The sequence below is a fragment of the Brassica napus genome, chromosome A5 (assembly GCF_020379485.1).
Source record: "Brassica napus cultivar Da-Ae chromosome A5, Da-Ae, whole genome shotgun sequence".
Classification (NCBI taxonomy): domain Eukaryota; kingdom Viridiplantae; phylum Streptophyta; class Magnoliopsida; order Brassicales; family Brassicaceae; genus Brassica; species Brassica napus.
Genome location: NC_063438.1, coordinates 14,412,064 through 14,483,878, shown reverse-complemented (window position 1 = coordinate 14,483,878; position 71,815 = coordinate 14,412,064). Strand labels below are relative to the sequence as shown.

The window sequence follows — 71,815 nt, the reverse complement described above, 5'->3', positions numbered from 1 at the left end:
ACTAAAAGTGATACTTTGAGAACATCATGTTTAAATTTTGAAGTTTCTTTACAGAATGGTACGCATTTAAACATAGTTCAAGAATCAATATTCATGGAAATTCAAAAGTTTACCGAGTGCTCGACCTTTTTTTTTTTAAATGAAATATTATTATCAAAACACAGGTTGATTATTTCAGTATCGGTCGCACAGCTGAAAGAAGTTTTTTTGAAATTGAAACTGGTAAAATTATTTTTCGTTCTACTATTTCACAAGAAATGTTAACTGGGTTGGCTACAGGAAAAAAATGTAAGAAAAATTATATTTCAACAGTAAATGATCTAAATATCCACTGTTTTTTATGTAGTGCTAATAGATTTGCCTTGTTCATAACCTTGAAAGGCTTGTTACTCAAAAGAAGATCAACTTTAATCACTAAGGGCCGATGACCCAAAAAAAAGTGATTAAGGGCAACATTATCGGTGGTTCCATTTTTTGGTCCTTAAAATATTTTTTTTTATGTTTTCTGGTTTTAAAAAAAAAAAAAAAATATATATAAACGTATAGCGGGCCGCCACGTGTTGTGGGGCCCGCAAACAGTGCTAAGGACTCAATGCAAAAGTTCCTTAAAATGGAACATTATGGCATGGTCATTGAGAAAAGGTGGTGGGGGCCACGCTTAAGGACTCTCCCACCACCACCGATAATGTTGGCCTAAAGCCCAGACGAATGCACGTGGCAAAGTAGTAGTTGGGGTCAAAAAAAATATAAACAGAGTGTTATTGGTAAGTGAATTCTCACGAATTTTGAAAAATTTCAGATTTCATTGTTATCAATACTATTAAAAGGGAAGGAGTCTAAAAAAATGTACCTATAAAAGTTGTTTAGACCCTTTCATTTAACTCATTATTTTTTGGTCTTACCTTAAATTTATACTAACAATATGTTACCATATATTTCTCTAACAATAATTTAGTCAATTCTTTTATTTACTTAAATCCCACTCCTAAATCCTAATCATTAATATTACTATATTTATTATTTTGATTTTTAATCGTAAAAGCATTGAAACTAATGTTTTATATTATCACTTTATCATATAATATATGATTTAAAGCAAGATAAATTACAAGACATATATGTGTATATTCTAACTTCCTCTTTCGTTTATAATAAAGTAATCATATCATATATAAACTTTTCCACTAAAATCTCATATCATATACTAAACTTTCAACCGTCTATAGTTTGATAATATTTTCATATTTAAAAATGATTTTTCTGAATTGTAATGTTACCTTCACAAAAATGAAGAAATTCATTGGTTCTATTAAAGCTAACCTGAGTTCACGATATCAGTATTGATTATTCAAGATTTTAAAAATTATTTATTTAGATATTATACTTTTATATACTTTTCAATTAAAACGAATCAATACTATTAAAAAAGAAAGAGTTTTAAAAAATCTAATATAAAAAAGTTGTTAGAGTTATGTATAACTATTTATTATTTTTCTGATAATACATTAATCATTCTAAACATACAATATTTTAAATATTTTGAACAGATCTTAATATTATTTCTTATGATACCTTTACTCAGAAAAATATTTCATCAACCATGTTTTTGTACAATAACGTTAAAAATCTATATCAAAAGGTTGTTGGACCTGATATGGACGTGATGGATCCACATCTGTTCGGATATTTAAGTTCCTAAAAGAATTTGAAATATATGAAAAATCTGAAAAATATCCGAAACACGAAAAGTATCTGAAACTCCAAAAAAATACCAAAAAAATTCAAATACCTAAAAATTTAAAATCTTATTCAAAATCTGACACGATGAACTGAAAAATACCCAAAATTTTATCCAAATACCCAATTTTTTTTTATTTGAAAAATTTACCTGAAATCAAAACTCTAATCGTAAACCAAAAACTTAAAAACAATATCCATAATACCAGAAACATATTCGGAATATCCAAATATACCTAATAAACACATATTTATGATCAGGTTTAGGGTAGGACCCGGACTCAAACAAAAACTTGCGGGTCAAAAAAAACCCAATAGGTTATCTTCTCTCGACCTGAACTAAACCTATAATTTTGGACCGGTTCGGTTTGTTTTTTTGATCCAGATATATTTCTCATGTCGAAAAGAAACTTACGTAAAAGTGTACATATAAAATCTCAAATAAACTAATTTGTAGATTATATAGTTGTTAAAAATTATGTTTTTTGATATAATAAAACTTTGTATTATAATATAATCCAACAACTCCGCGCTTTTCAAGCGCGGGTCAAAATCTAGTTGGTTATTGGATTTCAAAAATCTTAATAAGTTGATGTATATAAATTTTCACAATATACATAACTTTTAAAATTTATCAATTCTTAAAATTCACAAACTCTACACAAATTTATTTTCCAATTACTCCCAAAAAATTATTGATTTATTTTAAATATTTTGCATCTACATTAAATATTTAAGTTTTTAGCTTTATTTATAAAATCGTTTTGATGAATTGTAAAAATCACATCAACAAAAAATAAAATAAAATTGTGGATTTGCACTAAAATTATTGTGTAATTAAAAAAAAATAAACCAGTTTAGATCGGTTTATACTAATTTAAATTGATTTAGACCAATTGAAATTAATTTACAAAGCATTGTTTGCTTTATTATTTTTATTCTTTTACAATATACAATTTAGGGAGGCAAGCTTAACTTTGATAAATCATTACACTCCATTTAGCGAACGTCTTAAACATATTTTTATCTTAGAGAAATCTCTGCAACTTATATTTGACACTATGTTTCCATTGCATAATATTTCATACATCAATTATTTCCTATCTAATGTTGATTAATTTTCTTTTGTATTTCGGGGTTAAATTTTGGAGGAAACTCACTTTCAAATTTTCTTACATCATCATTTCCTATAAGAAAAATCTTAATTAGATATTTTAGATTAATTTATTTTAAATATGACTTATTACGTAGGGTTAGGACTAAAAATTAATGTCCACATTCTTATAAGTAGTTACACCTCTTAAATAGTCGAGACAACATTTCTATTGCCTCTTTATCTTATAAGACAATCTCTGAAGGACTTTGGTAAAAACTATTTTCTTTTTGAATTATTTTTAATTCGAAAATCTGGTTGATTACATTTTTGTCCCTGATTATTATATCTATGAATCAGTTTCTATTTACTAATTCTCCCATTTTTCTTTTTCTTTCTCTCTTCTTCTACGACGTCTTTTCTCTTCCTCTCTGCAACCTTTTTTTTGTTTCTTCTCCTTTCTTCTTCGATGTAAAATCCAATAGTGAAGATTTCTTCTTTCTTTCTTCGTTTTATATCTAAAACTACATAATCAAAGATGGCAGAGAAGCTACAACGGTTATAAAGTGCTTGTGGTTGAACCTGATATTAGATCTGAAAACCAGAAAAAGAAACAGATCAACGGTGGCTCAGCCTGATGTGGCGACGAAGAAGGTGACAAAAACAGAGAAAGAGATCGGATATTCTTAAAATCTACTTAGTTTTAGGGTTTTTATTGTTCTGGTGTTTTTCGATTTAGGGTTGTTAAATATATTTCTTGGTTTTTATGATTTAGGGTTCTTATTGTTCTTGTTCCTTCGTGTTTGTAATTGATTTTCATCTCTAGATCTGGATTCAGTATAACTTGGTATTACTCTCGGTACAACTAACTCAGTAGTATTTAGTAGAACTCAGTAGTACTTAGTATAACTCAGTAATACTTAGTAGAACACAGTATAACTAGTAGAACACAGTATAACTAACTCGAGTAGTAATCAGTTTTACACAGTATAACTCAGTAGAACTTGGTCTAACTGCACTTAGTAGTACCACTCAGTAGTACTTACTTAGTAATACTTAGTAATTAATACTCAATATAACTCAGTATAACATAGTATAACCAGTATAATTCAGTATAACTAAACATCAGTAATACCCAGTAGAACGTAGTATAACTCAGTAAAACTATACTGTATAATTTGAAATTTTGAAATTTTCAAAATTTAAAAATTTGAAATTTTTTATTAAAAAATAATTTCGAAAATGAAAAGGGCAAAACCGGATATTCATGTTTCATTAAAACAATGAGGGTATAGAAGATTTGATAGATCCATAGAAGATTATCTCTAGAGATAATGGGGGCATGGGAAAAGTTGGCTCTAAATAGTCACTTCATTTTTTTTTCTCATTTGTGTCCCTCTAAAAAAGTCATTTTTGTTAAAAAAATATATTATGATAAACCAAGCAATAATATTATTCTATGCAATTTCTATGTGTATTACCATTAGATTCTCTGCACCAGTCATATAATATTTAATCTTTAATCAATCTTTTATTTTTCGAAATCAGGGTGTATATTGTAATAAAAAACTTCACATCCAGAAATTGATATTTTTCAATAATGATATTTGCATGTTCTTCTTTTGAGTATTGTCAATATCTTATACACTAGTCTTGTAGTTACTTCATTATCATTAGAATTATTTTTGATTTATGAAATTTTTGATTGATGATAAGTATTTTAAAATAAATAAATTTTGTTGAATATGAGTATTTTGTAAATACAATTTATTAATATCAAATAACTAAAATTTCCACTAAAGAATTGAATTGCCCGCGCGAATCTGCGGGTTTGTTTCCAAGTGTATAGAAATTTAAACCAAAATTCAATAGATCGGTCAAAAATCAAATGTGCGTAATGTTTGTATCTGGTCAGAGACCGCGTGAGAGATGACACATCGGTTCAGCGTAGAAACATCAATTGAAATTCAAATCCATTTTCTTTTGCAAAAAAAATAATTCAAATCCATTTTACAAGATTTGTCATATAATATTTGGCGTCAAAGCTTCAGAGGTTACGTTTTATTCAAGTTTTATCCGTAACTAAACCTTGTAATGATTTTACAAAAAAACCTAAATCTTTGAATGTAAACATATAAATACTAAATGTCTAAGTCAATGCAACCTAAACACGTTATTTATTTACAGGAAAACATCAGAGACAAAAAAAAATATGAGTTATATATCATCAAGACTTAATATTTAACGTAGAGATTTCAATCATTACTCTCAACTCAAGCCTCAGCTTGTGTTGTGTAACATGCATTTCTCAACAATAATCTTCATAATCGTTATTGTTGTCGTTTTTGCTCTGGGGGTTCTTATAGCCATATCCAATGGATGTGCGACTGGTGTCGTTATAGGAGGAGGTGGCAGTGGGGGTACTGAAGGCGGAGGTGGTGTTGGTGGTGATGACGGTGACTGTGAAGGCGGAGGTTTTGGTGGAGGCGGTGACTGGGGAGGCGGAGGTGGTGGTGGAGGCGGTGGCTGTGGAGGTGGTGGTGGAGGCGGAGAATGATTAAGAAATGAATCGTAACCAGGTCTTATAGTTTGATTAGCTAGACTTCTTCTATAACGCGGTTTGATGTTTATTGTTTGCTTCTTACGGGTCATTTCTAAGTGTTATAGGACAATTTCTTTATTTTGTTAGAATTATACGGATCTTTAAGAAGAAGATTAGCACTCTGTGTATATAATTATGACTTCTTAAAACCGAAGGTAAGAAGTAGCGCAGACTGCTCCCATAAGTTGTAAAATTAATGTTTTGCATGTTTCACGTACAGTTGTTTGTTGTAAAATAAATGTTTTGTAGTTGTGATTTGTGAATATCCATCTAAATAATTAAAATTGCTATCAAAAGTTCAAAAACTACTTATTTTAATTTATTTATTTTATAAATATTTTACTTTATATGAACACGGAAAGTCACCAAGTACATATTTTAATCAAGCAGTCTATGGTTGGAAGAAATCTATAATGTGTGATGGTCATTGTTGTAAAGGCACAAAGAAGAAGAAGTTACATTATGAGTTTTTAAGAAAATTATATATTTAGGCAACAGACACGGACGAATCAATCAGCTAAGACTTGGCTTGACTGCACGCTTTTGTAAGGACATCTTTTTGCCACAATCATAAAGACGCACATATTGGCAGCGGTTAGACCAGCTAGCAACCAGTAACCAGTCCAACCCACTGCGGTTCAAGGTCTTACCGAACCAACGCTTGGTCGAGAAATCATCCGCTAGAGAATCAATGACTGTGATCACTAGATTGTTAAGGAAGCTTACCTGCGCCTAGCACGCTTAGGTAAAATGTTATACCTAAGCTTCTCATACAATATGGGACTTTGTCGTAGAAGTACTCTTGGAGTCCAACGAGTGAAACGCCTCCGCAATGCCAATGACAATGAACTGAGAAGCAAGATGAAAGATTATTCTCGATTCTACGAAATTTTTATGAAAACATTTATGAAAATCTTTGATTTGCTTCTCTTTGAAAAAAATTTATTTTAAAATGATAGATATTATTATAAAATTGATAAAATATGATATAATCTTATTCTTTTAGTAACATTTCATTACTAATTGCAAAATTAGTTGAAAATATTTATATTCAATTTATGACAATTAAGATCTTATTATAATCTTTTTCAAGAGATTTGTTAAATTTTTTTTTTTTTAAATTAAAATATATAAAAGATATCTTATATATTAAAATAGAAGTCATGACTTCTTTTTATGTGTGATATCTTATATAAGATTCATCGTCTCTCTCTTATACAGCAGCGATAATGATGAATTCCATGCCGACTGATCTCATCGTCGAGATATTCTCCAGATTGGCTGCAAAATCAGTAGCCGTATGTTGTTGTGTGTCGAAGCTATGGGCGTCAATACTGAACAGTCAAGATTTCAGAGAGTTGTTCCTGACTAGGTCCTCGTCTCGTCCACGTCTCTTATTCGCCATTCAAGGAACATATAATAACATTTGGAGATTCTTCTCGTCCCCTCAGCCTCATTATTCATCAGATAAGTCGTCTCACGAAGTTACAGCTGATTCTTATATGAAGTATTTGGAAGACATGCGACCGTACTTTTGCAGCTACGCCTCTGGTTTGATGTGTTTCCGTCAATCTAGGTGGATCCGCAAGGAAATGGAATTGTATATAGTGCATGTGATATGTAACCCTAGCACAGGACAATATGATTTATTACCTAAACTGATACTAAATTATTTTGGTGACTCGACAAGCTTTTTAGGGTTTGATCCCGTTGACAGGCAGTTCAAGGTAATGTTCACTGATTATAATGTTCAGAGAATTATAACGTTACGAAGTGGAGAACTGCGATGGAGAAATATCCAGTGCTCTTTACCCCACCAAGGTCCGAATGAAGGGATATGCATCAATGGGATTTTGTATTACTCGGGTTTTACAGGTGTTTCATGGCCGTATTCTCGAATACTAGTTTGTTTTGATGTTCGGTCTGAGGAATTCAACTTCATTGAAGAAGAAGAAGTAGTAGAATGCTTTAATGGGTTTTTGATAAACTATAAGGGTAAATTAGGTTCTGTTAAAACATATTATGATGGCTATACCCTTCAGTTACGTATGTGGGTTCTAGAAGATGTGGAGAAACAGAAACGGTTGGAATATGTCTACAATTTGCCGAAGAATAAATTCTTTGGAGGCACTGTTTCTGTTGTTGGAATGACCGCTAGAGGTGAGATTGTTTTGATATCGGACTATACGTATCTAGTGTTGTATTTTTACTACTTCAATCCCGAAAGTAACACTCTCCAAAGTCTTACAATCCAAGGTTTGTGTAACTTCAGAATCAGTGACGTTAAAGTCTTTGTAGACTATGTAGAGGATCTTAGGTTTGATGTTATGAAGACAAGCCTTCCAGAACAGAAGAGTACAACAACATCATCTACTAAAAAAAAAAAAAAAGAAAAACATCATCTAAAGACGATGATTCCGTTACATTGAGTCCCATAAATACCGACGTCTCATTTTGGAGGCCGATGCTTATGCATGTGGCAGTGTCTTCGAATGTGTGTTTTGAGAATCTTCCCAAAGCTTGGTGGTATGTGTCCCTACTCCCTCTACTAGTTTATTTATTGTCTATGTACTAGTTATATGAAACAAAATCATGATTTCTCTCTGTATCTGACATGGTGTCTGGTTTGGTTTAATGTAGGCTAATATGCATGTTAATTGGTGTGGGCGTGGGTCTGTTTTGTTCTCTCCTCCACATTGCAGTACAACCATAGAACGTTTTCGGCTCTGCTCAGCTCACAGATGGAGGAAGCTTCTCTGGTCCTGGTTTGAAATGTTTACTTGTTTCCAGGTTCTGTACTCACTTTCTTGTCAATCTCTTATGAAACTGTGCTTGTTGGATGCATGAGTAATAAAAAAAACAGTTATTCGATTTTTATTATTATTATTATTATTATTTTGAGGATTTAAACTTGGGAAACAGAGTACTTTTGTGTCGGAATCTTGAATGTAGATGTGTTAAATGACAACTCTTAAGGGAGACGTTGGCCTCGAATGCAAATTTACAGCAACGCCAATGTGCCCGAGATGTTGCAATCCAGTTAAAAACGGAACCAAAGACAAACTTCACTTTTGACAATCTGCACGTGTTTAATTCTTTTGGTCTAAAGACAAACCAAATACAGAGTTCCTTAAGAGTTCCACACGATCCAAGTTTCACTTTTCATTGTTTCCAACCAACACATCTTCAGAAACCTTGTTTTGTGTGTGTCCCTACTGGTGTTGTAGTATGCAGGTTCATCATTCACTTATTAGGTATCGGCATGTCTATGTTTTTTCCGCTCTTTTCATCATAAAAACGAGAAAAACGACGCCCTCAAGACTCGCACAACCATGTGAAGAAAAGGAGGACCGATGCACCAACGCCACTAATTTAAATTTCCTGTACATTTTGTTCGTGCGGAGCTATTACAAGAACTATTTTAGTTATCCATCTTCGATAGCTTACTCAGTTATTCATTTCTCTACCTGCTTTTACGGGCTAGTTTTCCGATTTTTCTGCATCTTCCAGAGTTGAAAAGGCTAACAACCATGGCAGGATATTAGAGATTACATGTTAGTGACAACTCTTTCTCAATATAAATTGTGTACCAAGTGCGGAATCTTTAATCAAAACTCCACCATTTGTTATACTTATTGATAATTTCTAAGCTAATAAATGAAAATAAAAAGGTACAACTGAGACAAGTGACAAAAGTTTGGTTAGGGGGTAGAGAGACAATCAAAACATACTTAGGCAGTAGAAACTGTGAATAGACGAAAGAACCCCATCCTAAAACCTTAAACACCAAGGAAGCATCATAGAAAAATGCTACTAACGGAGCTATCATCATGGACACGCCAAATGGTCTCACCCAGAAGATTAGCAACCGACAATATCGTTAGCTGCGGGAAGTAATTCTTCTCCGCTACTGGTAATGTATTCGTCACTATCACTTCTTGCAGCAAACCGCTCGATAGCCGCTCTATCGCAGGCGGACTGTAAGAAAAAAAAAAACTCTAATCACATACACAAGAAGAAGAAAAAAATGGTGAATTCGAGAGCTCACCTGAAAACCGCGTGCGTGCAGCAAGCGTAAACCTCACGAGCACCCTCCTCATGCAAAAGAGCTGCTCCTTTCACAATGGTTCCTGCAACAAAAACAAAGTGGTTCTTTAGTAATGTTGTTTCGGTCGGGGAACCATCCCTTGGTCACTAACCAGCGGTATCAATCATGTCATCCACCATTACTGCCACTTTGCCTTTAACATCACCTATTAGGTTCATGACCTGTGTGGAACAGAGAGTCACATGTGAAAAAACTTGCGTGGAGGAGGAACGAGTCATTTAGAAAATTTAGAAGTATGACCTCAGCAACATTGTGGCCGTGACGTCTTTTATCAACAATGGCAAGGGGAGCATCGGATAATTTCTTGGCAAAAGCACGTGCCCTAGCAACTCCACCAACATCAGGAGAAACCACTACCAAATCCTTTGATGAAATTGACTTGCTACCAAGATAATCTAGTATCACAGGCTGGAACGTAAAATCATAGAAAATTGACTAAAAAGGAGACGGCGGATATGCAAGGCAGGCCCTAAGATTTTGGAGGCCTATGGCTGTTTCTATGTAAAAAATTTTATTTTATAAATTTGGAGGCCTAAACTTTTTTTCCGGGGGCCTATTCGCATGTCCTGTTGCAATTCACTACGCATTCCCAAGGGCCGGCCCTGCGGATATGTCAAGAAGTTTGAAGGTACACACACACCCACCTGGCAATAGACATGATCCACAGGTATGTCAAAATAACCCATGGACTGTCCTGAATGAAGATCACACGCAAGAACCCGATCCGCACCTGCCTCCGTTATAAGGTTTGCAACCAGTTTGGCAGCAATGGATTCACGCCCTTGTGTCTAGAATATACAATAAGTTTTAAAATTTTGCTTGAAACTTTATTTGCAAAAAAAAAAAGGAGAGATTAATTGTTGGTACCTTTCTATCAGCTCTTGCGTATCCAAAGTAGGGAATCACAGCAGTAACTTTCTTAGCGGAAGCTCTACGGCAAGCATCGACCAAGATCAAAAGCTCCATGAGATTCTCATTAGTTGGAGTGCAAGTAGGCTGCACCAAGAAGACATCGCAGCCTCTAACACTCTCTTTGAGCTGAACGTAGACCTCCCCATCAGCAAACCTCTTGATGCTAATCTTGCCAAGCTCCAAGCCCATAGACCAAGCAATTTCCTTCACAAGAGAGAGAGAGAGAGAGTTAGCAAAAGTATAAGAAGAAAAAAAAAACATGATCAGAAGAAGAAGACTGAGGAGGAAAAAACAAACCTGAGAAAGGGCTGGATTTGCAGTACCAGAGAAGAGCTTGAGCTTTGTGTTGGCTCTACTAGTACTCACTGGTTTCTCCAACCGGGAAGAAGAATCAAAGTACTTTGGAAGTGTCGTCCCGTTGCCAAGATTCAGTGCTTTCGGCAAATTGCATTTCTGGCAAAAAAAAAACAAAAAAAAAATAATAATAAGTTAGAACATAAATGCATTACGCTCATCTCCACAGACCAAATCAGATATCAAACAGAAGATTTTTTGAATTCATTACTGTAGCAGCATCCAAAACAGTCTATAATACGTTTACGTACGTAAATGTGTATGATTGAATTCGAAGAAGATACAAGACAGCTCACCGCCGAATTGGAAATCGAGGAGCGGGAGAAGAGAGACGAAGACGAGGAGGCAAGGTACGACGGAACCTTAACGCCGGGAGGAGAAGTCAGAGCTAGCGACTCCATGCGTTATTATTATTATTATTATTATACGTCGGGGAAGGGAATCTACGCAGTATCAGATTCTCGCCGTAGAGACGAAAAACTGATTCGACGAAGAAGAACAAGGTGCTACTGGTCTCCGAGAATCAGACTTTTTTGTTTTTGTTTCTCTCAGGCGGTGCGGCGAAAGCTTTTTTCACTTTCTCGAGAGTGCAAAACGGAGATACTGTGTCGTTTTACTTGCCTGTTCTCAGCTTACGTGTCAAGTGGAGACTTCCCGTTAAAAGGCAGTCAAAAGATTTTTTCTTTTTGAAAATATTACACTATATGGCAGTTTTCCACTTTCTAATAACAATATAAGCTAGTTTATGTTCTTCACACACTTTCTTTTTTCCGATACACGTTTCACCTCTTCCAATTCATAAAACAATTGAAATCTAATTAAATCTTAACTAAATAAGAAAATAATATTTATTTTTAATCTTTTTAATTTGACAACTTATGTTTTTTTCTCTATTTATTTATCTTTTTCTTGTATCATCAGATTCAGATCTGTCCTCATGTCCTTGAATGATTATTTTTTTGTAAACTAAGCTACATTTGCGTAAATTTATTTTTTTTTGTTGTTGTTTATTTTATTTTATTTTACTCTCTAACATAATAGTTTGAAGTATTTGATCTGTAACTTAGTGCTTTTATTTTCATTTTTTTTGCTATTTTAGACTTTGGACAAGAATCATTTGCTGTTGACAAGATCTTGAAATATATTTCTTTCAGCTCTTTCAAAGAACCCATCTTCTTAAGGAATAAGCTTCATGACTCTTCAACTATTTCTTTGAAGGAGTTTCTAGCTACGTATAAGAAGCGGAGTTCATCAAGTTTTGTAGTTAGAGAAAAGTGGAAGCTACCAACTTAGGAAGATGAACTCAAATAAGCCTTAAGGGCTTGTTGATGTGTCTATCAGTATATCTGTAGAAAGACAATACTTTGGAGGTTTTACTAGTAATGTCTCTGAATTATGTTAATTTAGCATTTGTCTAGAATATGTGAGGTTTTACTGGTAGTGTCTTTGTACTATGTTTATTTAACTTGTGTAGATGGGATGAACGTGAAACCGACATAGATGAGTTCTCATCTTATGATGATATGCTTGCTGCACAAGATTTCACTCACGATACAAGTTAAGAAGGCCAGAGAATATGTATTTCCAAGCTCATCATTTTAGAAAACCTATTAGGTGTACAAGTGAACTAATGTACATAAAAGGTTTTGGAAATGTATGTACATGTGAACAGTGCTAATTATGTGTACATGTTTGATAATTGTGTGTACACGTTCGCAAGTTTTGTTTTTTTGTACACATATATGCCCACAATTTCTATTGTACACATGTACACTCACGGATGTGCACAATTTTGTTGTTGTCAACATATGAGATTATGATAGAGATACAAAAGTTTATCTATTTTTTTTTAGAAATCTTTTTATTATTGAAAGGTTGTGTAATCATTGGCCAATCAATTGTAAAGTGTACATTTTTACCATACCTACAAAAAGATTTCTATGTCATACATCCAAGTTTTTTTTTGTACACATGTACGCCATAATTTATATTGTACACATGTAGACTCACAGATATGCACAATTCTTTTGTTGTGGACATATGAAATTATGATAGCAAAGGGTAGTATTGTAATTTTATATATCTTCTTCTTTATCGACGCTTTCTTTCTACACAATTTGCAGCCATTTTTGTTTTCAGACATGAATCACTATTTTTTGGGATGATTTGCGTTGATTCAACCTTGTTTCTTTATTATTACCATTCAAATATGATATATCCTTGATATAACAACTGATTTTTTTTACTCAAATCACCATAACATAGATGTTTTTTAACTGACTTTGTGGCCGAGTATACTAAACTCGCGGTGGCGGCGAAGTCATGATGTTCCGGTCTTGGTGGTCAGAAATAGTTTAGGATCAAATGAAGGACGACAAAAATGCTAACCCAAGAAAAAATCCAGAAAAGCAAACCAAAAAAAGTTCAATGTTTTCTATGTTTTCTTGGGTCTCAACATTTTAAGAAATTTAAAACAAAAGCAAAAAAAAAAAAAAAATCTTGTTGTTACGCTTAGTTAGGGGCACATATAATGAAAAGCTAACTATATCTATAAGGGTGACACAAAAAGAGCTAATGGTTACACTTTTCCAAGGCCAACAATGTCTTTAACCACCAAAAACTACCATAGTAGCACAAACTGCTATTTTGTGTAATAAAAAGTCAAAAACTGACTCATAGTGTAAATCACTCTTTCTTTTTCAGGAATGTCGCTTTTCTGTATTACTTTTTTTTTGTATAATACGTGGAGATAAACAATATGAGTGATAATGCATATATATACATTGTCATTGGAAATGATTGGAATTTTTTAGAATTATATATTTGACTGTTGTGCATTCATTTGACACATTTTATACTATATATATAGTGAATGAGTGAATTTAATTAATATTATTAAGTTTAGATTAATTATTATTCTAAAATCTATGATTTATTTTATTCACTATTAATACAAACATAATAAAAACTGTTTTTACAATTGTTTCTATAGTATCATATGTATTTATATGTATCTCATCAATTTATATAATGTAATCTAGATATTTAATTATTTCTATAAACAAATTATGTTAATTCATCTATATTTAAGATATTTTGTATGTTTGGAAATATAGATTAGATTAGGTAATTCTATGAATTGTTTCCTTTTAAAAACTTTAATTAAATAAATAAAAAATAAAAAACCATCAACCAATCAAATTGTAACAATTAATCAGAGAGCTCATCTATGAGCGACACATAGCTTATATCACTAAATTGACTTCCCAATTAATATATAAAAGGATAGGTTTACATTGTGGTTAATTTGATTTTCATAATAGGTCACTTTATAAGTTTTAATAACACTCTAAGACACTTTCAGCTCCTTAGACACTTTCTTTTAACTTTATTTTCTTTACTAACTAAAACAGAACTAAATGGGTAACCAATAGGACCCACTAATTATGAATTAGGTGTCCACTTGACACGCTTCTGTCAAACATAAATGCACTTTTTTTTCTTCAAATTTTTGTTTCTCACTTCTTCATCCATAGAATCATCAAAAATAGAAACATGTTTAATCCTTGAATCTTCAGCCATGCTTAAACTTAATCTGCTACCGTGATAAGCCAAGAGCAACGTGACAGAGCAGTGAGGAGAGGTCTATCGGCGACCTCAAACTGCGGCTCCGCCCTGGTAGATCTCTACAGCAATCAGTGTCAAATTCAAGTCGTCTCCTCCTCCCCGTGGTTGCCATGGTTGAGAACAGAGTTGTGGCTGCCGAAATCATCGTCGTATTGGTCGCAAATGAAAGAGAAGCTTCACAGGAGCAACAATGGTGAATTGTTTTTATTTTCACAATTGGTTGTCCTTCAACTTTTGTTTATTTTTCAATTTGTCTCAAATTTGTTCACGAATTTTTCCTTAGACTTTTAATTGTGCAATCCAGACCCAAAAAATATTCTGATTTTACAACATTGGTCCCTGTCATTTTGTTTCTGCCACTGATGTTTCTGATTTTCAAATAAATCCATTTTATTTGGTCTCATATTTCCAAATATATATGTATATATATATATATATTTATATATTTATATATATATATATATATATATATGTGTGTATATATTTAAATGCATCTTAAAAATGATTAATATGAGCTAAATGAGATTATAAATATCTGTAAAATAATAACATATCAATGGTGTATAAATTATTTCTTGTGTATATTGTTTATAATGATATTTGTATGTAAGTCATATGTACATGATACTGTGTACACAAAATTTCTTTATCCATATGTACAATAATCACATGTACACTAGTTAATTAGGCAATGATTCACATGTACACATTGTAAAAAAAAACATCAAAACCATATATTGTATTAAAAATACAGTAAATATTTAGAAAATATAAATTTATTGAACAAAGAAAAAATATATTCAATAATAGACATGTTATCTTCATACCATTTGACATCATTCAACAGTAATATTTAAGTATGATCACATGTACAATGATTCTTGAATATCTATATGTACATGGAATGGTGCACACAAACATTTCGGTATCCACATGTACAACAATGAATATGTACACGGTTTTACGACAAATAATATGTACACAAGTTTTGTTGGTACATTCCGCAATTTTGAGTAACTTGTTTTAGTTCATTTAGATCTCGTTAGGTTTCATTACATATATGCATATATATTGAATTTGTTTGTACAATAATACATAGAGACCGGATAACATTTTAGTTACATATGCAAGAAATCACATACACCTGATAAATTTGTTAGAAAATTTTAAATTTGAAATATTTGAATGGTAAAAATTGTCATGGTATACACATATTTTTTTATTGTCCACATGTACAACGTTTCACCAAATGGAACACATGTACACCGAATTGGACATTGCAGAAATAATGACAATTTATGATTCAAATGATTTTGAGTATCTTATTTTAGTTAATTTAGATCATTTAAAATTTTATTTATGTGTATATATTACATGTAAATGGTTTTTACCATTTTAATTTAGTTTAATTTAGACACTATTTGTTTCATCTTAATATTTTATGATTTTAACTGTACTTACCATTTTAATTTAGTTAATTTAAGTCACTTTAGGTTCTATTTTGTAATATACATTGTCATTGTGTGTTCATATGTATATACCAAGGACAAAAGTGCATCTTTGTAAGTTTAGGATCAATTAAAGAGGACAAATTTGTATATTCAAGAGTTTGGAGTCAATTGACAATAAAGCTAAATATGAAGGGCTTAAAATGTAAATAAAAGAAGTTGTTTGGGTAACGTTCGCTCAATCCCAATCTCAGGCTCGAGTTTCAGTTCACAATGGGAGAAGTTCAATCAAAGCAAAGGATCATGGCGAGAGAAGGTCCTAGTAGGTAGCGGCGGCGATATGAAATCATTGAGAAGATTTGTAATCGTTGAGAACAAAAAGGGCTGCGGTGGATTAGAGCTTGTTGCGGCGGAGCTCGGATGGAGCCATGGATCTTTGTCTCTTTTTTTTTATCAAGGATATCTGTCTCTTTAAGCTTGTAACCATGAATCTCTGACTTTTCAAGCTTGGGATTCACAAAAATAGATGAGCTTGCCGTCGTCTTCTGTCGGAGTAAACCCGTCGTCATCTAAGGTCACGAGCTCTACCACACTGATGCTTCTTAGCTCGGCCACAAGAACGGCAACTGGAATTTTCTTTGCTACTGGTTCAAGCTTGCGGTGCTGGTCGTCGTGGAAGCCTATCTCATTAGCCTCCGTACCTTTTTCTCAATGTTTGTTAGGTAATTGAATATTCATCGGAGAAAGGAATTTTTGTTATTTGTTTTAGTGAAAATTAAAGAACGTCGTGGATGAACTAAAAATGTAGAATTTTAAACTTAAAAGAAAATTTCTTGAACATTTCAAAATTAAAAATATGTAAAAGACAAATCTTCTGACAAAAAAAGAAGAACTTGATTTGAGAAAGAAGAAGTTGATGAGAAAGGGAAGAAGTTGATGAGAAAGAGAAAAATGGGACCCATTAGTTAGCTTATTTAGTTGGTTTACAGATAGAAAGTAGATTGGTTTTTGTTCAAAAAAAAAAGTAGATTTGGTTAAAGAAAACTACCTTAATAGAAAGAAGTGTCTTATAGTGTAATATTAAACTAAAAAAGTGATAAATGTTTCTTAAATAAATGCCAAATAATATACGGATTGTTGGCCGAAAAGACTAAAAGTTGGTTAAATAAATTGCAGGATAAAGAAGAGGCGCCTAACTCTTGTAGCTCATACAGTCAGCGAAGGCACATTAATGTGAAACGCTTGACGAGTTCGAAGCTCGAGTAAGGCACTAAAGAGAGAGAGAGAGAGATAGAGAAGAAGAATCAAAATTGAAACCAAACATGACAAGAACATTAGAAACATATGAGGTATTCCAAAATATCTCCTTTTTATTTTTCCTAGTGTGTAATTGTGTAGTTGGCAGAGAACGACGAAGCTCCTCCACGGTGCAATCGCAGTGGTAATTCGTGATGAACGAACAAGTTCCCGTCACGGTGAAGAACATCTTCGTAACTAAGAACCGTTTTGTATAATTGAAGTGGTTCAAAATCTAATCAACCAAATGTTTACAGTTTTACAGGAGGATTATGTTTGATTGAAATGCACCAGTTTACAAGTTAAAAACATGAAATAGTTAGGTACGATTTGGAACAACGAATACATGGTCAGCTTTTTGTTTGTTTGTTAAGAATGTAAATATCATAAAAATGAAATGTTTAGGTGATACAAAGTGAATTAACAATTTGTTTTAACCTAAAAGATTGATCCTGTGACAAAAAAAAAAAAAAAACTTGAAAGAAAGTTGAATTGATATTTTGTCAAGACCTTTCTGCTTTATATATCAATACATGGTTGGATTGATAAAAAAAATGGAAAGGATACAGAGAATCAAAGATGACATTTCAACTTCTTAGAGCAGTCATAATGTACAACAACAATAAAACGAGATACAAGCCATTACAAAGATACAAAACTCTACAAACAAACAAACAAACGAACTGTACCATCATCATTTATCACTGGAGTTCAAGTAGAAGATAACTTTCATTCAATATCTTCAATCCAATCACCGTATATCAGACTGATTTTCCCCGGTCCTTTCCATTTCTGAAGAGTTCTGATCCCAGGCTTCTGCGTAACCGCACTAGAAGCTCGTTGCAATGCTACTCCACTGTGGTAACCAGCGTCTGAATGATGAGGAAGTCCTGGAGATAAAAGTGTAGTTGTTGTGTCTGAATGTCCTTTTGGGTTTGGTCCTGTTTGCTTTACGTCTGGATTAGGCGATATGCCGTCTTTGCCTTGTCCTTCTACAAGTCCTCCACCAAATCTATGCAACTCTGCCAATCATAAAGACTCAAAACTTTAAAGGTAGACGACTTTGGAACTCCTTAAAGGTCAGCAATTCTAAAACTTGGATAGACTTGGCAAATGATAGCACTCAGCTTAGAGCTTAAGGGTACAATGATCTTTTAATTACATTCTACGATAAAGCAAACAGAGATTCTAGAATGTTTTATACCTGCAGCTCCGTGAGCAAAATGACACTTAGCACCAAAGGGACAATAACCAGTAATCTCCCACTTATTGCAAATCCTTGTCTTCCAGTTTGAAGGCTTCACAATCTGAATTCCAATTCCACCAAGCACTAGGAGGTTGCTATTAGAACCACCAGGGCCTAAACTAATGGCAACGCTCTCTCTATTCCTGGAAGCCTCATCGTGCATAAAAGTACAGCTTTCTCCATAAGGACACCCTTCCTCAGTGTAAAACTTCTTGCAATGCCTTCCTTTAAACGACCTCCCACTCTCGTCCGCCGTCGACGGGATCTGAAACTCTTCCCTCTGCTCAACCGTAGTGGGCGTTCCCGCCACGATCTCCTGCCAGTTCGGCGGCGGACGACGAAGCTCCTCCACGGTGTGAGCGAAGTTGCAGTTCGTGACGTACGGACACGTCCCCGCGCGGAACTTGCAGCAGAGCTTCGTCTTGAAGAACATCTTCCCGATCGCTTTGGTACGGTTGCTCGCGGCGGAGGACGACGGAGACCCTCGACTTTTCTTGTTCGGAGGACCATTCTCGCCGTCCGGATTCACCGCCCAGACGCGATTGTAGTCGTCTTCCGTCGCCCAGACGGCGCTATCGCCGACATTCGGAAACCAATTCTCCGGCGGAGGGTTGTTTGTGGGTATCACGTGAACTACATCTCCGCCGGAATCACGCCGGTGGTGACTCATCGTTTGCCTCTAAACCCTAATTCTGTCCTTTCAATTTGCAGAGATAGATCAGATGGGTATCCTCGAAAAGCATCAAATGCATTGATCAACGACAAGTTTTTTGACACTCAAAGCGATAAAACTGGGAAAATGAATTTGGACAGATGATTGAATAAGAAGTCACTACAAAAAATCGATATTTGGAAACACCAATGATCGCCCCAGAAAATAATCAATATGAAAAAAAGGAATATTCCGAGCTTCAAAGTGAGAATATAATGGGGGAACTACCGTGTGGACAGCGGATAAGATATTTATTAGGACAATAATTTCAAACTGACTAGTAGTACTGTCTAGTGAAAATGAAATTAAATACAGGTTTGAGATTTGGAGTCAGAACACTGTATTAAAATTTGTAATGATTTATTGAGGTAGGCATGGATCAAATATCCAGATTTTTGTAGGTATATCTGATCCGTTTCATCTTAATAATCAACTAACCAATTCGATTTGATTCGATCCATAGCCATCCAGATATTTGGTGTTTTGGATATCCGGAAAATTTTGGGTTTTAAACTTAATATCCTATCTGATCCGTACAAACATAAAATTAAAAATTAAATAAAAATCCAAATCATATAAAATAATAATATTTTATTATAAAAAATTACTCAGTTTTAAAATTCTAGTAACTAATATAATAAATTTAATACATCAAAATATTTTAAACTTATATAAAATATAATATTTATATAAGTTATATATAATTTTTTAAAATATATGTATATATAAGTCTATAACAGATCGGATATCCAGTTCTAAAAATATTAGTATTTGTGATTTTCTTTGTTTTTTTATGGATATTGCATATTAGCAGTGTCGTCCCTACTAATTTGGTGGCTTAAAAGACATTAACATAGTGTGGCCTCATATTTTTTACTGTCAAGTAATTATATATTAGAATAATTTTTTTTTTGTAACTGAATAGTATTAGAGCTATATATTATAATAATATTTAAAATATGTTTTTCAATGATGAATCAATATTTAGCAAGATAATAATACATTTATTTTAATTTAGTAGAAAACTTATAATTATGACAGTTAAAGTTAGTAATATATAGCTTTAAAAATTTAAGCAGTAGTATAATAAAACAAGATTAAGAATTTAATTTAAAATAAATAAAATATATGAGAGTCGTATTGTTTTTTTTATTTGTCAACAAAAGAATCTTATTGCTAAGTAAGCAATATATTATATGAAAACTGACAGAAAAAATAGTGAAAGGATATGTATGTTTCTAAAGAAATGCATAATAGGAGTTGAACTTTCTTATATCACGAGTATTAGTAAACAATCTGAAACCACTACACTAAAGCATCCAAAGTGTGGCCTCTAAAACTATTTATTTGATTGTGGCCTAAAGCATATGCTTCATGAGCCTTATGCAGTGCCGTGCGAAGAGTTTTAGGGGTCTAAGGCAAGTTTTAAAAATAAATTTATTTACAACCGTAATAAAAATAATTTTCTAATATGATATATTATTTTCACCAAATACACAAGTCTAATATTGTAAAAGAATAAGTTTATAACGTAAATATGTTATATTATGTCATATAGAAAAAAATACATGAATTCAAAAAATGAATTAATTAATTTTCGTAGAAATGTTTTTTTTAAAATAAGTCTAAACCACTATACTAGAAACTATTTTAAATTTTGGGCCCTAAAAACAGTCATATTAATCGGAGGTCTGAGGCGAAAGCCTTTTTTAATACACTGTAGGCACGCCTCTGGCCTTATGCAAGGGTTCAAAAAATAATGTAATATTATATTTCTACAAGATCCCTTTCTTATTAAAGGAGGAACATTGATAAAAATAAACCTTGGCCTCATGTGTTTATTACATGAGTGTCATTTCCTAGGTGTCATCACCACATGCACTTTCACCAACTTTTTTAAAAACCCTTTCTCAACTAGAATAATTACAAACAAATGCCACTGGTCATTACATTATAGTATATGGTTTTCGGATTTCAAAAATAACTTTCGGATTATGTTTGTGGTAAGTCATTAATGCTTGATTAAATTCGGATTCCAAAAAAAAATGGAGATTTAACTAAGGCAGCATATTAACTCCTTCCTAAGAGAGACTTTATGGTATGTTCGAAAATTTGGAAGTGTTTCATTTAAATAAGGCAACAAAATACAGTTTGATTGTGAGGCGATGATCATGTGGTAAGTCATTTACGCTTGAGTACAATATTTGATTCTTTAAACGTGCTACAACTAAGTTCTTTACGGTTTGAATTGATTATTTTAACATGCACGAAAGTTCATATCATAACCTGTACGAATGTTCATATCTAATCTTGCAACAAATAAACCATGTTTATCATAATACTAATATCAAATTGTTTATCATAATGTTTATATCATAACCTGTACGAATGTTCATATCAAATCGTTTTATGATATTTTTGATTCAGTTCATCGAAAATAACCAATTATGATAAACACTTAATGCTTCAAAATGTTAAGGAAACACAATTGAATTGTTAATGTATTCAAGGAAACAAAATTCAAAGAATTGAAATACTTACCTTAAACGATCGGGAAATATTTCTGAAATATATTTTGCGTGACCAAGAGTGATTTTTCTTACCTATTTCACGTCCAGGCATCACGCAATTTATAAAACAGGCAAGTGGTATATACGGTATTAATTTCCCATCATTAATACCGGTTTCAGAAATAGACTTTGGCGTGGTGAGGAAATACATACATAGTATTATGTGTTTTATAGTGTTGGCAAATTAATTGGGGACAAGGTAATCTATTGTATTTATTGTATATACAATAGATTATGAAATGCTGATATTATATGTATATTTTGCTAATATTTTTCATATTTCATAATAAGGCCGACTTAAGAAGGTTACTAACATTGATGGGTTTTCCAAAATTGTCTTCGACCCCACTGGTGTTCTAGAAATTGATGTTTTACGATTGAGGTATATACATGCATTCACATATTTTTTAAATAATGTTTTTAATTTTTCAAGATGATCTCTTTGCTATTGCTCATAATAGGATTGCAAACGAAGATTTCTGAAGGCATTATTGACAACAGTTATTTTGTCTCTGTTTTTCATTTTTTTTTTTGTTTTTTATACATTGTTCCTTTTATATTTTATTAGACTATTGCTTATGTTTTATTTAATATTATATTTATAATTTACGCGCATGCAAACAAATATACAATTTAATTTCAAAGTCCATCGCATATAAATTTATATTGATATACTAAAATTCTTAGATATAATCCGTACTTTCTTACATATATTTTTCTTACTATGACTTTAACTTTTATTATGTCTACATATTAAAAGTTATAATACTTTAAAAAATTTCTCGCTCTGCGCAGAGCGCGGGTTATCACCTAGTTTTCATTATAATGTCTAATTTGGTGGTTTACAAATTACTAAATTAGCGAATGATTAAAAAATCACATATGAAAAAACATACAATCAGACTCATTGACTCAACATTCAAGACTTTTGACTTTTGTAAATGAACTTGCTTAGATTCTTCCGGATGACTTTACATGTAACTTCATTAACATGAGATTTTTATTCGTACATATTTCAGATCATTACCCAATACAAGCTTTTAACAACTAAATCCATTTCAAAAGCAGTCCGGATTTATTTCTAGTTTGACAGAACTGGTTTTGGATCTATATCTAAACGCTCAAATAAATTTATCTTCTTTTGAAGTTAATTAGAGTATAGATTTTAATTTAACCTACTAGATTTGGACACGCACAACCGTGTGGGTATTAATTTTCACGTTTATATATATTTTACATAATTAGAATATATTTTTAAAGTTACTTATATATTTAAATGTTTATATATAATTATTTTAAATATAACAATTTGATAGTTTTCATGCTGTAAGTTAATAGATTATTTCAAATCATCACATATGTTTGGTATTTTTATTATATATATTTTAAAATTGTTTTTTATTCAATTATTATGATATTGATCCGTAATTCAAAGCGCTAGATTTCTTTTATCAATATTTTTTTATGTTTATTCATTTAAGATAATAACTGTATATATATATATATAAATTTAAGATAAGTTAATTGTATACATGAATTATCTAATTTACTAATGCTAACCCGTTCTACCAACATATTATATTTCTAGCATAATTTTTTAATGTTTGTGAAAATAAAATATATTAATTTATCAGTTTAAAATAATTTTATCATATTTAGTTAAATACAATGTTTTATTTTAAAATGATATATATAACTGTAAAATAGTAAAATTTGATATAATTTTTTCGTTTTATAAAAGATAACTGAGTATATATATATTAATGTATAATAACATTAATTTCATTACTAATTATAAAATTAGTGAAAATATTTATATACAATTTTTGATAATTAAGATATTGTTATAATGTTTTTCAACACATTTGTCAAGAAAATTAAATATATATTTATATTTTAAATTAGAAGATATCAAATTATATTATGATTTAAGTAGTTAAAAGATTATATATTAGCATTAAGAAGATACATTTAATAAAAAATTTAAATGATGAGCCAAATAAAAATATCACACATAAATCAAGGTGAGTTTGTTAACCAATCCGGGTTTTTAGGAGTCAATGTTATATTAGAAATGATATATTATTAATCCATATTATTAATATTATTAATCCATATTATTAATAATAAATGAATGATAACTGATTTCTAGTGAGGATCCATTTTAAAAAAAAATCATACATGAATCAACGTTGTGACTTCTGTTTTAATATATAAGATATTAAAAAATAACTTAAACAGATATGCATATATCAATATGTCAATCTAAGGCAATTAAAAGTCTTTGTGAAATAGTACGGTAGTATCATAGTAACATAGCCGGAGTTTGTAGCCTAGCTAATTGATACGTATAAGAACATCCATCATGTAATATTTTGTGTTCAAATTTGGTAGTAGACTTTTTTTTTTTTTTTTTTTTTTTTTTTTTTTAAGATCCCTCAAAAAATACTTAACCAAAAACCAAGAGGAGTTATTGTTGTTGCTGAGTAAGGCGCTCTCATACTGCGAGACAAAGGGTCCAATCTGAGCTTAATGACTTGCTGGATTTCCTGAATAATAGCCTGCGGAGGTCTGCACAGACCTGTGTGCAATCTCGAGTTTCTCTCCTTCCAAACAATATAGATAACAGCTTGGAACAGCAGTCTTACGACGAGCAATAGATTTGTATTCGCTGTTGGGTCTTTCAGCCATCTCAAGCATTCTTCAAACACGGTAGGTGGCGAAAGATGAAGGCGTGAGCAAAAGAAAGACCAAACCTCAAAGCTGAACGCACAGTCAAAAAATAGATGTTGTCTTGACTCCTCAGAGCCTGCACACAAAAGACAGTCCGGAGGTACATTCATCCCCCATCTCCGCAATCTGTCTCTCGTTGATAATCTATTCCTGACGACAATCCAAGATATAAAAGCATGCTTAGGTATCCTACCCTTGAACCAGACCTGATCGTGCCAATAGACTGACGGGTTTGGTTGATGAAGCGTAAGCCATGTTTTGGCCGTTGAGAAGGAAGATGAAGAAGGAGCCTCACCCATCTTCCAGAGGTATTTGTCATCATCCATAGATTGAGTAATCGGCTGCGGCGGGGGTAGACACTGCTTCAGGAAGGAGATTAAAGCATTTCTACTTCTGGAGGTACTAAGCCACCAATCTCCATTTACCAGGGCCTCAGCAACCGTTGCCTCCTTTGCCAATCCCGTAACCAGAGGTCCTCTTTCACCAGTGAGATGAATAAGAGGGCCAAGATCTGTCCAATTATCAAACCAAAAGCTCGCTGTGATTCCAGAACCTACTTCGCAAACCACAAAGGGTCTCGCGACGCTCCTCAGTTCGCAAAGCCTCTTCCAAATCCAGCTATCTCCTCTACGAGGAGTGAGTTCCCAGAAATTCTCGGTTCCAATCCTATTGTGTTTAATCCACGATACCCAAAGAGAACCACCAGCTGCAAAGAGTAGCCAGATCAGTTTCAGAGCCAAAACCTGATTCCAATCTTCCAACCTTTTCAGCCCTAACCCTCCTTCGATCTTCGGAGTACAGACAGAGCTCCAACTTATTTTTGCTCCCTTAGCAGATTGCGGCGCTCTTCGCCAGAGAAATGCATTACACATTCTCTCTAGTAACAAAATACACTCGTTGGGAAGAATGAAAATGGAGCACCAGAATGAGATGGTAGAGTAAATCACAGCCTGAATCAATTGAAACCTTCCTGCAAAAGAAAGATGCTTGACTGTCCAGGAGTTAAACCGAGCTTCAACCTTATCCAGAAGAGGCTTGAAATCTGAGACTCTCATTTTCTTCGACGAAAGAGGCACTCCCAAATATCTGATCGGCAGTGCTCCCTCTTTGATTCCCAGCGCCTCCGCCATCTCATGGCACCGGGAATGGCTTCCACCATCTATCATGAGCTCTGTTTTTTCTCTGTTAAGACTGAGGCCTGATAACTGTTTGAATTCCTCAAGTATTTCTAAGATTCCTGCCAAAGACTCTTCAGAACCGTCAAAGAATACCAAAACATCATCCGCAAAACTCAGATGAGTAATAAGAGGATTTTCACAAGAAGGATGAGGTCTGAATCTGTTATTTCTAGCTCCATTATCCAACATTTTTGACAGAACGTCCATTGCCAAAACAAACAACAGAGATGAGATCGGATCACCTTGCCGAAGACCTTTCTTCCCTTTAAAGAAGCCGTGAAGTTCACCATTCACTGCCACACTGTAGGAAGTTGTAGTGATGCACTCTTTAATCCAGTCAATCAATTGCACTGGAAGATCAATAGCCTTTAGCAGATTAAGCACAAAATCCCAGGTAAGGTTATCATATGCCTTTGCTAGATCAATCTTCAAGCAGCCTCTAGATATGCGGCCCTCTACATGGAAATCAGTGACTAACTCCGAAGCCAGCAGAACATTTTCACAGAGTAATCTGGATTCCATAAAGCCCACTTGATTTCTCTAAATCACCTCATCAATAAAGAGCTTAATTTTTTTCTTTAGAATCCTCGCTATCACTTTGTAAATGGTAGAGCAAAGCGAGATGGGCCTGAATTGATTGAGCTTATCAGCTCCTACTACCTTCGGGATAAGAGTAATAGCAGTAGCATTAAATCTTTGCAGCATTCTTCCTCCAACAAAGAACTCCTTGACCGCTGCAAGAACATCACTACCCACAACTGACCAAGCATCCCAGAAGAACTCAGCCGGAAAACCGTCCGGTCCCGGAGCCTTGCTCTTAGGCATGGTCATCAGTGTTGATCTAATTTCATCCTCAGATGGTAGAGCACAAAGTTTATCATATAATGCGACTGGGCATCTGTAAATCATCACTGCCTGCAATTCGCTCACTGAGGGAGGAGAGACACCCAGTGAACTTGAACCGAGAAGGTGTTGGAAAAAAGATACCACCATGTCTTTAATCTGAGCCTTGTTTGTTACTTTGACACCATGCCCATCAATCAGGTATCTGATGGTGTTTCTAGCCTGATGAGCCAAAACCGCCTTGAAGAAAAACTTTGTATTAGCATCCCCATCCTTGAGCCATCTGATTCTCGACTTTGTTTTAAAGAAAATCTGCAAGGCAGAGTCCAGAAACTTCCACTTTTTCCTCGCTACAAATTTCCTTCTGAATAAAGCATCAGTTGGCGACACTAAAAGCTCGCTCTGAATTTTCTGTAGCTCCTCCATGGCCAGTTTAGTTTTTTGCTGAATATTACCAAAGCCAATTTTATTTAACCTTCTACAGACCTTCTTAACCGCTTTCAACCTCTGGCCCAAGGAAAACAATTCCGATCCCACAGCAATTTCCTCCTGCCACACTGCAGTAATTTCTTCCAAAAATTGTGGAAGACTAGAGAGGAAAGAGAAGTACTTGAAGCTGACCTTTCTAATCTCTGAAACCGTATGCAAATCAACAATGCAGGGGGCATGATCAGAGTCTCCAGGTGCTTCAAACTGAGCAACAATATCTGGAAAGGCTTCTCTCCAAGCTTCATTACCCAAAGCCCTATCCAATTTCCGAATGATAGGATCCTCCTCTCTAAGATTAGACCAAGTGAAGAAGATACCTCTAGTCTCCAGATCTTCTAGATCGCTTTGCCCCAAGCAGTTTCGAAATTCATCCATGCCCCTCACCGGTAAGTCGTATGGAAGAATAGAAAAATGCTCAGAAGCCGAGAGAATTTGATTGAAGTCGCCAAGGATCAAGAAAGGTTTATCCCTCACCAGATGATGATTTGAAACCTGTTGAATCTCATCCCATAAGCTCCTCCGTTGAACTTCAGTATTGTAGGCATAAACAAAACCCACTGTGAGCGCGGTCTGCGTCTCTGGCTCGAAGACACCACAAACAATCATCTGCTCTGATTTTTTGAAAACCACAACCGATAGTACAGGGTCCCATACAATCCAAATTCTTCCACCTGCTATCTCTGAGTAATTAGAGTCAAAACGCCATCCTTGTAAACACCCGGCAGAAACTTGAACTGAGTTCTCCTCTCTTACATGGGTTTCCAAAAAAGCTCCTACCGAAGAACTAAAGTTATTTAACCAACTCCGAATAGATCTCTGCCGATCATTGTTATTTAAACCTCTAACATTCCAAGAAAAAATCTTCATATGTACAAGTTTGAAGACCGACTTGCGGTTATAGAGGGGATCTCTTTCCCGAGGAGAAACCTCGAGTCCGAAAAGAGAAATCATTTTTTGGAGGCGTCTTAAGCAGAGAGGATTTCCAAAGCGCTTCCTGTCTCAAAGCTCTCCGAACAGCCTTAGGATGCTTAAACCACATTCTGTCGTCCTCTTCTGTATCAACTTCTGGGAATGAGATAAGATCCTCTTCCTGCACTTCTTGCACTTCGTCCTCCAAAATCAATTCAGAGTCAGCCGCTTCAGAACTTTCACAAGGGAACTTATCCTTCCCCACCACACCTCTGTCATCGACTACGGTCTCAGACGAGGGAGCAGGAATGACTACTGCCTCTGTTGTAACTGTTTCCAGAGTAGGAGCTTCTTCAGAAACCACCCCCACTAAGGAAGGAGCATGCATATTTGAGGCCAAGGCAGTATCAGGAGGAGACGGATTTCCCTTCTTCTTTGATTTCTTCTTCTTCTTTTTCGACTTCTTCTGATCTTCATAGGCAACTTCGCAAGCTTGCACTTGATCCTCTATCTCCACTATCTCCACCTTTTCAGGCGGTTGATCATCAAGTTGGCCTGAGATCAGATTTATTTTCGTTGAGGTAGAAACCATTCTGTCCTGCTTTGGAGTTTGCTGGACCTGTGGCTTCTTCCTTTTAACCAGAGGCTGGAGACAACGATTGATGAGATGTCCAAATTTCTCGCAGTTTAGACATTTAGGAGGGAGGCTAGGATACTCCACTCTGATTCGAACGGCATTTCCTTGTACATCCCTCACCTCCACCAACTTGGGAGGATCATTTTCCAAAGTAATTTCGATCTTTACCTTTGTATCACCGAAATGATACGGATCGAGCCTTGACTTCTCAGTGTGTAAGGGCTCTCCAATCGCACTAGCCACTACACTGATGCCATCAAGAGAATACAGCTAAGGAGGAATGCTTTTTAAAACAGCCCAGGTAGGGGCCGTTCTAAGATCTTGATCTTGGAAATTGTCTTCTATGGACCACTTGTAGACTGAGAAACCACAGTGATCCACTTGCCAGTATCCTACCTGTAAAACCCAGTCCCTAGTTTGTACCGAGGGAATGTAAATTAGACAGCTAGTACTTGAGAGGGTACGAACGGTGATGTTGCCATGCTTTCCCCACACCGGGTTCAAATCGGCAATGATTTTTGTCGGGTGAGGTCTACGGCCATGGAATTGAGCCACAAGATGATCTTTCCACATCTCCGACGCTTGGAGTAAGATGGCCGGAGGAGCTTGCACTACAGGAGTACCATCTTCGAGATAGGTCGGGTCTGATATCTTTCTGAGGTTTCTGAGAGACGCTTTGAACCGTTCGGCATACGTCGGAGCAGAGGGGGCTGGAATCGCTGCCGGAGTAGAGGGAATCTGGAGTTTGACTTCGATTTGATAATCAAGAACCTTGACTTCCTTGTCCGAAAGCTTAGTTGATTCCAACGGAGGACTCGGGATCAACGAATCTGACACTAAGGAAACCATTTTTTAGTAAGAAGGAAGGGGAAAGGAGATTCTCGTCCTCAGGCGAGAGGCCCGGTGACGGCTGCGACAAGGGGGACCTAATCGCACATTTTTCGCAGGAGAGAGAAAGTTAAACGTCGACCTGAAATTTTTTTAGTGAAAATTTTTCGCAGGAGAGTGATACTCACATGTTCGCAGAAAGTCAAACGTCGATTTGGTAGTCTAGACTTGAGATGTGTATTATTTATTAAACGATAACAACTAAATTATGATACTCACATGTTCTTTTACTTTTCCAGGGCAACGAAGCGTGTCAAACTTCTCCTCTGTTCTTAACAATCCTCCAAGAAACTTTGAATCTGACCGAGATTAGTAATAATCAGTCGTACTATATATAAACTCTTCTCTTCCCAATTCATTTGCCACATAACCAATCTGAAGAAGAGATATAAAAAACAAAGATATAAAACCCACTCTCAATCTATTAAAAGTTTCCATTATCATCCCAAAACTAATCGAAGTTACATCCAAACCCATCTGTTGGGTACTCATGTCTTCCAGGTCGATTTACCGTACTCTTCGACCGGTGCTATCATCTTCGGTACTATCATCCGGTTTAGGTACTGGACATGGAATAAATGGACATGTCATCAGCCACTTGCCCACTATTCGGTTTTTTAGCTCCGACACGCCATCTTCGACAACTGGGAATAGGCAGCCGGAAAATCCTGTCCGAACGGCCGACGGCAAAGTCATTTCCACTTATTGGGGTATACCTCCGACTAAGATTACTAAACCGGACGGTTCAGCTTGGAAGTGGAATTGTTTTCAACCATGGGATTCATACAAACCGGATGTGTCCATTGATGTAACCAAAACATCACAAACCGGCCAATTTCACTGACAAATTCGCATATTGGACCGTCCAATCTCTGAAGATACCGGTTCAATTATTTTTCCAGGTAATCTAGTAGAACTGTTCTATCGATTGCTTATTAATTAAAGAAACAAGAAAGAATTAATCGGTTAAAAACCTTGTTTTTTTCATAACCCGACTATATGAGTTAATTATGAGGGTTGTTTGAGAAACGTCTACATCTTGGTGGAGAAAGAAAAAAGTGAGTTGTGATTAGTTTTTGGGATGTTAGTATTTAAAAAAAAAAAAGATGATTAGTGAAAATTTTCAGTGATTTAAACTCTCAGCAATACTTAAAATATCCTTTTGTTAATCATCATCTTAGACTACCGACTTAGCTTGATAGCTAAACAAGCCTTTGATAAATACCCATACACGCATATTATATTGGACACTTATATTGCCTAATTTCAATGTATATATATTTTGAGTATAGAGGAAGCATATGTGCCATGCAATGTTGCTGGAGACCGTGGCGGCGGTGCCAGGAATGGTGGGAGGGATGCTTTTGCACTTGAAATCTCTACGGAGGTTCGAACATAGTGGCGGATGGATCAAAGCCTTGCTCGAAGAGGCTGAGAACGAGCGTATGCATCTCATGACCTTCATCGAGCTCTCACAACCCAAATGGTAAATTACCGATTTAAAATACAACGTATACAATTGAGACAGTGAAATCAAATATCGACTTTTCTACATTTTGGTTGAGTTCTTGAACCAACTGTGGTTTGACCTGGATCAGTTATCTAATTGACAAATATTTTCATAAATTTTTGAAAATGTATAACTGATTTATCCTTTTGAATTTGTTTTTTAAGGTATGAACGGGCGATTGTGTTTGCGGTCCAGGGTGTTTTCTTCAACGCATATTTCTTGTCTTATGTAGTTTCTCCCAAACTTGCTCATCGTATCACTGGATACTTAGAAGAAGAAGCTGTGAATTCTTATACGGAGTTTCTCATTGACATCGATGCCGGAAAGTTCGAAAACTCACCAGCTCCGGCCATCGCGATTGATTACTGGCGGTTGCCTAAAGATGCGACGCTGAGGGACGTGGTTTTTGTCATCCGAGCTGATGAAGCTCACCACCGAGATATTAACCATTATGCTTCGGTAAAGTTATATATTTATTTGTAAAATGATATACAATATTAGGTGTAAAAATGTGAATTTCGCTAAAATATGGGATTATTGTTGGCAGGACATACAATTTCAAGGACGCGAACTCAAGGAAGCACCAGCTCCGATTGGATATCACTAAAGATCATGCGACACGAATTTGAATTATAACGATTAATAAATATATTTTCGTTTGTTTATAAATTTAAAGTATTTTGTAATTTATATGTATAATAAAAAATATTATTTATCATTACTAGGGTCGGTCTGCGCTACGCACGGGATATGATTTACGTGCAATGTATATACCTATATTATTGTCTATTTTTATTGCGTAAATTTTATATTACGATTTGTTAGAGAAATATATTGAAAGGAAGTAGATTTGAAAATATCTCTCACAAACAAATTCACGCGGGATATTTGTTGTTGTGTGTGGTTTTGTTAAAGTGATGTTGTTTTGTGGTAATATTTTTAAATGAATATTGTTGGTGTTGTCAATGTAGTATATAAGAGTAGGTGAGTTTATATATTTTGTGAATCTTTTATCAATGTGTTGTTGCGTGTATTTAGTATTCGTTAGTGATGAAGCAGACCTTAACTGCAGTCACAATGTAAAATTGAATTCTGAGATCTTTGCATTTAATCAGTACTAACATTAGAAGTAACGATTTTGCTAATGCATTGATTGCCGGCTTTCGATTCGGTTCGAGATCTTTTCAGTTTTTTCACTCTAGAAATATATATCAAAATATTGTTTGTTTCTGTTAAATTTGTGTAAAAATATTAGAAACCAAATGATATCCGATAAAATTTTGGTTTTCAATTCAGTTCTGGTTCGTTCTGTTTTGGATAATTAGGAAAAATTGGATAAAATCAGTTTTTAGTTATCTAATCTATTAAAATAGAGTCCTATTTTTTATCTACCATTAGAAGTTGTCATTAACTTTTGGACTCTTACTAAAATATTACAATAATACACACACGCTACTTATATAAAATTCACCAAACTACTTAAATTAAGAGTTTGATTACATAATGGGCCACATTCTGTCTTTCTCTTGCACTAAGAGACACATTGCACATGTGAAGCACTTTCCTTTGGCCAAAGACAAAAAACAGACGAATATACCCTTATCGAAGACAGCTTGATTTTTTGATTCTCAAAGGGAAACCGGTTTGGCCTATGGAGCTCGGTTTATTTGTTTCATAGGAGGCATTTATTGGTTAGGCTTATTGAGTGAAGTACCTTAATCTTGACCGTCGGATTTGGATCTTGTGGTTTCAATCAAAGGCCAAAATTGAAACTTGAGAAGTAAGTCAGCTTTGATAAGGACGTGAATTTATTGTGTTGGATGTAGAGGAAGCGACGAGTACACTAAATTTTTGTCTTTATTGGAGCTGTTCTTGACAGAAATTGAAGGTTTCAGTTTGTTCTTGTTTTTGGTTTGACATTTATAGATCCAACTGCATTTCCTTGAGTTGTGGACGGGTGGGCTGTGTACGGAAGGATTTTGGGTGGTAGAAGCGTGGATGGGTGAAACGTTGATGGGGAATGAAGGTGTTTGGAGATTGTGGATTGGTGAGGTGTGGATGGGTGAAGCATGGACGGGTGAAGCATGGACGGAGGAAGAGTGGACGGGTGAAACATTTATGGGGATGAAGGTGTTTGGGGATTGTGGATGGGTGAGGCGTGGATGGGTGAAGCGTGGACGGGTTCACCAGTTGTTGACTTGCTGTGAGAAGTTGAGCCGTAAAGCTGTGCCACGTATTGGCTGACGAGTGGAGAGTGGATGTGATCTTCCTCCATAGGAGCTAGCGACTGTGACAAGTACAGGAAGCAGCGGATATTTAAGAACGGCGGAGTGGCGGAGAGTGTGTGAAGAACGCAAGGAGATGGAAGGAGAGACTGTAAAAAACTTAGATCTAGGGTTTTCAGAAATCGCCGCAAAAAGGAAGTGTTGGAGAGAGAGAGAGAGAATTGTAAAAGAGAGAGAGAGAAAAATGTGTCAATCTGAATTAAAGATAGGGTTGGTACAATTGGTAAACCAAAATATAGGATTTCAACCGGTTTGTTTTTTCTACTTTCTCTACCATAAGGGTATAGAAGACAATGACTAAGGAAGAAGTATATCACATGTGCAATGTGTCTTGGAGAGTAAATTCAAAGACATAAAGTGTCTTGGAGAGTAAAAAAATCTTAAATTAAACCAACATCGTTACATACAACTAAACCGACGTCGTATTAAACATACCTTCGGTTATATACTAATAGAAAAACAATACAAAATTAAATTATTCTTATAATAATCAAGACATGGCTCTGCTTATAGTCTACCTTCAAATAATAATGGACAAATAATAATATGTTTATTTGATGAGCCCAATCCATCAAATAGTAATGAAAGACATATGTTTTCAATTACATTTGACGTCATCTATCTGCCACTTATTATTCATAAATATATTTTGTATCTCTCTTATATCGTGTTTGATTAATGGGTCTAATCCATAAACGAAAATATTATTTACTGGCTAAAGTAATGTATTTTAAAAGACTATCAATTAATATTAGATGGACCAAATGTGTAATATTTTTCCACAAAAAATGTAACCTATATAAATCCCTAACAAATTGTGATATATTTAATAATATCAACATAACTTTTTTAAAAAAGTTATTAATCCTAATGTTAATATGAAATTTCTAAAGCAAAATTAAGCGTGTGTATTTTTCAATAATACATTTTGATAACTATAATGTTCAAGAAATGAAATGAAACTCGAAACTAATAATTAGATTAAACAAAATTATTTTGGTTAAAATTGTATTAGAAATTATGTTTAGTTGAGCTAAATTATTTTGTATAATCTAATTTAAAATAATATAAAGAGTTAACAAAATCACCTCCTTAATTAAAGAAAATATCACAATCAATCCCTAAATCAAACCACTAATTTACTACATATTAGAGCTGGGCGAAAACCCCAAATCCTAAGAACTGAACTGAATCCTAAGAACTGAATTTGAACAGAAATTAGTTAAATATTTGAATGGATTTAAAATTTTGGTATTAAGTGAACCAAAACTGACCCAAACCAAAGTATTTTGGATATTCGAATGTATCCAAATATATTTACATACTTAAATATATTAATTTGTAGGCTTAATATATAAAATATCTAAAATACTAGATATTTTGGAATTGTCCAAAATATTTAAAAATATATAAAAATAATAAAATTAAATGTCTAAAATAATCAAACAATACTCAAAACACTAAACATACTTAAAATATTTATTAATTTTCTATCCAAATATAAACGACAAACTAATTTATATGTTAAATTTAGGTATTCATCATACATTTTTCAAATTTATATGTAACATATTATTTTATTTTTAGATTTTTAAAAATTAAAGCATATATGATTTTTAAAAAATTTAAAATAATTTTAACGGGTTATTCAAACCCGAACCGAATCCACAAAGATCCAAACGAACTCTACCCAAAATTTATAAATACCCAAATGGAGCTAATCTTTTTTGTCACCAATAAAACTCAAATTTTAACTTCGAAAACTCTAAATTTAAGTATACCCGAACCAAACCCGAATGAGTATCTGAATGTCCATCCCTACTACATATGAAACATTATACATTACAAACTAGCATCAAGTACAACATATGTTATAATACAAATCAATTATATACTTATAAAGACAATATATAATTTAGATGTTAAAAATGTTTATTATATCCACCTATTATATAACATAAAAAACTGGCAAATTCGAAACCGTATAACATAATATGGATAATTTTAGTAAAATTATATAAAATAATATCCGCGCACAGCGCGGATTCGTATCTAGTTTGGGATTAAATAACAGGTAACTCAAGTAAATTTAATTATTTTGGATATAAATTATTTGGATAATTCAGAACTTTTGGGTAATTCAGATAATTTTATTAAAAGTTGGATAAAAAGTATTCAGTAATTTGTTTTCCAGGTAATTCAGTTTATAAGTAATGCTTTAAAAATTATTTGGTAGTTTTAAAATAATTATAATTAATAGTTTTAAGTATATAAACAATACTTTGAATATTTGGATACATTTTTGGTTTTCGGTTCAGTCTGTTTTTTTTTCATTTTTTTTTCTAGAGAGATATGAACAGTTTGGTTATTTTTAAAATATGTTTCTGTTTAATTCGGTTGGCGAAACAATTTCAGGATTGGACTAATGTCCACTAAAATATTAGTTCCAATTCGGTTCTGAGGTTTTGGATAATTTCAGATCTTTCAGATATTAAATCAGTTTTAGTTATTTTAAATTAAATATCGGGTAACTCGGGTAAATTAAATATTTTGGATTTAAATTATTTAGAAAATTTGGTTCTTTCGGGTAATTTTTAAACATTTTGGGAAAAAAATATTCTGGTAATTTGGTTTTTTAGGTAGTTCAGTTTATAAGTAGTGTTTTAAATATATTTGGTAATTCTAATACTAAAATTATTTGAGGATTTTATCTGTTTGATTCCAGTTTAGTTTGTTTTTTTTTTCTTGTTTTCAGAGATATATAGGCTGTCTGGTTATTTATGAACATCAACTCAGTTTTGACATAATTAAAATAAGCCATTAGTAAATAATGAGTAAAAATTCTATCGGATAAGTCGGAGTGTAATGTATATTTTTATCTAAACATACGAAATATCTTCATATGCCTCTGCCGTATAATTTACATTTTCAATAAATTAGATGTAGGTTCACTTTGACATAATTTAAATAAGCTAATACTATAATTATTTTTCTATTTATTTGTAGAATTTCATGTGCAAACATTTTACATTGTTTAACTTTGTATATTCTTTTCAAAAATATAATGATTTTTAATGAGATGTTTATAGTGTTGAGTCTTGCAACACACGTAATTATTTGCCTTTGCAGCTCTACCACCAATTCTTTGTATTCATCTACTATATTTTTCGAATTTTTCCAGAGCTTCAATCATAGTTTTTGAATTCTCAAATTTCTACTTAAGCAATGCCTCTGTCCATATCACTCATCCACAGATTTTGCTTATTCAATATCTATTACCTTGTTTGAATCTTCTGATTCTTAGAACATAGATTTTGATCGCCTGATTTGAACTCAAGTTAGGCTTTCTTTACCCGAGCTCAACAACTTTTTTTTCTTCATCATGATCTTTGTTCATTTGCCTCTGCTCCAAATATTTAATCTTAGATTTTGATTGTTCGAGTTGCAACCCAAGCTGTGATTTATGTTCCTACAACTCAGTCACATCTTTTGTTGATACACCTATTACATTATGCGTCTTCTCCTCAAGTTGTACGTCTTGTCTCTGCAGCTCAACCACCAGCTTCATATTTTTTCCAATTTCATATTTTACTTTGTGTCTTTTCTCTAAAACCTGAGTCTAGCATTTCTTTGTTTTAGTTGCGGCTCAAACTGTACTTTCTGCTTCTGGAACTCTGTTTCTGATTAACTTAAGAAAGAGAGTAAGAGAAGTATGTATAAACAATCTATAACTCAAGAGAACATCACGTAAAAGCTTCGATCTGGTGTCCTAAGAATTCGATTTGGTGTCCTAAAGACTGTTTTAATTATTGAGGGCTCATAAGACGACTGAAACAGGAAGTCTATGAGATTATGAGTCTGTGTGGCATTTTCAGATTTCGTAGTTTGGTGTAGTTTGGTCACACTACCCTGATGGAACTAGTTTTATATAAGGATTTTTAACGCAAAATCCCCCCAATTAAGTTTATTTCGGGTAAAAACCCCTGAATTAAAGATTTAACGGAAAACCCCCCAACCTAAATTATCTTAATGAAATCATACCCTCTGTTACTTGTCCGTTAAAGTTCGTGAAACAACATGATTTGTTACTAAAAACAACACAATGTTTAATTGGAATATCATGTAATTTACCATTATCACTTTTTAACTTTCGTCGTAAAAGTCTCATTACTGGGAGATAAGGGATGAAACCCTAATTTTCGAAAGAGAGAGATTTTGGGTATCGTTTATTTCTTGTGAGAAATCGAGAGAAGCTGTGTTCGTGAGTTTGAGATTGGTGAGAGAGTTGAAATCGAGAAGATGAATAGGTAAGTTTATATTTTATACCGAGTTTTTCTTTTCATAGGTTTGATCTTGTGTTTTAATCTGTGTGATATATTTCTTGTAAACAGAAGAGTTCCCATTCGTTTACACGTTGGGGGATACTAGGCAGCAGATGGAACATACATTAATGGTGGTGAAATAAGATTCTGTAGGATTGATTTTGAAGAACCAAGTCTTAGGATGCTTGAAAGTATGATTACCAGTGGTGGTTTTCCAGAGAACATGAATAGATTCTCTTATTTCAGAGTAGATCAGAGTAGGAAGGATGTATGTTCTGATACATGTATTGGTGTTTTGGTCTTTGAACCATGTTTTGGTGTTAGGATGTAGCTCAGGCTATGGTCATTATAACCATATTATTTACATAACTATGGGAATTTTCTTTTGTTGATCGCTGCGTCCAGCGTTAGCGACACAAAAAGTAGTCTATATTTGTTGCTTTAAACACAAGTTTCCTGAGTTTGCATGAAGCTGGTGTTAATAATGAAAGACGCAGTGGCAGTTTCTGGGCAGTTATTGATCGCTTAAAAATTCAGCGATAGGTGAGATTCAGTTCTGTGACTCTTTTGACTGTTACGGCACTCCTTTAAATGTTACTGCAACTCTTTTTACCCTCACCACCTCCATCCGCTTCTTCTTATTTGCTGTAGTTCAAAGTAGTCGCAGCGGTAATGCGTGGAACTGTTATTTGTTCCTTCCAAATAAGTACAAAAACAACACTTGAAACACAATCAAAATGTCATAAAAACAAGTTAAAAACAATACTTTCACCACAATGATAGTCCTGAAACAAGCTGCAACCACAATGATATTCCTTAAAACACAATGATATTCCTTAAAATACAATGATAGTCCTAAAACAAGCTGCAACCACAACTCTATCTTAACAACTTAACTTAGTTAGCTTTTATCCAAAATAACTTACGTTTATTCTTCTGTCTTCTTCCTTGACTTCTTCTTCTTCTTCCTTTCTTGCTCTTCACGCTTTTTCTTCTTCTTCCTCCGTTTCTTGCGCTCCAAGCTTCTTCTTCATTCTCTTCTAGTGGCAAGCTTCCTTGCTTCCACTTCTTCTTCTCATCCACTTGAATTTTATAATGTAGCTTTTTTTCTTGATGAACATTCTTCTCTTTTTGCTTACTATATACAGAACTTGAGCAAAAAAAAGAGAAAATACATTATTTTTAGATTTTACATTGATTTTTATCCGACTTAAATTTACATGAGATATAAGAGAACAGAAGGAAAAAAACAAACATAGAAGTAAACTGTAAAACCTATAAGAAGTCATTCACTACATCTCATACTTTTATCTACAAAGATAACAGAATCATTCCACACAACAGTGTTGAAAGCTAAACCTTGAAGTACTCTTGAACAGCTCTCCAACATACTCCCTCCGTTCCTAAAAAATGTATTTTCTAGAAAAAAATTTTGTTTTAAAAAGATACATTTTTTACTTTTTCAATGTATGATTTTATGAAAAATTGTAAGTTTCAAAAAAATTAATGGTGTTTATTGAATTTCTATTGGCTTAAAGTTGTGAAAAATTGTTATTCACAAAAAACAATGCATATTTAATGAGTTTTCTTAATATATGTGAAAAGTCTAGAATATGCATCTTTTAAAAATAGAGGGAGTAGCTTTTATAACATCCTGCAAACACAACATCAATAATATTACTCTGGTTAGTGTTTAGTACTTATTACCATCAAACTTAAATACTTTGCTTTCTTCAGTTTGTTTACCTTATTTACAGAATCTTGCATATATTTAACGATGTTTGAGACAATAACAATATAGCAAAGTCTCTGCTCTCCTAGCGTTAACATAGGCCTTGAACGTAACGTAACAATATGATTAGTACTCTCTCTCTCTCTCCATCTACATAAAGACTGAGACCTAAACCAAGATGCAGATTCACTTGTATAGAACAGTTGCAAGGAGACCTAAACTCCACAAGTTAATTTTAAGAGCGTTGAAGCTTATTATTAATAGCCCTGAGTATGGAAAGTTCAGCTTCTGGTTCTCCAGGCTTCTCCTGCTTCTCCTGAAAAGGGGAAAGAAGGAAATCAAGTCTAGGGATGATGGGAAGCAATGTCTGTCCAAGAAATTAAAAACAAAAGCAAGCATATGGGTTCACCTCAACATCATCCAAATCCATATAAACTTCTTTGTCTATGAACTCTTCGGGATAAACTCCAACTTTCTAGATTTGGTCTTTGAAGAAACGTATCTTTGGTGGCATCTCTCCATTTTCTCTGCATAAAAATGAAAAATCAGAGTTCAAAGTCAAACTTCAAACAGAAATAGATTACAATGGACAATCATATAACTGGTAGATAGATGATAAAAGAGCGAGGGAGAGCCTCCCAGAATCTGATGAGACACACTTCGACGGTGGAGACGCACTTCGACGATTGAGTCAAATCGATAGAGAAGAGTCGGACAGCGTTAAGTTCAGATTGCTCTGAGTCACATCAAAACCGCTTATGGAATAAATTGAACCTGTCTTGATAAGATGCTGGTACACAGTGGCTTGAATGAAGGTTGACTGCAATACATAAATGAAAGGAGTAAAAACCAAAAAATTGAACTCGAAAACATCTCCCATAAACGAAACAGATTATACATGTTTAATGCTGAGAGCAGGTCGCCGGTTAGAATTAATAGTGGCCTTCATAATGGTCCCTGAAACAGAGGTTGAAAGTTATAAGAAAGAAGAAATATAGAGAAGCTCGCCGGAATATCAACCTACATCTCCACCGTGAAATGACATTACTAGCCTCCGAGAAACGCAGTGAGACCTCAACAGTGGCGGAGCACCTGCCAGACTTCAAATAAGAGAAAAAAAAACTCTCTGAGAGAGCCATTTCAGGAAAATAAGTCTACTAAGAAAGATTGAGAATATGGATTTGAGAGGAGCAAGTCTACCTTTATATACTCGCAGATACACCGCTTTGCACAAAAGAAACTTGCATTAAAAGCTAGATCGTGGTTGATGGATTTCATAAGAAGCTTAATGGGATGAATCTGTAGTGGGAGCATTTAAGTTGAAGAAGACGAAGATCAAACGTCAAAATCGAACATCTCAATTTTCTTTTAACGGCGGAAAAGAAAGAAGGCGATAAACCCTAATTTACAAAAACGACACTGTTTAAGAGTATTAACAGACATGCTACGTATATTCACAACAATATAAAGCCCAAACCCACAAAGAAACCCACATCTTTCGTCGAAACTCATCACAATTTTTTCCCGATAACAATATAAAGCCCAAGACGAACTCTCTCTTTTTAATGAAATGACGGGAAGCAAAGGGTGGACACGTGGCGCAAGGTTATAAAATGAGTTTCTAGGCTGGATCCGACGTGGACATCCCAGGAGTGAACCAAACATCTTTTTATATATATAGATATTCTCATTTTAATTAGATATGTGATTTCACATGTAATTTTTTTATTAGTTTTTTTTTTTCAAACACAAAAATAACCTATGTTTTTTTTGAAACTTTATTTTTCCCTATTCACCTTAGAAGTTTGAGTTATTCACAAAAATGCCATTACATTTTTTTTGGAAAATGATTCTTTTATCTTGTCATCCTCATCTTCACAAAGTATTTACAATATTGTCATTGCCATCAATACACTAACAATCATGAACAATTAATTTGAAGCTCTTAATGCACTAAAGTTTTCATTTTTACACTTAATATTTCATTACTTATGCACACAAATCACATCTATTTGACTCTCTTTAAATTCATTAAAAAAAACCACGATTTTGATTTCAAGCTTTTAAGGTTCATAGAGACATTGAAGCTCATGATTCGTGGTCATTAACGACTTGGTAGCTTTTGTAGTGAAGTTCTGAGTGTTAGGAGAATCTAATCAAGTAATCTTACAGGCTCAAGGTATGAAATCATTTTTTTCTTAGATCTGTTTTGCGAAGACTTTAAGAAGACTTCGCTAGATGTGTTCTCCATCAAGAAGACTTCTAGGGAAGTCTTCTAACTTTCCTTTATTAAGAAAAAAAAAAACTGAAAATCCCAGAGAAGATTTCTCGAGAAGTCTTCTCGGATAAATATGTTAGTTTTGCAATTGACCAAAGTTTGTCAGAAATTTGACTTTTTTATAGAAGACTTCTCGGGAAAAACTTTTACACAAATCTTCTGAAAATTTTGCTGAAGTCTTCTCACTATTTGGTAAAATAGTTACTTTTGGAAGAATTCCGGGTTTTGGTCAAATCTTTAGTTACGAGAGAAGACTTCTAGAGAAGTATTTTCTGGAAAAATCAAATATAGTCAATTGCAAAAGTATCCCAAGTAGACTACTTGTGACATTGAGAATACTTTCAGAAGACTTTTGTATAAGTCTTTTCTGAGAAGACTTCCCGAGAAGTCTTCTATAAAAAAGTCAAGTTTCTGACAAACTTCGGTCAATTGCAAAACTAACCTGTTTATCCGAGAAGATTTCTCGAAAAGTCTTCTCTGACATTTTTGAGAATTTCTTAAATTCAAAATTAAGCCAATATTTATAATGGAAGACTTCTCAAGATGTCTTATGTAGAGTAGACTTCTTAAGAAGTCTTCCATCATAAATTTGCAATTGCAAAAATGACCTAAATAGAAAACTTAGAAGACCTCCGTATAATTCTTCTTTGAGAAGACTACTTAGGAAGTCTTCTACGTCAATGTTTAATATACTTTCATTTTCTCTACAGTTAAAATATTTTTTTAATATTTTCTTATTAATTCGTGTGTATTAGTCAATATTAGAGCTCGTGGATGAAATTCATAACTTATTTGGTGATAATTATGAGATTTCAAGTATTTATGTTTACTAATGTTTCTAGTTAATCCTAGAAGACTTCTCCAAAAGTCTTTTAGAGAAAAAGTCTTCTACGTTAGATTTTCAAAATTGTTAAGTAACTTTAAGGTATGTTTTTAATTTTCAAAAGTGTTAAGTAATTTCAAGAATATCAAGGTCATGTGGTTTTATGCATCTTTTTTTTATCACAAGGTATAATTTTTTTAACTTACATAATATTTAAAATTTCAACTTTCACTTAAAATTCAAGTTTGATCTTTTGTTAATTTGACTAAGTTTTCTTGTGAAGTCTTCTCTTTTAGTTTTGGTAAATTTGACTAAGTTTTTGAGTTGTTATGTTTTGTTATGAGTGAGTAGAATGGTTTAAAAACTTCTTTGTATGTTGTAGCAATAACTTCAATAATGTCAAGTACTTTTGGAAAACATCAATATATATACCAAATTCTTTTGATTAACATCTCTTCAGGTTTACAAAAAAAATCACAACTAAAATAGTACACATACAAATCATAAAACATACCATAAACAAAACTATTACACATGAAGGTAGATATCATTCCTCAACATAGATAAGTTTGGACTCCATTTGACATCATTCCTATTCCTTTGTACCACTTTGGGTAGAAGATTTCGGAAGACTTTCCGAAGAAGACTTTGTGAGAAGTCTTTTAGCATAAAATACATTAGAAGACTTGCTTAGAAGTCTTACGAGGAATCTTCCGAAAGTCTTCTGAGAAGTCTTCAAAAGTGTGTCTCAGATTTGAAAAACCTGCAAATTCAAATACATTCAAATGGCTTCAAAAGAGAAGAAAAAAACTCCAAAAATATAATTTTATGCTTAAATAATAATTTTAGGCTTCTTCAGATATGATTTCAGGTTTTTCGTTTTTGGGTTATCGGAGTTATTTGTTCGGGTTCGGTTAATAACATTTTGGGTTCGGATATATTTTGTATCACCCATCAAGATCCATTCAGATATTTTTTATATTTTGTACCGGATACATTGGTTTTTCGATTTGGGTTAGGTTTGAATTTTTGGTTACAGATATTCGTAATATACGCACTTTAATAAAAATTTCGGGGAAATTTTAGAAGTGGAACATTGAGAAACCTCCTATGCAAGATCTTTTTCTGTTGATTTGTTCTATTCTTTGTGGTAAAAAGCGACTTCGTGTTATTTTAAGACGAACTATGGATCGTTTAAACATAAATATCTTGTTGTTTCTGGTTTGAAAATTTACCAAAAACACAAAGTAAATTGCCCCCAAAATCACTCTATAGTGGCCCTTAGAACCGTCTCCTCTCTCTCCTTGAAGTCTTTGATCAAAGACACGAGGGTGGACATATTTAGACAACACATAATTGCTTTTTATGCTAAACTAGGTAGAGACCCGCGCCTTGCGCGGGACGAGATCATACGAAAAAAATGAAATTCAAAAGTCTAAACATATAATTCTGCTGTTTTTAGACCTAACTGTCTGAACTGGGGTACACAGCTCAAATTGTCATATGCTGAGTGGAATTGGCTGAGTTCTATGGATGTTAAAATGGGTTCATAGATATATGGTTAGGCTTGGCCCATGTTAAAATTTAAATCTATTAAGTGGAGGTATTCAATTCGGATATTGGTTTAATTTCGGTTCAATTTTTTCAGTTTTTGGTTTTTCGGTTTTTAAAAAATAGTTACCATATATTTACTTTGGTTTGGTTCGGTTTACATACTGTCAGTTTTTTACTTATTCAGTTTTATACCAAAAAAATCATAAATTTATCTATCTTTTAAAATATTTTATGGATTTTACTTTATATGATTAAATATCGGCTTTTATATAACATACATATATTTTGGTTTTTGAATCGCCTTATTTATTTTTATTTTACTATTTAAAATAATTAGTAAGCATATTAAGTTAATAATTGTAATATTTTATAGATTAAAAATAATAAAAATTAGTAATCCATAATATTATAAATAACTAAACATTAGTATACATATTTGTAAACAAAACTAAACATAACTTTCAACTTAAAATAAAATATTAAATTATTAAAATAAACATTTTAAATATGAAAATCATATCAATAAAATAAATTATGTATTTATTCCTAATTATCTTATATAATTTACATATAATTATACTATTATATTTGAATTGATCAGTTTATTCAGTTTGATCGGTTTATATACCAAACCATATCTATATATCACAGTTTCTTAAAAATGTCGTTCATTCGGTATATTCAGTATTACCAAATCCAAATAATTTTCTCTATTTTGGTTTTGTTCGATTTTAATTGGTTTGGTTTTACCGGCTTGAACACTCCTCCTATGAACCCTGGTATACTTCAAATTATTTTGATTTAGATATTTGTTAATTAAAAACTGTAATATATAGAAATAAAATGAAATTACTCAATTTTATGTAATTAATTATATAAAAACTTTCATTTAACATTCCTAGCTGGTTCCCAAGAGTTCATCACAGTAGTATTAGTATCTGAAGCAGGTGGCGGCCATTCCTCAAACGACCTCCGATGGTCCGACCATTTTTAAAACCACACGGCCTCTCAAAATCTCTAGAAGATTTGTTGCTTATCTCCCACGTATTGCACCTCCAGTCCACATATTAAAAGGAACTCTATCATCCCTGAAACTCCTTGTATATCACCAGTCTCCAAGTAATGCTGATGGTCTATAGTAGTCATTTTCAAACATCCAGGCACTGGACCGAGAAGATGTGTATTTATGACTACTTTCCTCCGCAAACGGATTACCTTCCGTCTTGCTTACCATGACCTTCAGAAAAATTGAAGACAAAGAGGAAGATTAGAAGCTCTGCAATCACTATATTGGCCTAAATATAAATATAACATCTGAAACTTAAAAAAGTATCTCATCTCAAACTCTCGACTTTTAGTGCTGAACAAAAACATCAGAACTATCATAGCACATCAAGTGATTTTCCTAGGAGACAAAACAAAATCCTTAAAGCCAGTAGTCCAAACAGGTATTTTAAATCAACCAGAAAAACAAAAGATGTGATGAACCCACAAAAAATAAGACTAATTGTCATCCAATAATAATAATTTGCATCATACATTTATCATCACATATAGCATAAGACGGTACGTCTGCAGATACGATCAGATTCGTCAATAGTTTCTTCACCGATGCGATTAGCTTTATGAGAGAGATGACTTACATATTCAAAGCACACCTAGTTATTTTGTGTAAGAGCATCTCCAATCCATTGCTATTTTCACCTCTATAATAGCATTTAGAGGTGAAATTGCTCCAACCACCTCTATTTCTTCCTCTATAATAGAGATCTCTATTTTTTCCTCTATTTATAGAGGAAGAAATAGCATTCCTCTATTTTTTACTCTATATTTTAGAGATTGCTATTTTAGGGGAATACATTTGAGCATATCTCACATCTATTATAGAGTTCCCCTATTTTAGAGGTGAAAATAGCAAAATACATTGGAAATGGTCTAAGTAATGGACATCACTGGTTAATCTGAGGACATAGTTAGTTACCTCTTCAAAAATAGCTTAGAGACTGAATGGTTCATTTTCCAAAAGCAATAGATCCAAAACATGGCTGATGAGTGTAGCCACAAGACAAAGATACACCTCCAGGAGTTACTGCTGCTTCTAAGTCCGGAGATAGAATTACTTTTCAAAGTTTATAGTTACTGCTGCTACCAAGTCCTTTTTTTTATAAAGAAGGTGACTCTTTTACCTACAAACACAAACAAATACATAACTCTGTCTAATGGATTCAAAGGATATATTTTTGACAAAACACATACCAACGTTCATACACATACATGAGGACAGTTCAGCACAATCTCATCTTTCTTACACAAATATGGTGCTTTCTACAGACAATCAAAATAGAGATAAGTATTCATAAGCACATTAATACTTTTCCAAATCGTTTCAACAGCTTCAACATATATTGAAAAGCATGAAAGATCTTGATTTTAGATCGAATGAAAAAGACTTACCAAGTGATTAGCAATCCCACAAACAAAGATCAACCTTGCAACGTCGAGCATCAATATAAACGCTCCTTCCCTCTCCCCAAATACTTCTCCAAACATCTCTCCCACTCCTCGCACCTCCATTAGACCCACAGGCCACAACATGTCAAAGCCCTCGAACCTCTCAACACTCCTACCGTAAAAACCCCTGCGACCACCGTCCCTCCTCCAAACCCCCACCACCGCCATAACCTGCGACGCCGGCTCCCAGTTCCGCCTCGTCACCTCCATCTCCTTCACAAATTGCTCCTCCGTTCTCTCCATCTCCTCCACAACATTCAGAGCTCTCTCCACATCTCTCGTCTCCCTCTCTTTCTTCAACTGTCCTTCTCTCTGCGCACCACATCGCGTCCCTGATTCACACCACTCCTTCTCCGCGGCCGCAACGGCCTCTCAGAAACGTAATGCATTTCTTTGTTACTATATTTTTTAGACTTCGTGTATAAGTTGTTGATCATATAACAAAGTTTAGGTTTAATATATTCTTCCTAGCAAATTGACATTGGACTAACTAATTTTCCAATTGATTCTCTTTTTTTTTTTTTTTTGGCTCAACAACAACTTTATATTAATCCAATTCAATTTCTTACAAATGGCTTATCAGCCTCAAAACATGAATTCAACCACATAGACACCATAGAATATAGCTTAGGGACAAAGGACGTAAACGTTGAAATCTCCTTCGCTATTCTATCTGCTGACTTATTACCACTCCGGGGATAGTACACCACTTTATACGCTGCATTGACTGCCAAAGATGAGGTTATCCCTTGCAAGATGGGTTCCAACACTCGCCAGATCTCTTCCTCTCCATTGAGCATTCTTGCCAACACAAGAGAGTCAGTTTCGATTATCACCTTTTTGTACCCAAAGCCCACCAGAGTTTGAACTGCCCAGCTTATTGCTTCTGCTTCTGTTTCTATCACCGACTTCATCATTGGCAGTTTCCTTGCTCCCGCCCACAGTAGAAGGCCCTGATGATCACGCAAAATCCAGCCCACCCCTCCTATCATTGTCTCTTTGGACCATGAGGCATCAGTGTTACATTGGCAGTTTCCAATTGATTCTAATCATGCCATATAAGCGAAATTATGTTCTAATCAAGCGCCACCTCAGCGTACTTTGTAAATATTACAAAATATAAGGTTACTATTTATTAAATGATTTTCAATTAATATATAGGGGATGTGGAACAAACATAATGGCTTTTTAATCTTTTGATAATCTCATTTTCCCACTTTATTGCTTTATTTCTTATTCAAATTTAATTTTGTTTTTGAGGTTTGAATATATCCGATTGTAGTACCCATTACAAGGTGTCCGACAAACTATTAATATGGATATAAGGACTACTGATTTAGCCGAAAAAACCACCAGATAAGCTAACGAAAGACGGTCTCTTGATTAAAAGTAGGCCTAAGCATATTTATTTGGAACCAGAGAACCAAACCGAACCAAAAACAAAATTTAGTTTGGGTTTGGATTTTATTAATTACCCTAGCGGATTCTATATTTTAAAATTGAACCAGAACCGAACCGAGAACTAAATAGGTACCCAAATTTCTATAGTATAGTTTATTTTGAGGATATGGGTGGTCGTGGAAGTGGTTGGGAGAGTGTATTACGGCTATGTTTAGTATGTGTTTTTACGGGGGTTTTCTTGATTTTAGTTTTGGTTTTATCTTGATTGTTTTGGTTGTTCACTTTTCTTTTTTAAAGTAATGCAATTCTCATAGTTAAAAAAATATATTTATTTTTGAAGTAATTAAATAATATAAATATAAACCAAAATACCATAAAAACTGAAATACCATAATTTTTTATCAGAAATATTTAAAATTATCTGAATTATCTAAATTTTATCCAAAAACCCAAAAATTGATATTAAATCCGAAAACCTCAATTTTTTTTACTTTTAACTAAACTGGAACTGAATGGAATCTGAAATTACTTCAGATATTAATCGATTCCTAATTTTTTAATCTGAACAAACCGAAAGCCAAAATAACAGAATTAAATTTTCTAAATAACCGAATGGATTCTGAACTTCTAAAATCGAAAAACTAAAGAAACGAAAGAACCAACCGAGAACTGAATAACCATGACTATTCAAAACTGCGTTCAACATTTTGGACTATAATTAAGGCCCAATTTAAAATTGTTGGGCTATTTTGACCCGATTCTGTGTCGGAATTCAGACCAATCTCTCTATAATAAATACGGTTTTTTCTTCCCTGTCGGGGAACTAAAGCTGTCTCTGGACCCCACCCCCACGTCTCTACCTCCACCGCCATGAGTCGAAGGAATCACGACCGCCGCTACATTCGCCGTGACGGCGTAACTGCTCCGGTCGTGAATCCAGTCAACGATCATCCCCAATCGGAGCATCAGCAAGAAGACACGACCTCCACGGATCGGTTCTCTGCTGCTTCTCCCTCTACTTCTACTTCTCAGCCATCGCAAAACCTCGATCACCCCACAAAACCTCGCCGTATTCGGCGCCGCCGTGGTGGATCAAAGTCCGCACCTCCCTCCGTGGAGAAATCAGAGGTGAATTCAACTGAACCCGATGCTACTGATTGCTTGGCCGATGAGTTAAGCACCTTAGACCTGAAACATAATTCAAATCCGGTTAATAATGATAATTCAAGTGTATACTCGGAGGATAAGCAGAGCCCTGAGATTGAAAGGAAGGAAGATATCATGTTGACTATTCTGAATGATTTGCGATCTAACGTCACTGAGCCGGAGCTAACCGATGAGCAGCTAAGGTTGAATGATCAGTTACAAGAAGATGAGGTAAAGTTTTAAGACTTTGAATTATGCTAACCTCCAAAATGCTATTGTTGTGTGTTCAGTTTCTCTGTTCATGTAGACTTTACTTATTCTATGCAGCTTCTGGCACTAGGGTATATCTATGGAGGTAACATGTTCATCCTTGAACGGCATAAAGATATGCGATACTTTCAGGTCAATATATAATAATCTTTCATACTTATATGTGACATAAACAAGTGTTCTAGGAGTCTTATTTATTTATTTATTTATTTTGTAGATTCATGTAAAACGTTGAGGCAACTAGTGAACATACTATCTCTGCAAAGCTCTACTTACAAGCTGATTCAAGCAAAGAGTCAGATGATTTCTTATACTCGTTCCAAGCCCAGCACCTTCCTCCGATTGTGTTGACTTGTTTGTTACCAAATGCTTATCCTAGCCACTTGCCGCCTTACTACTTGATAAGCGTTCAGTGGATGAACCCCTGATAAGATCTCGAGCCTCTGCTCCATGCTGGATTCGATATGGACTGAACAGCCAGGGCAAGAAGTCTTGTACCAGTGGACAGATTGGTTACAGAACTCGTCTGTTTCTCATCTCGGCTTTGATAATGAGATTGTTCTTGGTCCTTATGGCGTTACATCTTCTAGAGATAAACGTGCTGTCTCTGGAAGTCGTTCACCTGATGTAGATATCCCCTATATTAGGAGTTATGACGACGAGAAACGCCGTGAGAGCTTCCTTGAGAGCTTACACGAGTGCTGTATATGTTTCTCTGAATCTGCAGGTAAATTTAAAACTTGTTTCTTCTTTCAGTACTCTATGGGTTTAGGGTTGGTTCACCACTTTTGTTTTTTTCTCCCTCTCAACAGGTTTTGACTTTGTTAAGTTACCATGTGAGCATTTCTTTTGTGTAAAATGTATGAAGACGTATACAGACATACATGTCTCTGAAGGCACAGTCAACAAGCTTCAGTGTCCAGACTCGAAATGTGGAGAGATTGTACCTCCAGGTGTATTGAAGAGATTGTTGGGAGATGAAGCGTATCAACGTTGGGAAACTCTAATGTTACAGAAAACACTGGAATCCATGACTGACGTTGCTTACTGTCCTAGATGTGAAACCCCCTGCATAGAAGACGAGGACCAGTTTGCTTTATGTTTCAAGTGCTACTACAGTTTCTGTACTCTCTGTAACGAAAAGCGACACGTGGGAGGTACCTGTATGAGCCCGGAGCTCAGGCTTCAAATCTTGGAGGTATCACATTTGATCAATCCTTGGCATTTAAACTGGAAGCCTCTTTATTACATGTAACATTATTTTGTAGGAACGTCAAAGTTCTTCATGTCTGGGAGAGGAACAAAGGCGAAAAGAAAGGGAAATGATCAATGAGATTATCAGTGTGAGTGTGATAAAGCAAAGCGCAAAGCAATGCCCGTCTTGCAAAATGGCCATCTCAAGAACCGGAGGCTGTAATAAAATGGTTTGTAATAACTGTGGCCAATTCTTTTGCTACCGTTGCAACAAAGCTATCACTGGTTATGAACATTTCAGGTTTGTGGATTCCTACATATATATGCATAAGTAGATAGCAGATCATGGAACTAAAGTAATAACCCTTTTTTTTACTTGGGGGGGGGGAAAGAGAGGGAACATGTGAGCTATTCCCACAGGACGCTATCCAAGAATGGAATGAAATGAATGAACGACAAGTTTTTCAGATTCAAGCTCAGTTGTTTGCACCGCACGGTCAGTTTCCTCAGCGCGGTCAGATATGTCCTAATTGCCGCCAGTTCAACCTAAAGGTAAAAAAATGAAAGGTCAATAACAATGTGGAAACATACAACTTCTTGGAGATGATTCTTGAGTTGGTAATTATTGTGTAGGCGGGAAACAACAATCACTTGTTTTGCTGGGCGTGTCAAGCACATTTCTGTTACCTTTGCAAAAAAGTGGTGAAGCGATGTGCTCAGCATTATGGACCAAAGGGTTGCAAGCAGCACACTGATGGGTAAAGGCGTGTTTCAGAAGATGTAGCACCCTTTTCGAACACACCAATCTTGATTTAAAACACTTCTTAGATTGCAAGGGATGAAATCATATATAAAAAGTAAACTTTTATCTATTATTATTTATTTGTGTTCATTTAGGTACTATATATATATAATTAAATTAGAATAAGCACGCAAATCAAAATAACACTGCTTGTTTATTTACGATATTTTTTTGATAAATAAATTAATACAATTATTTTATTTATTTAATATAGTATATAACTAAGTTTCAATGATATGGACGATAGATAAGTAGTATATTTTAATATAAATATTATTGAGAATTTATACTTATATGGTAAACACAAAAATGTGCAATTTTTTTAATGAAAACTTCAAAATTAGAATACTAAAGTTTTAATATTTTTTCAATACAAATTTAGAAATTAATATATTTATGTATTTCATATGTTATATAGTTTAATTTATATGAATTAAATTAATATATATATGAATTTCTATTACTTGCGATTTCATATTCATATGATTTATGATTATTTGTATCTTGTTATTACAAAAAAAAACTAAATCATTGATCACAAAATTTTAGTATGAAATATTTAACGTTTTTAGTAATTTATAGTCATTTTAAAATTTAAAATATAACATATAAAAAAAAATTTTTTTTATTATATGGTTAATGTTATTATTTAATATATTTTAATAATATAAAATTAAACAAAAAAACTAAGATACAAAAATTGTTATCAAATATTTATTATTCTAATCATTAGTGTTATATATACGTTATTCATATTAGGTAATTTTGTAGCGCTTACTTAAGGAAAGTGCGAGAATATTCTTTTGTATACTGTTTAATGATTGATAGTTAGTTTAGTAAAAAGTATAATATAAGCTTATATTGACCAACCTATTTTTCTAATAATTATGGAATAGATGATAATCCGCGCATGCGCAGAGTGAGTTCTTATAAAAAATATTTGTTTATGAAATGATTTTTTTGCAACACTACAATCATTATCGATTATAAAATGATAAATACAAATGTTGGTCTCTTAAATATATCATCGTTGTTGAAAGTTAACATATTACATCTCATATTAATTATTTTTAAGACTCTATATGCACAAAAGAAAATTAAGGTTTGCGGCTAACACAAATCACCAAAACTAAATAGGCAACATCGATTGTACAATGACAAAAGGATATTAGGTTTTCTGCCCTCGATTTGTTTACTATTGACTTTCCATAAGTGATTTCGATTTCTATCTCTATAGAATTGTGCTTTTGTTCTCGTCTTTGTTTCATTGATATGAGTTAAGTTTCCCTTTTAAATGTTTTTTATGAATTTAGTGAATTACATAAGCGTCAATTAAAAAAGTTGGACACATGTAAAAATTAGTTTCACTCCATATTCATATCTAAGAATCAAAATTTTGAAATAAAAATCACCGGCAAACTATATTAACAGGTTAATGTTCAAATTTAATATATCAAGCTGTTATAGAATGCAAGTGCAGACTCGAAATATAAATGTTTGTCTAGTATATATTTACCAGCTCGGTCTAAAAATCATCTAATTAGAACAACCAAACAAATTACTTATTTCACCGGTTCGGGTAATATCTGAATCCGTACGGCTAATATCCAAAACCGAATGGATATCCGAAGATCACCAAACATAAGTATACTTAACTTTATATTTCTTGTTTATTTATCTCTTTTTATTTAAAATATTTATATTAATGATTCTTATTGCTCACAATTAGATAATATACATATAATTATGGACAAAATCATTTGCTACTCACTTAAAATTCATATCAAGTTCTTGTTTCTTGCATTAACAAAAGTTGCATCAAAAATTTCAAAACAACAACTAAATTAGTGTCTTTCTATTTTTAAAGTTTTATCTCCAAAGCCTTTGACGCCTTTGAAACCAATCGAACAAGTCCTTTCCATGGAATATGTTACCAAATTGTTTAACAAATGATAAATGTATATACCATGTATACTACCTGTTGGATACATGTTCTCAAGCGTCTTAGCGATGGCCCCATGTTTGTCTGAAATAAAAGCCAAATGATGATCATCATCAATGACAACCTTTAGTTGTCTCATAAGCCATTTCAAAGAATGCTCATTCTCTGAGTCGACTACCCCGAATGCAATAAGATGCAAATTATAATTTCCATCTACAGCAGTTGCAACCAATTCTTCAAAAAGTCCCGTCAACCACAATAACCCACCCGCCTCATGACTATGTTAAATCCTCATATTGATTTCCCAAATGCAATAATCATGTACCGAAATCTCCCATTGCTGTCGATCTCATACGATGAATGTGTATCCGGATTAGCCTCTCTCAACTTGTGCAAGTATTTCGGCATTTTCCCATAACTTGTCTCTAGAATACCTCTAACTGCATTGACCACATATTCACGTGCATCCCTTGCTAAAGAATATGTGATCTCACATCTGTAATCCATATGCATAATCTGTATGATATCATTAGATTTTGGCCCTTCCTTGACGCTTTCATACTTATGCATAATCATACTGTCTATAGTTTTGGCCGAAGCAGTCTTACCCCTTTTGGTTTTGCTTGAAAGTGCGCATGTATGTGCACCAACATACTTTTTGAAAATGAAATATGTAGATTCATTCAAACACTTTGCTCAATACTCCAATTGCATGCATTATCCGCGCATCTAATATACCAAACTTCTTTCTCTGATTTGATAACTTGGTAATTGAAGTTATGCTTCATTGCACAAATCTCGAAACTCATTTTCAGCAAAGTTTTGTTCTCATAAAAGTTGTCCCTTCTTAACAACTTTGAGCAAAGAAATCTTGGACATATTGTTTCTCTTATATTTTTTAGAGATCATGGTATCAGCATCATAGGCCTCCTCCCCATCAAATTTGACACGTTTCATCTTTTATTTCTTCTTCTCGCTATGCATCTCTGATTCGTCCCTTCTGTAAAACGAGTTTCCCTCATTTTCATCAGTACTTGAATCTGTTGGCAACTTTGTTAAGATCAAATTCTGCTTCATTCCGATTCTCAGCCTTGGCTCTATATGTTACACACAATCGAGTCTAGACATTCTTTTTAACAAAAACAACAAAATTCTTAAGCTGTCGGTCGTTGCTCACAGGTGGATATGTTGATGAATTGATCAACTCAGTAAGGATATAACTCAACTCCAAATCGGCTAAGCTATCTTCTTCAATACCAAAATCTTCCAAAAACATTCTCTTTAAATCCTCTAAGGTAAAACTCGATTCCAATAACAGTAACCTACCCCTTTTGTCATCAGCTGAAAAAATCTATCCCGTTGTTGCACCTAATTTTCATACACCACATGTCGTATAGATATGCATCATAGAACAAAAGTGTGTGAAAATCAAAAGAAAAACTCTAGAGAAATCATAGTTTGAAGAAGAAGAAAAGGTTAAATCAATTTTTTTTTGACAAAGAAATCGGCCTGGCCTCTACACGTTTTAGGATAGTTAGAAGACTAAAAATATTTTCTTGGAATATTTACATAACTGAACTTCCAAAATTTTCGGAAATCAGGTTTTCTTATTCGTAGAATGTACCTTCTACACTGCGTAGAAACCATAAAACAATTTCATAAGCAGATTCTACTATATGTAGTCTTTTGAATTGTGTGTAGATTTCGTATTCCTAGAATTTTAGAATTGCTTATTAAAGTAGAATCTGCATTCAAAGAAAATATAGTCACCTTTACAATGCGTAGACTTCACATTCTTTATATTTAGAATTTTATTTAAAAGTAGAATATTGGTTCTAGAGAAAGTAGATCAAGTTGTTTAACCTGGAATTCAATTTCTACCAAACCATCTTTTGTAGAATATGAAATCTACTTTCCGTAAAACAAAATTTAAAATTTTAATTTAACAAGTTTTTCAACCCAAAAAATACAAGTTTGTGTATATGGGTATTTCATCTAATTTTTCTATTTTTTTTAATAATTTGTTTTGATTCAGAAAACCATTTTTTATCCTAAAGGGTAAAACTATTTCATAGGTTTTGAAAATGTAAAGAGTAAAAAGGAGAAAAGGACAAAAAGTGTTTTATATTAAAGGGACAAAGAGGCTGATTTTTTGTTCTATTTTTGCAAATTTTCCAATGAAGAAATCACATATTCCACATAAACTAGCGGTGGCCTTCGGGTTTTCGAGTTCTCAGGTACAACACTAATTCCATCCGGATTTTATATATGTTTAGATCGGGTTCAGTTAATAGCAATTGGGCCTCAAATGTATTTATAATTCTCTCTCTAAGATCTATTTAAGATCTTTACCACATAAGCCGAGTCTATATGCATAAGATACAAGAAAAAACTTCATATTTTTCATCTAGTACAAGGAATCAAAGAATTTATTTCCAAACATGAAGACCAGGAAAAATTCATTTGAAAAGTTTATGCGAGAAATAACAAACTTTATGGAACAATCTTCCGTAAAACGGCTTTCAGAAAGTTTATGGGGAAAAATTACATAAAATAAATTTTACGAACCAATCTTCCGCAAAACAACGTTTGGAAGATTTTAACGGAAAACTTTCATAAAACCAGTTATACGAAACAATTTTCTGTAAAACGAAATTCAGAAAGTTTCCGTCGAAAAACTCTCGTAAAAAATATGCAAGATAATCTTCCACACAAAAAAAAGTTCAAGAAATATACGAAGCGATCAACAGAGAAAAAAAAGGAACTATAGAAAGGAATCAACACTCATGGGACCGACCTCCTTTCTCTTCCTTGTTCAGCATTGCACACCAAACACCATGTCCTTGCTCAGAATCACCCATGAAGCCTCCTCATGGCCCGTGGGGTCCACTTCTCTTATCCTCTCTACTTTGTATCGCCCATCAAGCAAGACATCTTGCTTTGAATCGCCCATCAAGAAATACATCTTGTTTTGCATCGCCCGTAAAGCTTAGCATCACGATTTGCATTGCCCATCACACATGACATCATAATTTTCATATCCCATCAAGCATGGCCCCTCGTTTTGCATCACCCGTCTAGATTCATCTCGTTTTACATCGCCCGTAAAGATCCTCCTTAGTCCATATCACCCTTCAAGCGGCCTCATGCCTTCATCTCCCAACAACATTCCCATGGTACCTTCTCCTTGAGTCGTCATTGTCCGAACATCTTCTTCTCGAGTCTTCATCGCCCATGTACTCTCTCTTCCCCATCAATGTCTATTCACACTGCCTATGAAGCCTCATCATTTCGATATCCACTGTTCATCATGTTCTCGATTGAATCTCGCTCGAAATGTCCTTTATAGTCGTAATCAGAATTTTCGGTGAGATTTTACAGAGAAAACAAGTAAGATGTTTTTTTCTCATAAAATTTTAAGTCAAATGTCAAGTCGAGAATGGTTAACTTAACACCATCATGATTGAGACAAAATGAATTGATTTTCTTCATTTCAGAAGACCAACGACATAAAACCCGTCTGAAACGCATAAATCATATAACAGTCTGAAACAACCTAAACACGATGAAAGCCCCCTCATGACTTGAAACGTAAACCATCCCGGATTGCAATGTCGGTTTACTTGACTTTGATGAAGAAAAATGGAAAAAGGCGGATCAATTTAAAGTTTCTAAGATAAACATGAATTTCACGAAAATAAGGAAGAATCTCCGCAAAAGGATAAAACCAAATCAAGACATAAAAAGAAAGACAAACAACAATAGAGGCATATATAAAGGGATCCTAGGCAGAGGGGAAGGGACACATAATAATTCACAGAGAAACTCGACACTTAAAGAATTTTAGGCTTATTTTCGTTTAAGTTATCGAGCTGCTACTCAACTAGGTTTAAGGTTTAGGTGGTTAGAACTAGAGAGCTCGCTCACAGGTCTTGCTGCCACGACTTTTACAATCTGTTGTAACATCGCAAACGCTCTTACGATGTATTCGAAGAGACCCGGATCCTCAAAGAAGACCCGAATCTTAAGCATATTAATCTCTTGCTCTCAATTTCGTTACGATTTACCTTCTCTTTTTTTGAATATTGCTTGATCACTTGTCGTTGTATTCAAAGAGACCCGGATCCTCAAAGAAGGCGTAAAAGCTACGCTTTCTCCCCATACAAATTCGATAGTGCGAATTTTGGTTCCCACACATATTTTCCCGTCAAACTGGTAAAATCACATTTCCTGCTAAAAAAGAAATAAATAACTTTCCTGTCAAAACCGCAAATTATATTTTCCCACCACCCCTCCCTCCAAACTGCAAAATTACATTTTTTCTGGCAAAACTACAAAATATCATTTCCGTGAAAACCTAAAAATCACATTTTCCCAAGACACCGCCAAAAGAAATAATGATTTACCATGAAAACCATAAAATTTGACTTTTTTTTTCAAAATTGAAAAATCAAGTTCTAAATATATTTAGATCAAAGTATGAGGATTCTAGTTAATTTTCTAATTGAAACTTTTATATATTGAGATGGAAATTAACAACAAATAAGGAAGCAAACCATTTCTTTTTAGATGCTCTATCCAACTGAAAATTTGAATATAAACAAACAACATTAAGATGAATCATTTGACTGAAATAACTGAATAAACTATATAGATGGTATTGATAGATGAGCAAAGAAACATGCCCAATGTCATTTAGTGATACTTGGGAACTATGCTTTCATAGAGGTCATTTCAAATCTAAACATCTCAAAAGATTTATGTATTTTGTTACTTAATCCTCAAGGAAACATAGTATATATTCATATACTGACTATGAAACAAAATATAAATTTATTAGTATGTGACAGGCGGAAAAACTTATATATATAGAATCTTATATAACTAAAGAGCTTTGTAGATCTAAAGTGTATGATATAATACACTTAAATTCATAATTTAAAGGGCATAAATTTTTTTTTTAAGAAGTCGTTGCATTACTGTAAATATTTAAAGGATCTAGAAATAATATAAAATAATTTTTTATGAAATATGTTGTTCTTCGTGATGAAATTTTTTATTTTACGCGCTTAAAATTTTATTGAACTTCCAGTAATATCTACAGGAAGGAGAATATAATACAATATGCATAAGAGTTTCAAAGATAAAGATCAAAACCAAAAGTCTAAGTTAGAGAAATGTGATATAAAGACATAGAATACATTGACTTAGAAGAATGTGTTTCTCCATGTTCTTACATCAGAAATCATTCTAAACATATTCATTAAACATGTTAAGGTGTGGGAGGATCCAGGGATCCTAACGATCCCAGCGAGGCCGGCTATCCCTGTTACACCAGTTATGCATCCCAATATGAGAATCATTGATCTCATTAATCAGACAGCGAAGGATTGGGATGTTGGACTATTGGAGAACTATGTCAATTTTGATGACATACCGCTCATAAGAAGTTTGGCCATAAACTCATCTCATCGTCGTGATATTTTTTGCTGGAGCTACACAAGAAATGGCCAATACACGGTTAAATCTGGATATTGGGTGGCCCAAAATTTATTAAACACGTGGGAAGAGCATGAAATCTTGGAGCCGAGTATCACCAAGCTTCAAGCCTTTGCTTGGAAGCTGAAGGCACCTACAAAGATATGTCATCTTATATGGCAGTTGTAACTGGGCATGTGGCAGTAACAAGGTATTTAGCAAAAGACGCAATATGAGATGTGATAACTATTGCCCAAGATGTGGAGAATTAGAAGAATCTGTAACACATGCCATCTTTGAATGCCCGCCAGCGCTACAGGCTTGGACCTTATCAGCAACTCCAACAAGCCCAGAGTTATTTCCAGTATCAAGTGTCTACACAAATATGGACTACCTATTATGGAGGAAAAACTCTATTATCGAGTCGAAACAAGACAGGTACCCTTTTCCCTGGATAATTTGGTATATCCGGATGGCTAGGAATGATAAACTGTTTAGGGGGATAGATAGAGATCCTTTGGAGTTGGTTCGATATGCAGAGAGTGAATGTCAGGCCTGGTTTGATGCGAACGAAGTGGTACAACCAGGGGTACAAGAGAACAATGTGGTCAGCCCCCAAGTCATAAGCTTGGGTAATATATGCTTGTTAGATGGATCTTGGACTTCATCTGCCAATTTTAGTGGATGTGGATGGGTTTGGATGGACAGTAGGGGGATTTACTCAGCTCATGGGGATAAGAAATCTTACTAGACGTGAAATCAGCCTTGCATTCGGAAGTAGAAGCACTGCGGTGGGCAATGGAGAATATGCTCCAACACTCAACATGCCAGAGCTTCGTGACGGACTGTAAGGAGCTGATTGCAATGTTAGAGGAACCTCATCCTTGGCCAAGCTTTGCGATAGAATTGGAGAAGATAGAGACGCTACAGATATGCTTCCCGGATTTCTGCATCACTCATGTTCCATGAGCGCGTAATCAAATTTCAGATTTTTTAGCTAAGACTGCTAGATCCTTCCATCGGGAGTTACTTTTCATTGGTTGTTCTATTCCGGTCTTGTTACCCAGACCACCTCAAGTTTGTGTAATAGAATGGCCGTTTGACGTAAAAAAAAGCATGTTCAATAAAAATATTTGATATACAAGAGAATAAAAATGTCATTGAATTCATTAATGATTAGATAAAATCATATGAGAATATATATGTAGTAGATAAGAAAGATATAAATATAAACAAAAGAGAAAAGTAATAGATACTGAAGAGAACAATTATCTTATTTTTGAGAGAGAATGGGGATTGTTGAGAAGAAATGACCATGGATTTTCCAAGAGAAAAAGAATAATGTGTACATTTATTGAATAAGTTCACAACCAGTAATGAGTAAATTGAACTAAATATTTGAAAATGAAAAGTACTACATAATTTAGAAATACGATAAAACACCATAAATCTAGAAAACACTTAACATATAGCTTCAATAGCGAGCCTTCTAGCAGCACCACTGCAATCTGGTACTCCAAACTTTTCTGCAGTGACATCAATGGAACACTTCTCTTTTCCGACACATTCTTTTGTTAGAATATCAACAGCGTTCTTACTTCCTTCGCAGGTTCCCTTTACGAAAGATCCACAATTTCCATCTGGGTTACCAAAAGAGGCAAATTTGATGGCAGAAATAGTTTTCCTATCGCATGAAAGCTCAATAACATTTTTCTCATAGACGTTGGCACATACACTTCCCACTATAGTAGTTTGAAAATTGACAAGCGATGGGTTTCCTCCCATCTCCTCAAACAAAACTAGTGTGTTATCTCCTTCTGTGATCAAGAAAGAACGAGGAACATTGTACCTGTTCATGAAAGGAATCAAAAAAAAAATTCAATAAATGTTCCTCAGTTTTATATTTAAAAGATTTGAATTTGTAACCTAATAATTTGTAGAAAATGTACCATCTTTGTGTAGGTTCTCCACAATTGGTCTGACACTTTTCCGCATAATAAGCCCCTCTATAGTTACATTTCGCAGAACAACCATCAGAGCTTGAAATGAATGCCGGCCAATAGCGTCCAATGTTGTTTCCATTGACCCAAGCTGTACCTTTTCCAAGTCCCAAAAGATCGACAACAACTGGATCATTTCCCAATGGAGCCTTGAACGTAGTCTGAAAGACAAAATGATATGATATTATTTGATACTAAATCAACAAGTGTTTGGTTAGTAATCTTATGAATAATAATATCTAATTACCTTATACCAAGTCATGGTTCGGTTCAATGGTACACTTTGGAATGACCATTTAGACGGTGATTCCGTTTTAAAGAGTTTGTTCTCAAACCCATTTAAACCGGTTTTATAGCTCCATTTATGAGAAGACAAGTCCTTAACTATGGTTTCATCACCATTTCTTCCAATAATTGAAATCGGTCCAGTGATTCCAACTGGAACACTTTCGAAGAAAGCACCATAGTTCTATAAAGAAATTTGACAAAATTTTATTTTTTGTTAGAATAGAACTTAAAAATGCAACATAATATAATATTTTATAAGTTACCTGAAGTCCCACAGTTATGATAAGGAGAGAAATGACATTACGGCCGGACTTAAACTTTGCATCTTTCTCAAAAATATAGTGAAATTTTCCATTTTCAGCGTGTTGACTACCTAAAACATAAATCAAAGATTTTTTTTATTGTAAGCTAGTATTGTAGAGATTTTAAAAACATATACATGAGATTACTTACCAATATGTTTTCCATTGACAAAAACACGAAGGACATGAGCAGTACTATTGACGCGGAGAGACATGTTTTTACCCAAAAATGGATCTCGTTTTCTAAACTTAACGGTAGTCATATACCATAGATAATCACTTTGGTCATTGCTTACTACTTTCTGATCAAAGAGTTGTGTGTTTGTAGATTCTCCTTTTCCTCTCAAAAGGAAATTGTCCATGTTCTCTGGTCTCCATGACCATTTTAGAGTTGAAGGGTCCTCTTCAGCTTCATTTGGTTTCTTAACCATCATTGAAGTCTGAGTGGTAATCTAAAATTTAAAACCAACAAAACAATGAATTTTTGTTACATCTTTGAATGAACAATGGTTGTTAGCATGAAATTTTAAAATCCACAAAAGAAAAATCTAAAAGAAATAACCTTGGCGGTGTTATAAGCCTCTGTTTTGCAATCCGGTAAAATGGTAACAGACCAAGCTGGGACAACATAAGATTCTCCTCTGAAACTAATTGCTGCATCTGAATTTTCATTTCCGTTTCCAAAAAGCAGCTAGATCCTTCTTGGGTTGTATAAATTGTTGCCTATAAAACATTTTTGTGATAAGTAACTAATTCAAGAATAACATGTACAATACTGATAAAAAATTACAAGAATATTACCGATGCGGAGTTTCCAAAGTCAATGGTGGAGATGTTTCCGTATGTGAGAGTTTTCTCCATAGAATGAAGAACATCATGAAGTTGTTTCAAATGACCGTATTTTGGTTGGTTCAAATTACCTAGTAGAATCCCATGTTAAAAAAATAGAAACTGCAAAAATAGATTAAAATATGACTATAATTTAAATTTACCATATTCGTCTAGGGGAGCATCATAATCATATGAAGTTGTGATGTATGGACCACCTGCGGTTCTATCAAAGTTGGTGCCTCCATGGTACTATAAAAGTAAAAGTATTTCAATTTATTATTCTAATTAATGACTATTTTGTGTGCTTACGTAATTAAATAAATTATTTTTTAATTATTATATTTTACCATGTAATAATTATTAAAAGTTCCTCCTCTTTGGAAGAATCTTGCAACAGAAAATGCAACATCTTCAGTTGTTCTATGAGGATTTTTACCACCCCATTGCTTAAACCTAAACAAATATAAGACACACAATATTTATATATGATAAAATATTTTAAAAGCAAGAAAAATATTTAATCATACTGAAAATAAAACTAACCATCCGGTCCAATTCTCAGTCCACATCTTTGGAGTGTTGGGATTGTTTGGTGTAAAATTGTCACAATAAAAGCCATTACATGTGTTCAACTATAAAAGAAAACGATTTAAAATGGTTAACCTTTGAATATCTTAAAATAAATATTCATTATAACTAGGCTGATCTTGTTACCATAGGCTGAGGGGCATCATTTTGTTGACACATTATCCATGGAACACCAACATCGAGAGCCTGAGCCATGTTTGCACACCACTTAATGTATGATTTACCCGCTTCTCCATAGGGTCCCATTATATTTCCGTACTCATTTTCAATCTGTATGATTAATAAAAATAATTAAAACAATTATGTTAAGAACTTTATATAACATTACCAGACGGGATAATGTATTTCGGACATAGATCGATCACCTGAGCAAGGATAATTGGACCTCCTTGTGATGCAAACAACTTTTCTTTTTTGACCATGTCTACTATCATAGTTGTGAAGTTTTGCATCTCATCCTATACATAAATGATCCATATAAAATTTAATTAAGAAGAATACATATTTGATAAAAAAAAAAAGAATATTTCTGATCAGTAAAATTACCATATATGCTTTGTTTGTAGTTCTGAACACCATTCCGGGCATGTTGTGCAGCCACACAGGGAATCCTCTATTTAAAAATGATTAGATAACTCACAAATTAAAAATATTACAAGGGAAATCATAATATCATAATACAAGAGGCTAACTCATTATGATAATTTATTATATATATGTATATATGTATAATTTAAAGAGACTAGATGAGGACATTTACGATATATAAGTTTTGGTATATTGATTAATAAAATCAATCCAGTGGACCATTTACCGATCTAAACAATATATGGGAAATAGTTATATCACTACACAAGATGTTAATTATGAAGACTAATTAAACTGATATATATACTGCAGTTAAAGAGACTAGTTAAATCTGTTTTATTATATTACCCGTAATTCCACTCGGCACATGCATATGGTCCTATGCGAAGAACACCATACAGTCCTTCATCTTGAATGGTTTTTAGGAATCGAATAAGATCTAGTTTTCCAGAGAAATCATATTGACGGCGAGTAGGCTCATGCGCATTCCAGAAAACATAAGTTTCGATCGCATCAAGACCACCTTCCTTACCCTTTTTTATAAGATCTGGCCACATCTAAACATATTAACAAAACAAATATAATTAGTAGTAAACACAGAAGAATAAGCGACTCATAGTGTTCGATGTATGGTATTTTAAATACCTCAGGAGTGCTTCTAGGGTAATGGATTGAACCAGAAAGGAGGACTCGGCGATGACCATCAATGGTGATGGCTCGACCATCATGAGAAACTATTGTGGCACATGCACAATTTACTAAGACACAACATAAAATAAATCTTAGAGAAGCCATATTTATTTAGAATTTTTTTTAATGAAGAAATATGGAAGAAAACAAAGCTTTTTATAGCGGCATAAAATTGTTACTTACAGATAATTTAGATAATTATAGATTTTCTGCAATAAAAAGCTAAAATTTTAACTGAAATTTTATTTCTAAATTTTTATTATTTAAAAATAATTATCGTGACAGTAACAAAAAGCATTTATCCAGATATACAATTTAGATTTGATTTGGATAATAATAGATTTTATGCCAAAAAAACTGAATCGATATAGCTTGGTTGTTGAACTTTGGTTTCAATTTATTATATCTTAAAACATGTCTGAATAATAAAGTTAACTGTTTTGTAAATAATTTTGAATCTTAAAAGCTTCATATTTATATTAATCTACATGTTTAAACAATTTAAATTGGAATCATTTTACTACTTTCCATTTTTCACAAAGGCGATAAAAATAATGTTCTCGACAACCTATGTTTTTTATATAATAAATATCTTGTTTTTGTTGATCAAATATTATGTATGACCATTGAATAACTGTTTTACTAACTTGACAACGAGAAATATATATATGATTTTCCAGATTTTTAAATATATACAAAAACTCGTATTGATTTATCCCCACTTTTTACTCAAAAGTAGTTGTTTTTAACATTTTGGTAGACATGTTAATAGAGAGTTTGATTTCATTTTGTTATATGTTAGATATAACAACTCTCTGTCTAGTTTTTTTTTTAATTTATAACATATCAATTCAAACTTCTGAATACAAATAAAAGTTAGCAAATTTCTTAGAAAGGAAATAGTATATATAATTTCCAAACATCTAAACCACTTAGTCTCTCTAAATTGTTTTCTGGGAATCAGAACTTAAGGTAATATAATTATCAAACATATTGGGTGTTGGGGTCAAAATCGGTCACGACGGAATCAATGTCTGAAAGTCCGTAAAAATCAGCATAACCGTTTTTACGAAAAGTAATCTTCGTAAAGATATCTTTACGAACAGCCTTGCAGTAAAATATCGTCCAAATCTCAATCGAACCACTAAATACCGATTGTCCGAAGGCAACGGACATGTATCCAAATCGGCCGCGGACAAGCTCGAGTATGGAAATCAGACCGCGGACAAGCCAAGCTCGATCGATACGCGGCGACCAAGCATGCACACAGCTCGGTCGCTACGTAGCGACCGAGCTCGAGCCAAGCTCGGTCGCTACGTAGTGACCGAGCATCCGTCTCGCTCGGTCGCTACGTAGCGACCGAGCATCCGTCTCGCTCGATCGCTACGTAGCGACCGAGCGATCGTCCCCTCGGTCGCTACGTAGCGACCGACGCGATCGTCCCGCTCGGTCGCTACGTAGCGACCGAGCTCAGCCAAGCTCGGTCGCTACGTAGCGACCGAGCGATCGTCCCGCTGGTCGATACGTAGCGACCGAGCTCGAGCCAAGCTCGGTCGCTACGTAGCGACCGAGCGATCGTCCCGCTCGGTCGCTACGTAGGCGACCGAGCTCAGCCAAACTCGGTCGCTACGTAGCGACCGAGCGATCGTCCCGCTCGGTCCGCTACGTAGCGACCGAGCTCAAGCCAAACTCGGTCGCTACGTAGCGACCGAGCATCGTCCCGCTCGTCGGCCTACGTAGCGACCGAGCTCGAGCCAAAGCTCGGTCGCTACGTAGCGACCGAGCGATCATCCCGCTCGTCGCTACGTAGCGACCGAGCTCAGCCAAGCTCCGTCGCTACGTAGCGACCGAGCGATCGTCCCGCTCGGTCGCTACGTAGCGACCGAGCTCGGAGCCAAATCTCGGTCGCTACGTAGCGACCGAGCGATCGTCCCGCTCGGTCGCTAACGTAGCGTAGCGAGATCTCAGCCAAACTCGGTCGCTACGTAGCGATCGTCCCGCTCGGATCGCTACGTAGCGAACGAGCTCGAGCCAAAGCTCGGTCGCTACGTAGCGACCGAGCAATCGTCCCTCTCGGTCGCTACGTAGCGACCGAGCTCGAGCCAAAGCTCGGTCGCTACGTAGCGACCGAGCGATCGTCCCGCTCGGTCGCTATGTAGCGACCGAGCTCGAGCCAAATCTCGGTCGCTACGTAGCGACCGAGCGATCGTCCCGCTCGGTCGCTACGTAGCGACCGAGCGATCGTCCACGCTCGGTCGCTACGTAGCGACCGAGCTCGAGCCAAAGCTCGGTCGCTACGTAGCGACCGAGCGATCGTCCCGCTCGGTCGCTACGTAGCGACCGAGCTCGAGCCAAAGCTCGGTCACTACGTAGCGACCGAGCGATCGTCCCGCTCGGTCGCTACGTAGCGACCGAGCTCAGCCAAGCTCGGTCGCTACGTAGCGACCGAGCGTCGTCCCGCTCGGTCGCTACGAAGCGACCGGGCTCGAGCCAAAGTTCGGTCGCTGTGTAGCGATTTAACCTTTCCGAACGTCATACGACACCAGTTCTTGCATTCTCGTCAAAACTTCGAATGCTATCTCCCGAAGACCGTAGCAAGCTCAGTCCATGTTTCCCGCCATTCTAATTCATCGATCAAACTTCGCGGATTAGAAACCGCGGAAAACTCGTAGTAAACGTTTCGAGTCGGAAGACGGCCCAAAGGACCTAAAACACGACTCGAGGCCCATCCTACGATTTTCCTAATCAAAGCCCGTAAACCACAGCCTGGTTTACGCTTGGTCCACAAGGAAGGATAAATGAAAAGTTTCCGCGGATAAATACGGAATCTTGAAGATAATTGTGAAGATCGGGAAAAATGGAATATCTCCATTTTTATGCTATGACGGCTTAAGGGCAGAAGAGTAAAAGCGTAAACCGACCTTGGAGCTAGTATATAAGGAGTCCTAGGCGAGGAGCAAGAGGGGGGATTTTTTTCAGAGCAACTTAGCACTTAGAGCTTTAGGCAATTTCCGTTTTTTGTTATTTCGAGCTGCGACTCAATTAGGTTTAGCCGTCTTAGGGTTGCTAGAACTAGGAATCTCGCCGACAGCTCTCGAGCCCAGGCTTATACCTTGTTGTAACGCTCATACGCAGATTCGGAATAAGATCTACTTTGGCTCTCTTTTCCGATTTCTTATTTTTATCGTTGTTATTCTCGTGTTCTGATTGCTTGACGTGTGGTAATTAACAGATATCCGGGTCCTCTGGGAAACTAGGGTTTTCTTAGTTTCCTTATTTAAACGAAATCGACAGTGTGAATTTCGGTTCCCACAGTTTGGCGCTAGAAGGAGGGGGACTTAAACGGATCAATCTAACCCGCAAAGCCACAAACTCTCAATCAGACATGTCAACTACGACGCGGATAACGTGCAAACCTCTCTTAACGGAGGCATCGGCCCGATCTCCATTCTCAAGCACGGACGTATCCGCGGCCAACGCACAAGCCAACGCCGCGACGCTCGATGAGTTTAAAAAGATGTTCGCCACTATAGAAAAGATCGGAAGAACAGATAAGCTCGTAATACCTTGACCAAACAGGTTGAAACCTTAACGGCAATGACTCGAGCAATCTGTGGGGTCAAAAAACGGTTACGACGGAATTAACCATCCGAAAATCCTCAGAGATCGTATTTCCGAAAGAGTTAAAAAGGGATGTAATTTTTCGTAAAAATAAACTATACGAGGTTATTTCTACGAAGAAGTATTCTTTGGGATTCAAAAACCAAACCATCGTCCCGCTCTTCGCTACTTAGCGACCGCTCACCAAGCTCGGTCGCTACTTAGCGACCGAGCGATCGTCCCGCTCGGAATCGCTACGTAGCGACCGAGCTCAAGCCAAAGACTCGGTCGCTACGTAGCGACCGAGCGATCGGCCGCTCGGTCGCTACGTAGCGACCGAGCGATCTTCGCGCTCGGCGCTACGTAGCGACCGAGCTCGAGCCAAAGCTCGGTCGCTACGTAGCGACCGAGCTTCGTCCCGCTCGTCGCTACGTAGCGCCGAGCGATCGTCCCGCTCGGTCTCTACGTAGCGACCGAACTCGAGCCAAAGCTCGGTCGCTACGTAGCGACCGAGCGATCGTCCCGCTCGGTCGCTACGTAGCGACCGAGCTCAGCCAGCTCGGTCGCTACGTAGCGACCGAGCGATCGTCCCGCTCGGTCGCTACGTAGCGACCGAGCTCGAGCCAAGCTCGGTCGCTACGTAGCGACCGAGCGATCGTCCCGCTCGGTCGCTACGTAGCGACCGAGCTCAGCCAGCTCGTCGCTACGTAGCGACGAGCGATCGTCCCGCTCGGTCGCTACGTAGCGACCGAGCTCGAGCCAAGCTCGTTCGCTACGTAGCGACCGAGCGATCGTCCCGCTCGGTCGCTACGTAGCGACCGAGCTCAGCCAAGCTCGGTCGCTACGTAGCGACCGAGCGATCGTCCCGCTCGGTCGCTACGTAGCGACCGAGCTCAAGCCGAAGCTCGGTCGCTACGTAGCGACCGAGCACTCGTTTCGCTCGGTCGCTACATAGCGACCGGGCTCGAGCCAAAGTTCGGTCGCTGTGTAGCGATTGAACCTTTCCGAACATCGATACGACACCAGTCCTTGCATTCTCGTCAAACCTTCGAATGCTATCTCCCGAAGACCGTAGCAAGCTCAGTCTATGTTTCCCGCTATTCTAATTCATCGATCAAACTTCGCGGATTAGAAACCGCGGAAAACTCGTAGTAAACGTGTCGAGTCGGAAGACGGCCCAAAGGGACCTAAAACACGACTCGAGGCCCATCCTACGATTTTTCCTAACCAAAAGCCCGTGAACCACAGCATGGTTCGCGCTTGGCCCGCGAGGAAGGATAAATGTCAAGTTTCCGCGGATAAATACGGAGTTTTGAAGATAATTGTGAAGATCGGGAAAAATGGAATATCTCCATTTTATGCTATGACGGCTTAAGGGCAGAAAGTAAAAGCGTAAACCGACCTTGGAGCTAGTATATAAGGAGTCCTAGGCGAGGAGCACAGGGGAAACTTTTTCAGAGCAAACTTAGCACTTAGCGATTTAGGCAACTTTCCGTTTTTGTTATTTCGAGCTGCGACTCAATTAGGTTTAGCCGTCTTAGGGTTGCTAGAACTAGGAATCTCGCCGACAGCTCTCGAGCCCAGGCTTATACCTTGTTGTAACGCTCATACGCAGATTCGGAATAAGATCTATTTGCTCTCTTTTCGATTTCTATTTTTATCGTTGTTATTCTCGTGTTCTGATTGCTTGACGTGTGGTAATTAACAGATATCCGTGGTCCTCTGGGAAAAACTAGGGTTTTCTTAGTTTCCTTATTTAAACGAAATCGACAGTGCGAATTTCGGTTCCCACAGTTTGGCGCTAGAAGAGGGGGACTTACGGATCAATCTAACCCGCAAAAGCCACACCAGTCAGACATGTCAACCAACGACGCGCGGATACGTGCAAAACTCCCCTTAACGGAGGCAGCGGCACCGATCTCACACACTCGGTAGCGGACGTATCTGCGGCCAACGCGCAAGCCAACGCCGCGACTCTCGAGGAGTTTAAAAAGATGTTCGCCACCTATGAAAAAGGTCGGAAGAACAGGATAAGCTCGTGAATACCTTGACCAAACAGGTTGAAACCTTAACGGCAAGGACCCAAGCTATCCGTCCCCGCGGAACCACCAAAATCCGCGGGAAGAGGCTCGATTTCGCCACCCCACTCGATAGAGCAGGAGTCGCGCGGGAACGACCTTCCGTCAAAACCCCAGCGAGAAGTCTCCCATCGAGAAGGGGAACTCTGAAAGTCTTCCGCTCCCTGCAAAGGACTCGGATGATAACGAAGCCGAACACATTGACCTGGACCCTAGCGATGTCTCCAACGACACCGACGAGGATGTCGACAGACATCCAAGAAGGACCAGAAGCCGATCCGCTCGGGAAGGCTCCCCGTTCGAAAACCAATGACGGAAGAAGAAGAAGTCGCCTATTGGAACGAACAAGAGGAGCTGGCCGAAAGGCAACCGAGCTCACTCGCAGTAAGCGCCGACAGGCTCGGAAATCCTCTGACGAGACATCGGATATCCGCGATCTTCGCGACTACATCACCAAGACTGCGGCAGAAGTGAGAGCCGTAAAGTCTCAAATCCATCATGCTACTAGTGCTGCCCCCCAGATCGATCGACTGCTGGAAGGAGCTCGAAGACCCCCTTTACCAGTCGCATTTCGGACATGAGGTGTCCGATCCGGGAAAGATCAAAGTACCGAAGTACGATGGTACGGCCGATCCAAAAGCGCACCTTCAGGCTTTCCACATCGCGATGGGAAGAGCAAGACTGAAGACGGCGAAAAGGATGCCGGCTATTGCCGCCTGTTCGTCGAAAATCTTGAAGGAGCAGCGCTCGAATGGTTCGCACGCCTTCGTCGCAACACCATCGGGAGTTTTCGACAGCTCGCATCGGAATTCCTCAAACAGTACTCTGTATTCATAGACAGGGAACCTCCGATGTTGATCTCTGGAGTCCCCCGCTCGGTCGCCAACTAGCGACCGAGCTCGAGCCAAATTCTCTCGTCGCTACTAGGACGAGCGATCTCCCGCGCGGTCGCTACGTAGGCGACCGACTCAGCAAACTCGGTCGCTAACTTAGCGATCGTCCCGCTCCGCAATCGCTACGTAGCGACCAGCTCGAGCCAAAGCTCGGTCGCTACGTAGCGACCGAGCATCGTCCCGCTCGGTCTGCTACGTAGCGACCGAGCTCGATCAAAAGCTCGGTCGCTACGCTAGCGCCACCGAGCGATCGTCCCGCTCGGTCGCTATGTAGCGACCGAGCTCGAGCCCAAGCTCGGTCGCTACGTAGCGACCGAGCGATCGTCCCGCTCGGTCGCTACGTAGCGACCGAGCGATCGTCCCGCTCGGTCGCTACGTAGCGACCGAGCTCGAGCCAAAGCTCTGTCGCTACGTAGAGACCGAGCGATCGTCCCGCTCGGTCGCTACGTAGCGACCGAGCTCGAGCCAAAGCTCGGTCACTACGTAGCGACCGACGCTCGTCCGCTCGGTCGCTACGTAGCGACCGAGCTCAGCCAAGCTCGTCCCGCTACGTAGCGACCGAGCGCTCGTCCCGCTCGGTCGCTACGAAGGCGACCGGGCTCGAGCAAAGTTCGGTCGCTGTGTAGCGATTGAACCTTTCCGAACGTCAATACGACACCAGTTCTTGCATTCTCGTCAACCTCGAATGCTATCTCCCGAAGACCGTAGCAAGCTCAGTCCATTTTTCCCGCCATTCTAATTCATCGATCAACTTCGCGGATTATAGAAACCGCGGAAAACTCGTAGTAAACGTTGTCGAGTCGGAAGACGGCCCAAAGGGACCTAAAAACACGACTCGAGGCCCATCCTACATTTTTCCTACAAAAGCCCGTAAACCACAGCCTGGTTTACGCTTGGTCCACAAGGAAGGATAAATGACAAGTTTCCGCGGATAAATACGGAAGTCTTGAGATAATTGTGAAGATCGGGAAAAATGGAATATCTCCATTTTTTATGCTATGACGGCTTAAGGGCAGAAGAGTAACAGCGTAAACCGACCTTGGAGCTAGTATATAAGGAGTCCTAGGCGAGGAGCAAGAGGGGGGATTTTTTCAGAGCAAACTTAGCACTTAGAGCAATTTAGGCAATTTTCCGTTTTTTGTTATTTCGAGCTGCGACTCAATTAGGTTTAGCCGTCTTAGGGTTGCTAGAACTAGGATCTCGCCGACAGCTCTCGAGCCCAGGCTTATACCTTGTTGTAACGCTCATACGCAGATTCGGAATAAGATCTACTTGCTCTCTTTTTCGATTTCTTATTTTATCGTTGTTATTCTCGTGTTCTGATTGC

At 35.7% G+C, this 71,815-nt stretch overlaps 6 protein-coding genes, 1 long non-coding RNA gene and 2 pseudogenes across 9 annotated transcripts; 4 read left to right on the top strand and 5 right to left on the bottom strand.

The window, feature by feature from the left end:
• The first annotated feature begins 5,129 nt into the window (after positions 1–5,129).
• On the top strand, positions 5,130–5,387 carry LOC111199401 (glycine-rich cell wall structural protein 1.0-like). Its single transcript, XM_022689447.1, has one exon. It carries the CDS (start codon positions 5,130–5,132, stop codon positions 5,385–5,387), a length of 258 nt encoding a protein of 85 aa, XP_022545168.1.
• A 1,375-nt stretch (positions 5,388–6,762) lies between these two features.
• Positions 6,763–8,163, top strand: LOC125608902 (putative F-box protein At1g33020). Its single transcript, XM_048779532.1, has one exon. The coding sequence runs from the start codon at positions 6,935–6,937 to the stop codon at positions 7,859–7,861; it is 927 nt and encodes a 308-aa protein (XP_048635489.1). The 5' UTR covers positions 6,763–6,934; the 3' UTR covers positions 7,862–8,163.
• A 756-nt stretch (positions 8,164–8,919) lies between these two features.
• Positions 8,920–11,347, bottom strand: LOC106429574 (ribose-phosphate pyrophosphokinase 2, chloroplastic-like). Its single transcript, XM_013870322.3, has 8 exons — positions 11,103–11,347; positions 10,750–10,905; positions 10,408–10,656; positions 10,185–10,328; positions 9,781–9,948; positions 9,632–9,701; positions 9,481–9,562; positions 8,920–9,410 (listed from the first exon to the last, which is right to left on the bottom strand). Exons 1-8 carry the CDS (start codon positions 11,205–11,207, stop codon positions 9,230–9,232), a joined length of 1,155 nt encoding a protein of 384 aa, XP_013725776.1. The 5' UTR covers positions 11,208–11,347; the 3' UTR covers positions 8,920–9,229.
• A 6,394-nt stretch (positions 11,348–17,741) lies between these two features.
• On the bottom strand, positions 17,742–19,406 carry LOC106429564 (zinc finger CCCH domain-containing protein 12-like). The gene is made up of 2 exons (XM_013870310.3): positions 18,382–19,406; positions 17,742–18,199 (listed from the first exon to the last, which is right to left on the bottom strand). The coding sequence occupies exons 1-2, from the start codon at positions 19,091–19,093 to the stop codon at positions 17,907–17,909; spliced, it is 1,005 nt and encodes a 334-aa protein (XP_013725764.1). The 5' UTR covers positions 19,094–19,406; the 3' UTR covers positions 17,742–17,906.
• A 10,293-nt stretch (positions 19,407–29,699) lies between these two features.
• LOC106429567 lies at positions 29,700–31,610 on the top strand (annotated as a pseudogene).
• Positions 31,611–38,223: 6,613 nt separating this feature from the next.
• Positions 38,224–40,651, bottom strand: LOC106429582. Of its 3 annotated transcripts, XR_007339483.1 has the most exons (7): positions 40,432–40,645; positions 40,256–40,331; positions 40,130–40,188; positions 39,834–40,051; positions 39,641–39,758; positions 39,246–39,547; positions 38,224–39,153 (listed from the first exon to the last, which is right to left on the bottom strand). It is a non-coding gene; the product is annotated as an uncharacterized LOC106429582 (long non-coding RNA). The 3 variants fall into 3 exon arrangements; XR_001285824.3 differs by having other exon boundaries at positions 39,641–40,051; positions 40,432–40,647; XR_007339482.1 differs by having other exon boundaries at positions 38,224–39,547; positions 39,641–40,051; positions 40,432–40,651.
• Positions 40,652–46,954: 6,303 nt separating this feature from the next.
• LOC111199400 lies at positions 46,955–47,389 on the bottom strand. Its single transcript, XM_022689446.1, has one exon. It carries the CDS (start codon positions 47,387–47,389, stop codon positions 46,955–46,957), a length of 435 nt encoding a protein of 144 aa, XP_022545167.1.
• A 1,214-nt stretch (positions 47,390–48,603) lies between these two features.
• On the top strand, positions 48,604–51,410 carry LOC106429565 (annotated as a pseudogene).
• An 8,681-nt stretch (positions 51,411–60,091) lies between these two features.
• On the bottom strand, positions 60,092–64,448 carry LOC106355556 (beta-galactosidase 15-like). The gene is made up of 15 exons (XM_048779025.1): positions 64,442–64,448; positions 63,873–63,961; positions 63,576–63,784; positions 63,186–63,252; positions 63,005–63,097; positions 62,766–62,909; positions 62,595–62,683; positions 62,399–62,504; positions 62,213–62,300; positions 62,022–62,140; positions 61,372–61,672; positions 61,182–61,291; positions 60,878–61,099; positions 60,580–60,791; positions 60,092–60,479 (listed from the first exon to the last, which is right to left on the bottom strand). The coding sequence occupies exons 1-15, from the start codon at positions 64,446–64,448 to the stop codon at positions 60,092–60,094; spliced, it is 2,244 nt and encodes a 747-aa protein (XP_048634982.1).
• Positions 64,449–71,815: the final 7,367 nt, after the last annotated feature.

What these genes read in the sequence shown, in the direction of transcription:
- LOC111199400 (XM_022689446.1), bottom strand. Translation starts at nt 47,389, where the DNA reads ATGATAGGAGGGGTGGGCTGGATTTTGCGTGATCATCAGGGCCTTCTA.
- LOC106429564 (XM_013870310.3), bottom strand. Translation starts at nt 19,093, where the DNA reads ATGAGTCACCACCGGCGTGATTCCGGCGGAGATGTAGTTCACGTGATA. An exon ending in TTTTGCTCACGGAGCTGCAG is followed by an intron (nt 18,200 to 18,381) that starts GTATAAAACATT and finishes TATGATTGGCAG; the next exon opens with AGTTGCATAGATTTGGTGGA.
- LOC111199401 (XM_022689447.1), top strand. Translation starts at nt 5,130, where the DNA reads ATGCATTTCTCAACAATAATCTTCATAATCGTTATTGTTGTCGTTTTT.
- LOC106355556 (XM_048779025.1), bottom strand. An exon ending in GAACCATGACTTGGTATAAG is followed by an intron (nt 60,792 to 60,877) that starts GTAATTAGATAT and finishes TTTGTCTTTCAG; the next exon opens with ACTACGTTCAAGGCTCCATT. An exon ending in GGAGAACCTACACAAAGATG is followed by an intron (nt 60,480 to 60,579) that starts GTACATTTTCTA and finishes TTTCATGAACAG; the next exon opens with GTACAATGTTCCTCGTTCTT.
- LOC106429574 (XM_013870322.3), bottom strand. Translation starts at nt 11,207, where the DNA reads ATGGAGTCGCTAGCTCTGACTTCTCCTCCCGGCGTTAAGGTTCCGTCG. An exon ending in CCTCGATTTCCAATTCGGCG is followed by an intron (nt 10,906 to 11,102) that starts GTGAGCTGTCTT and finishes TTTTTTTGCCAG; the next exon opens with AAATGCAATTTGCCGAAAGC. An exon ending in CAAATCCAGCCCTTTCTCAG is followed by an intron (nt 10,657 to 10,749) that starts GTTTGTTTTTTC and finishes TCTCTTGTGAAG; the next exon opens with GAAATTGCTTGGTCTATGGG.
- LOC125608902 (XM_048779532.1), top strand. Translation starts at nt 6,935, where the DNA reads ATGAAGTATTTGGAAGACATGCGACCGTACTTTTGCAGCTACGCCTCT.